General features: G+C 42.3%; 2 protein-coding genes across 9 annotated transcripts; one reads left to right on the top strand and one right to left on the bottom strand.

Moving 5' to 3' along the window:
- The first annotated feature begins 19,524 nt into the window (after positions 1-19,524).
- LOC147896467 (putative xyloglucan 6-xylosyltransferase 5) lies at positions 19,525-21,940 on the top strand. The gene has a single exon (XM_087381316.1). It carries the CDS (start codon positions 20,337-20,339, stop codon positions 21,690-21,692), a length of 1,356 nt encoding a protein of 451 aa, XP_087237442.1. The 5' UTR covers positions 19,525-20,336; the 3' UTR covers positions 21,693-21,940.
- Positions 21,941-32,834: 10,894 nt separating this feature from the next.
- On the bottom strand, positions 32,835-58,593 carry LOC147896466 (uncharacterized). 8 transcript variants are annotated; one of them, XM_087381401.1, is made up of 3 exons: positions 58,528-58,593; positions 57,996-58,259; positions 32,835-33,702 (listed from the first exon to the last, which is right to left on the bottom strand). In XM_087381401.1, exons 2-3 carry the CDS (start codon positions 58,169-58,171, stop codon positions 32,868-32,870), a joined length of 1,011 nt encoding a protein of 336 aa, XP_087237527.1. In that variant the 5' UTR covers positions 58,172-58,259; positions 58,528-58,593; the 3' UTR covers positions 32,835-32,867. The 8 variants fall into 8 exon arrangements, with proteins under 8 accessions (XP_087237527.1, XP_087237526.1, XP_087237533.1 ...); XM_087381400.1 differs by having other exon boundaries at positions 58,408-58,541; XM_087381407.1 differs by lacking the exon at positions 57,996-58,259 and having other exon boundaries at positions 58,528-58,587.
- Between the last annotated feature and the right edge of the window lie 13,496 nt (positions 58,594-72,089).

Here is a 72,089-nt window from a genome sequence, read left to right as displayed (position 1 = left end):
CGAGCTACCTAGATGTTCTAGGCAGTGATGTTGGAAACTATCTCCCACACACCATCCTCTGGAAGAGGTGGTGGGTGTGAGCGAGAGGGATGAATTGCATCATGAATCTCAATTCGATAAACTTGCTATCTATGTATCCTATAATTAGGAGTGACAAGGTCGATTGCAAAGGCATGTCCTCCCTCTGGATCTCCTCTGTGCCTGTGAAGAAACCAATAGATTTTGTCTGAGCTCTCGAGGCCTTGCAATAAATGGACAAGGCCCATCGGCCCTCTCTAGACTAGCTACAAAGTCATCCACATAGAGCGTTGTACCATCTGCAAACTCAAATTCTAGGAGCTCCTCCTCCTGCTGGATCGGAAGCATCATCCTTGTAAGGCCAAGTGCCTAAGAATGCGGAATATCGCCCAAGGTCTCTGCCACAAAGAGCAAAAGATAAAGGGCCAATGGGCAACCTTGCCTCACTGAATGGGAAAGAGGAAAGGTCTCGCCTGCATGGCCCCCAATGATTACTTGGTTGGAGTTGCATGCATGAAGAGCTAAAACCCCTCTGATCCATCTCACCGAGAAACCAAGTCTCTACATAGTCCCCTCCAAGAATGACCACTCTACTCTGTCATATGCCTTCTTGAAATCAAGAAGGATGGCGAGAGGTTGCGCCTCCTCCCTAGCCTAGTCAACTGCCTCCCACAAAGTGAAGATATTATCCAGGATGCTACACTCCTGGACAAATCTGGTCTGCATCTTGTGAATGATATCTAGAAGGTGGGATCTCAGACGCAAACTCAAGACCTTAGCCAAGATCTTGTAAGCTATGTCTAGAAGGGTGCTCGATCTCCACTAGCAAATATCTTATATATCTCCTCCCTTTGAAATCAAGCATATCCAACCTCTGCTCAAGGAATGTGGAAGGGATCCGGAGTCAAAGATCTCCTTGTAGTCTAATCAGAATAAGGTTGGGGTCAAGCTATCCTCTCGTGGGCAGCTGGAAGAGCCTATAAGCCCTCCCACAACTCCTCATTAGTGAAGGGATCCTCTAGACATCTTCTAAGATCCTATGAAACAACAAGGGGACCTGCTCCCAAACTGCCTCTCTAGCAAGAAGAGTGGTGGGCAAGGCCTCCTCTGACTGAAAGAGCTAGCGATAGAAGGCTGTAGTCATCTCGGGGATCTCCTGGTGGTCCGTGTGCATATGCCCTTGTGAGTCCCTGAGACACAGTAAATGGATCCTTGCAGACTGTGGTCCTATGGTCTGGAAAATCTATTTGGTCATTTTGTCACCCTATTGGAACCATCTGGCCCAAAAAGAGTGGTATGAGAACTTTGACCTCCAAGTCCTATATCTCCAAAAGTGCACACTCATCCCAATCACCAATATAAAATCTATCCAGACACTCCAACAACCCATCATGCTGTCATTGGCAAAAGGAGAACTTCAAGGTGCTTGGAGAAAGTCAATTGGTCTACCTACCAAGAGTCGCTACAATTCCTAGTGGAGAATCAGGTACTGCAGCTAGCTGCATGTATGGTCGTGAAGCTTGTGCACATTCCAACTCACCACCGTCAAACTCATGGAGATGGGATAGTAGTGAACAAGGCTCACTTGTGCATGGGAGCTTGCTCTAGGACACTGGACTTTAGTGACTTTGTTGGGGGTTTAGATGGAGAGTAATTTGTATCCGTGCACCGATGGACCAGTGTTGCCATTGGCTCAATCCCTACCCTCCATGCTCAATACTACATAAAAGAAACATCTATGCCAAAAAAGTCAGCACACTACTAGAGCATCGCTATGTGAGTGGCAAGTGGTCCGGAGATCATTGCTTTTGCCAAGCCTATGACAAAATATGAAGAGGGGAGAGGAGAAGAGTAGAGATGAGGAGAGAGAGCACAGCTAGAGAGCACACCACAAATGACTAACTATACACTAGATTTAGTTGAAAAGGTAGAATATATACAAACCCATTTAGGGTTAGGGTTAGGGCATCTAACCCTTTCCTTTATAGCACTCTATTGGGTTAGTGCTATGCATATATGATCACATGATGGTGCTATTTGGAAGCAAGTATTGTCACTCCAATATGGCTTAGACCACAGAAGTAACCCAAATAGGGGGCGAAATTTTGACCAAGGATAGTTATACCACATGATCTTATAGAAGGAAAATGTCCTCATGGGGAAAGGTTTTTGGGGATTGATTACAGGCAAAGATGATGTTTCCTAATGGGAAAAGGTGTTTGGGGATTGATTCTAGGTGAAGATGAATGCCCGGACTTGCCATGGGATGAACCATCAAATGAGTACAATCATTCCTCGCATCAAGAAAGCTACTATGCCTAAAGAAGCTTGGGGTATCATTCACAAATTATATGGTATAAGCACGGAGGCAAGGAAAATTCAGCTCAAGCAGTGGCTCCATGGAATGTGGAGAGGAAATAGAAGCATCATGAACTATGTGGCTAAGATAAGGCAAATTACGAAAGACTTAGCCTCTATGAGTTGCAATGTGGAAGAGATGATTTGGTGTCTATCACCTTGAATGGCTTAGGCCCTCAATACAAATTGTTGGATAATTCTATTTTCATGCGAGGCAGCATGCTCGATTTTGAGGAGATGCATGACAAAAGAGGTAATGCTTTGTCTCAAGGCCTCCACAAGTAGTGGAGGAGACGATTTGTTTTATCATCGGGGTGGTAGAGGTAATTTAGAGGACAAAGTGGACCCCTAAGAGGCCATGGGAGAGCCTCATATACCCCTCAAAACACTATGGACATAAATGAGTTTGCTTAAAGAGAACCTGCCCATGTGCTAAGAGGAAGGAGGAGAGCCACATCCCGTGGCAGAGGAAGGGACACTCATACTTCACAAGCGAGAATTGCCGCTTTTGTGGTAAGGTTGAGCACTATGAACGAGATTGTTATGCAAAGCATAATGTCACACATAGAGGGCATGGTGGAAGACCACAATACAATCACTATGTTGGTGGAAGAGAGTATGCACATGAGCATGGATCTGGCACTCACCTCTTTAGTACGGAGTGTGTTATGAGCAACATTGAAGAGCCTTCCTTTAGTGATGATTGGTTCATAGATTCGGGAGCCACAAATTATAGGTTCCTTCACAAGGATGAGATGCCTGGTGAGGGATTTTTTTCTACGAGGGATGACACCATGCACAAGATTACTCATATTGCTGATATTTGAGTGATACTCCCATGAGGGATAAATATGGAATACAATTGGAGATGTTTTATAAGTGCCCACAACCACAAAAATCTTGCTTCTACTGGTTAAATGGCTGATCAAGACTATCAATGCATTTCAATAAGTTTGGATACTATGTAGAGGAGTTTCATAACAGCAAGTGGGCAAGATTGTTGCCAAAAGTCAAAAGAGAGGAAGATTGTTTACATTTTGATGCAAGAAAGCGATATTTATAGCAAGGTATGTATGCGAATAATGCACCCAAGATCGAGGCTAAAACTTTGGCACAAAAGACTTGGGCACAATAATTATAAACGCTTGAAAGAGATGCAAACCAAAGAATTGGTGAGAGGGTTGCCTATATTTGGCCATTTGGATTTTAACCATATATGCCCTGCATGTCAATTTGCAAAACAAACAAGATTGCCATTTCCAAATATGGGGAGAATGAGCAATTACCCTTTGGAAATAGTTCATTCGGATATTTGGGGACCTAGGGCAAGAAACTCTCACTTTAATAGATGCTTATAGCCAGATGACATGGGTTATTTCTTGAAAGCCAAAAGTGATGCCTTTCAAGTGTTTTGCCAATTTAAGAGAATGATAGAGAAAGCGCATGGATGTTTTATAAAGTGCTTTCATATAGACAATGGTGGAGAATATATGTCCTATGAATTCGATGAGTTTCTATATGGCCAAGGCATTAAGGGATGGGTCACTTGTATATATACTCCCCAATAAAATTCTATTGTGGCGAAAGGAAGAATAGGCTGATTGGTAACATGGCTAGAGCCATGATGGATAAAATGAATATGCCATTGAGTTTTTGGGCTGAGGCAATGCATATGGCCATGTATATCATGAATAGAACACCCACAAATGCCATACATGGATTGACACCTTTTGAAAAGCTTTATGGGTACAATCCAACCTTGGCTTATTTGAAGGTGTTTGGCTACGTTTGTTATGTGCATGTGTCAAACGAGATAAGAAGTTGGAGCCAAGGGCTATAAAATGTGTGTTTTTGGGCTACCCATCTGAGAGAAAGGGATATAAATGCTATGATCCCATCACTAGACAAGCATATGAGAGTCGAGATGTGAAGTTTAGTAAGCATGGAGCATGGTATCGAACCAAATCAATTGTTGTAGAGGATGAGCAAAGATGAAATTATAGCAAGCTGGACCCTCAGTAAAGTGATATCAAGACCATCACAACATGAGGAAAGTGTTGCTAGTGTAAGCCCATGGAGTGGTAGGTTAAGGGGGAGCAAGCATGTGGATAAAGGCAAGCAAAGATTTGAATTTGAAGAAAGTATCGAGGATGCAAATAGTGAGGAAAAGAGTGATTTACAGATTGTTAATGCTCAGACAAAGGATGTCTCTAAGTATGCGCCATCCCATGCTAGGAAGCAAATGGCAAGTACACAGCCCTTAAGAAGATCGAAAAGGGTGAAACACCCCGTGGATAGGTTGACTTACAATGGATATATGAGGATGCACTACGCATACATGATTAGCAAAGTGCAGCATGTTGAGCCTTCAAATTCTGAAGAGGCTGTAAAAAATTCAGATTGGAGGGATACCATGGATCAAGAAATGAATGCCTTAGATAAGAACAACACTTGGTTGTTCTAAGGTATTCATTTCTTGATCCGCTCAAGGGTCAGTGGGATCAGATCCAGGGAGAGTCCCGGGTAGGGAAGGAAAAGAGATGACGTTTCCTTCGCGACTGGGATCACCGGGAGTTATTCTTCCAACACTCCACTCAAAGTCTTCAGTGGCATTACGCCCCTCCACTGTGGCTATTTGTCCACTCCCCGATGATTATGCCCTAAGAGGCTTGTATTTAGCATTTTGACTTCTCGAGCTGAATCCGTTTTGTGATTATAGCCTGCTAGCCTTAAGGCCTTCTTGTACTCTCGCTTTCAAGTAATATAACTAGCACTACTTTTTGCGTTTAAAAAAAAACAACACTTGGACACTTGTCAAACTCCCAAAAGGAAAGAAAGCTATTGGCTGAAAATGGGCTTATAAAGTGAAGTGCAAATCAGATGGAAGTGTGGAGAGATACACGGCAAGGTTAGTGGCAAAGGGTATGCCCAAACATATGGGTTGGACTATGATGAAACATTCAGCCCGGTGGCAAAGATGACAACCATACGGACCGTGCTTGCATGGGTGGAAGCTATATCAAATGGATGTCAGCCTTCTTGAATGGTTCACTTCATGAGGAAGTTTATATGCATCAGCCTTGTATGGGCTGAAGCAAACATATGGGTTGGACTATGATGAAACATTCAGCCCGGTGGCAAAGATGACCACCATAGGGACCGTGCTTGCTTTGGCAAGCATGCATGGGTGGAAGCTATATCAAATGGATGTAAAAAATGCCTTCTTGAATGGTACACTTCATGAGGAAGTTTATATGCGCATCAGCCCAAAGGGTACATACATCCTAAATATCCTACGCATATGTGCAAGTTAAGGAAAGCCTTATATGGGGGGCTGAAGTAAGTTCCAAGAGCTTGGTGTGCATTTCAAGCAATCTAAAGCTAATAGCTCGCTATATGTGAAACAGAAGGAGAAAAAATGGTGATTGTGATTATACATGTGGATGATTTAATCATCATGGGAAGTCTTGAATTTATTGTAACTAAGAAGAGATTGTCATGTAAATTTGACATAAAGGATCTTGGATGGCTAAGCTACCTCCTTGGAATTGAGGTAATTGATTCACACATGGTATTTGGATGCTACAAAGGCAATATGCTTTGGACATGTTAGAAAAATATGGTATGATAGCATGCAAACTGATTGAAACACCACTTGAGAAAAATGCTAAGATGGTTGATGATGGGCACTACTTCCAAGATGTGACTGTTCCGGATGATGGTTGGAAGTCTCATATATCTTACCACTACTAGACCGGACTTGAGTTATGCTTTGGGTGTGGTGAGTCAATTTATGCAAAAACCTTGCAAGAGTCACCTTGATGTGGTGAGAAGAATACTTAGATATGTGAAAGCCACAATAAATGTTGGCTTGTTTTATGCCAAGGAAGAAGGAATATGCTTGCATGGTTTTACTGATGCAGATTGGGCTGGCAGCATTGATGATAAATGGTCAACTAGTGGGTATGCATTATCTCTTGGGAGTAGTGTGATTAGTTGGAGCAGCAAGAAACGACCCACCGCTGCTTTTTCTAGTACAGAAGCGATACAGAAGCGAAGTATAGAGGGGATGCCATAGCAGCGTGTGAAGAAACTTGGCTGAGATTGCTTCTTTCCGAGTTGGGAGTATGCATTGATGGTCCAGTATTGATCTACTGTGACAATGTAAGTACTATTATGCTCGCTAGGAATCCCATTTACCATGCAAGGACAAAATGTATAGAGATCCACTATCACTACATCAGGGAGAAAGTGATAAGGGGCAAAATTGACTTGAGATATGTGAGGACAGATGCCCATATTGTAAATATATTTACCAAGTCTTTGGGTAAAGATGATTTTTTTCCTTTTTAGAGATGCTTTGGGTAGAAGCTCATTCTAAGCTTGAGGGGGAGAACTGTTCATGTATAGACATCTTTGGACATGGATATAGAGGGGTACATGCTTGGATGACATGGCTTCTTGAAAGCATGTGTGTAAATAGACTTAAAGTCCCTTCTTGTAGATTGTGATGAAGGGAATGTAGTTTAGAGTGAAGGTTGTAATGTGCTCTCTCCCCGTAATAGATGAAGTATGTTCATGAGCATTAACTTGGATGTTCTCTCTTCCACCTTCAAGATACTCATATGATTTCACCACGTCTAGTGCGCTTCTATCAAACAAAAAAGAATCACAGTTATCATTTTTCCCAATGATCATGGCCTTTATCAATATTATTAATCATACCTATGTTTTTGCAAAAAAATGAAAGAGCATTAAGGTGTTGTTGAAGCTAAGCTACATTTTTTGCAAAAAGGACCACCCCCTCTATGTAGGTAAGTAATAAAACCACATATCTCTCTAACAATCTGGATGTCACCTCTCCTTTTTGCTCGTCCATTCCTTTAGCTCATCTATAAAGAGTCCAAAGAGCATGGGGAGAGGGGGCAACCTTGTTTCACTCCTATGTCATTGATGAAAGATATTAAGGGTGGGGTTTTGGATGGGATGTGTAAGCTCGACTAGGACCCAAGCCCTTAGTTCTAGAGGGACTTTAAGTTTAGACATTATTACCCATAGCTTTTGCCTTGGTACCATATCAAAGTCTTTCTCGAAGTTTAAAGTACATTGATTTGTCTTTGCCCTTAGTTCCCTCCATAATAGCCATGAGATAATCAAGTGATCCATCAAGGAATGTGTGGGTCTAAAACTAGCCTAAGAGAGGGCTCTAACATTTGAGAATTTTACCCATGTACATATACTTTTCACCAATAACTTTCAAAACAATTTTTTTGTGAGATGCTTCCCATAATTGGCATGTAGTCCTTTGCCACCTCCTTGTTTCCACCTTTGAAATTTCAAACCAAAGTATTTACTTGCCAAATTTGTGGGAAATCCTCTGTCATAGCCTCATTCGAAGACTTCTTGGATCTTTTGGTGTGGATTATCCCTGCCCCATTTTATAATCTTAGCTATTAAACCTTATCAGTATTTTAGTTTTCCGAATCATGAGAATGTGAATGCCACTTGTGGGGGTTAAAGGTCACTGTGCCTTAACCCCAGTTATGTACAATACTCAAACACATATATAAATGAATGAAAAAGAAGATTAGGGTGGTTCTGCACCCACCAAAAAATTGTGTGGCTCTCTGTCTCTCTCCCTCCTTCTTCCGTTCTTGCTTCCGTTGAGAGCACTCTCAACTGGTATCAGAGCCCGGGTGATCTAGCTGAGCGTGCGTGAATGCTTGAAGCTCAGCAGCTCTGTGGGAGGAAGGAGAAGCTCTGTGGGAAGCTTTGTGGGTGACTTTACTTGCATCCGAGTGTGCAGAGACCTTGGAGGAACCTTTGGAAAAGTCACTTTGGCTTTACGAAGTGGTTTTGAGAGCCTGTTAAGAGCTTTCAAAGAAAAAGTCGTTTTTTGAGCTTTTCCCTATTCCGTTCGATGACAGAGACTCCGTATTGACTTGTAGAGGCAACTATTGCTTGCTTTTGGTGTCCACATTACTTCAGGAGCCTGGAAACACCTTTATTCTTGAATCCGGGATCATTTCATTGGATTTCTGACTCACTGTGTCAGTTCCTGCGTTTTTTACCCGGGTGTTGGAACTCAAGTTTGGAGCAACTATTTGCAGATCTGTCAGTTCCGGTGGACTCAGGAGGTTCTAAAACTTCTATGTTGCTCATCATTCACACTCCGGTGGAGTTTACAAACAGCTCTGTTTCCAAAAACGTTTTTCAGTCCGTGTGTTGGACCCAGTGATTGAGACCACGGTTTCCAAAACCGTCTGTCCCATTGCGTTTCGGACGCCCAAAAACCCCTACCTATCAGTTCTTGCGCGATTTGGTGGAGGATTTTCAGAGTTATAGATCTCTGTGTATTCGATTTCGTCTCTCTGTTATGCATTTTTCATTCTAAGGTTTTGAAACCTTAGATTTATGCCACATGGCAGTGGATAAGTGTTGACTCCCATTTCTCACTCATCGGTTGGGATTTTGGAGTTCTGGCAGAAGAGAGATATTTGCAGATTTTCTTGCTGAGTCCGATTATGCAATGGCGCCCATGTTTTGAAGCATCTCAGGTTCTATTTTCAGTAGCGCTCATTACCGTGGGACTATGATTTCTTGAGCATACCTTATGCAGATCACTCCGGTTGTAGTTTGAGCAGTGTGCGCTCATTCGTGGTATGCATTGGGTTGCAGTGGATGATTTATAGGTGATTTGGATGCATTGAGGTCCTTGTTGGATGCGCTGATAGGCCCAAATTGCCTTGTGGGATGCTATTTTTTATGGACGCTTTGCACATGGATGCTATTTTAAGTTGAGGGACAGCTTTGACACATTGCAGGTGATGCACTGATAGTGCTATGCTCTCTTGGATGAGACATTATTGATGCATATGCCGGTGGACAGTGTTTATGCTTGAGTCATTTGGCACTTATTGGCATTTTCTTTTGGGCCAGATTTGCTCATATGGATGCATAGTATATGCACATGAGTCAGATGCTTTGAGCTTTGAGTTTTGGTGATATTTCACTCTATTGTGGCATACACATTTGGGTGCACCTGGTATTTGGTGTGATTCTCTCTTGTATGCACTAGCATTTGGGATTTTGTTTCATTTGCATCATGGCATCCTCTTCCACGTCTGAAAAGGAGTTTTTCAGCATTAAAAAGTTTGATGGGACAAACTTTTCTTTGTGGAAAGAACAAATAAGGGATGTGCTTATTCAAAAGAAGCAGATTAAACCCTTGGCAGGTATTGAAGCTAAGCCTGCAAATATGTCTGAGGATGATTGGAATGAGTTGGATGCATTAGCAAAGTCTACTATTAGACTTCATCTTGCAGAGTCAGTTTATTTCACAGTAGTAAATGAGCAGACTACGGAAGATTTGTGGAAGAAACTATGTGCCACTTATGAAAAGGAAACTGCCTCTAATAAAGTTTACCTCATGAAGAGGTTGTTTGAGCTGCAAATGAAGGAAGGGGTCTCCATTGCTTCTCACTTGAATGAATTCAATATTATTTTCAGCCAACTTCAGGCTCAGAAAATGAATTTTGATGCGGAGACTAAGGCAATATTTCTCTTATGTTCATTGCCATCCTCATGGGATACCTTCCGTACAGCTGTCAGTAACTCTGCACCTGGTGGAGTACTGAAATTTGATGATGTTGTGGGTAGCTTGTTGGCCGAGGAGATTAGACGGAAGTCTATGGATGGCAACAAGCAGGATGCAGCCTTAAATGTGCAAAGGGGCAGATCACAGTTCAGGGGGAAGTCCCAAGAAAGAGGGAAGTCTCGTAGCAAATCCAGGGCACGGAACATTGAGTGTTACCATTGTGGCAAGAAGGGCCATATGAAAAAGGATTGCTACAAGCTGAAAAGAGAGCAAAAGGATAAGAAAAAGAATGCAAATTGGGGTGCAAATCAAAAGGAAGAGAGTCCAAGGGAGGACAAAGGAAAAGTGAAGATCGAGGAGATCAATGCAGTCACACACGATAGTGACAATGACGTTCTCTTCATGTCTAGTTTATCTACAGAGTTGCTTGCCACTTCAGATGATGCATATTCCCAGGATTGGATTTTGGATTCTGGTGCTTCATTCCATGTTACTCCTCATAGGGAATGGTTCTCCACTTATGATAGTGGAAAGACAGGTTGTGTGCATCTTGGAAATGACTATGCATGTGACATAGTGGGAGCAGGTGACATAAAGTTTTCTTTTGCAAATGGGTCTGCATTTGTTTTGAAACATGTGAGACATGTGCCTAAGCTGACCAAGAGTCTTATTTCAGTGGGTCAACTAGATGATGCTGGTTTTCACACCACTTTTGGCTTTCAGAGTTGGAAAATTCAAAAGGGCTCTATGCTTTTGGCCAGGGGTGCCAAGTGTGGGACTTTGTATCCCTTACATGTATCAGGAGTATTTGATCATGTTGTTGCAATAACCGAGCAGCCAAGCACTTCTTTGTGGCATTGCAGGTTGGGGCACATGAGCCAGAATGGAATGAAACTCTTATGCCGTTTGGGTTATGTACCGCATTTGAGTTTCTCTGATTTTGAATTTTGTGAGCACTGTCTCTATGGGAAGCAAACTAAATCAGCCCATAAAAGAAGGGGAAAGAAAGAGTTTGAAATGCTTGATTTGGTGCATTCAGACGTATGTGGTCCCATGCCTACACGGTCATTAGGCGGGGCTGAATACTATGTGACATTCATTGATGATGCAACTAGGAAAGTGTGGGCTTATGCTATAGCTCGGAAGAGTGATGTGTTCCAGGTATTTCAGAAATGGCTGGCCTTGGTTGAGAATCAGTCAGGTAGAACACTTAAATGCCTACGGACTGACAATGGTGGAGAGTATCTCTCTCATGACTTTCAGCATTTCTGTGATACACGTGGGATTAAGAGGGAGCTCACATCCCCTCGTACTCCAGAGCAAAATCCAGTTGCAGAAAAGATGAATCGTACCATTCAAGAAAGGTTGCAATGCATGCTTTCCAATGCAAGTCTTTCTGGTGGTTTTTGGGCTGAGGCAATGAAGACTGCAGTGCATGTGATCAATAGATCACCTAGTAAGAGTTTGGATGGTGGTATTCCTGAAGAGGCATGGAGTGGAAAGAAGCCCTCTTACTCTCATTTGCGTATATTTGGGTGTGAGGCATATGCACATGTGCCAAAAGAGCTTCGAAAGAAGCTAGATCCTAAGTCTAGGAAATGCATTTTTTTGGGTTATGGTGAAAGTGGAGAGATGGGCTATCGTCTCTGGGATCCAGAAGCAAAGAAGATCATACGCAGCCATGATGTGGTCTTCAATGAGAAAAAGATGCATAAGGCACCCATGAGGGATGTGGAAATGAGAAAAATAACTTTCCAGGATGTGAATCCACCTACACATGTTGATAGACAGCAAGTTGTCCATGCACCAAGTGTGCAAGAAATGGTACCACCAAGTACTCCCACAGGTACACAATCAAGGGTAGATGATGGATCATCTATTGGTGGAAATGATGAGCCAAATGTGGCTGATATGCAAATGGGACAGCAAGCTGAAATGCCCTTGAGAAGATCATCTAGAGTGTCTAGACCGCCTGATAGGTTTGTTCCAGGGGTAGACTATGTGATGCTTACTGATTGCGGGGAGCCTTCTTGCTACAAAGAGGCTATGATGCGTGAGGATCAACGCAAGTGGGAGTATGCTATGCAATCAGAGATGAGTTCACTTATGAAGAATAAGACTTGGGACTTGGTTTCTTTGCCACATGGAAAGAAAGCATTGCCATGTAAATGGGTCTACAAAATGAAGGTCACAGGTGATGATGTGCCTAGGTACAAGGCCCGTTTGGTTGCTAAAGGGTTCAAGCAAGAGAAAGGTGTGGACTTTGATGAGATATTCTCTCCGGTTGTGAAGATGACCACACTTAGATGCATGCTTGGACTAGTGGCAGTAGAGGATATGGAGCTTATGCAAATGGATGTCAAGACAGCTTTCTTGCATGGGGATTTGCATGAGGAAATTTACATGGTTCAGCCGGAAGGCTTTGAAGAAAAGGGCAAAGAGCATTTAGTTTGCATGCTGAAGAAGAGTCTCTATGGTCTTAAGCAAGCACCTAGAGAATGGTATCAGAAGTTTGATGCTTTCATTCGGTCCCAGGGTTTCAGAAGGAGTGAAATTGATCACTGCCTCTACACTAAAAGGGCTAAGGATAATAGCCTGATAATCTTGGCACTATATGTGGATGATATGCTATTGGCTAGCAAGAATACTTATGAGCTAGATGCATTAAAGGCCAAGTTGCATGAGGCCTTTGATATGAAGGATTTGGGACTTATAGGTCATATTCTTGGTATGCGCATCACGCGTGATCGGAGTAGGAAACTCCTTTGGCTTTCACAAAAAGAGTATGTTACAAAAGTATTGCAACGTTTCAATATGGAGGGGGGGAAGGCAGTGAGTACTCCATTGCCTCCATATGTGAAACTGAGTCATACAGATAGTCCCAAATCAGATGAGGAGAGGGCCATGATGGCCAAGGTTCCTTATGCATCAGCAGTTGGGAGTCTTATGTATGCTATGATAGCTACTAGACCAGACATTGCATTTGCAGTGGGAGTTGTTAGCCGGTATATGGCTAATCCAGGAAAGAGGCATTGGGAGGCAGTTAAGTGCATCATGAGGTACATGAAGGGTACCAAGGAGATGTGCATTTGCTTTGGTAAAGGAGACATGCGTGTACTTGGGTACACAGATTCAGACTATGCAGGGCATGTGGATAGTAGGAGATCCACTTCTGGTTATGTGTTCACCTTTGCAGGTGGTGCAGTGTCGTGGATGTCTCGTGCACAGAAGTGCGTGGCTTTGTCTACCACAGAGGCTGAGTATGTTGCAGCCACAGAGGGTTGCAAGGAGGCTATATGGCTTGATCGGCTAGTGGGAGATTTGGGGATTCATACAGGTGTACCGACATTGCATAGTGATTCCATGAGTGCTATTCAGCTAGCACGGAATCCGGTCTTTCATGCAAAGACCAAACACATTGAGGTCAGGTACCATTTCATCAGGGAGGTACTTGAGGACAAGCGCATAGAGCTTGTCAAGGTTCATACAGATGATAACCCTGCAGATATGCTGACGAAGAGTCTACCTAGTCAGTGGTTTGAGTATTGTCGTGTATTGATGGGCATTGGATAGTATGCTCACTGGTTGTTCTCCCTTAAAGGCACATTGTCCTTTAAGTGGGAGGTTGTGGGGGTTAAAGGTCACTGTGCCTTAACCCCAGTTATGTACAATACTCAAACACATATATAAATGAATGAAAAAGAAGATTAGGGTGGTTCTGCACCCACCAAAAAATTGTGTGGCTCTCTGTCTCTCTCCCTCCTTCTTCCGTTCTTGCTTCCGTTGAGAGCACTCTCACCACTTTGATACTTCTTTGATTCTCTTGTAGAGGGCTATTTTAGGTCTTCCAATTACAAGTTGCTCCATCATTGGTCTCTTTTTGATGTGTGCAATCAGGCTCTCCCAATACATTTTAATTTCAGTTGGCCTTTTGGAGTGTAGGTTCTTCCAAAAATCTTTTGGATAAAGACTTCACTTCTTAAAAAGTCATTGCTACTTCTTCTTTAGGAAAGTCCTTTTTTTCCTCCTTGTCATGTTGGTAGATATTCTCTCCTTGGTGTCCTTTTAAGGGATACTTTATGGGTTATTTCCTTGAGAACTTGAGAGATCCATTTCTTGGCATGTAGATGGGGGGTGGGGGCGGGAGAGCAAGCAAAATAGTATTCTACCAAGTAATTTTATTCATTCCTTGCATTTATTTGAAGCCATATATGTTGCTTTAAAGGGTCGTCTTTGACAATGGATACTTGTGTCAAGAGGGCATCTCTCATGTAACAAGCTATTGTTAGGAGCAATGCGATAACAGAGCAACAATGGGAGAATAGAACACACTATACAAAAAGTGCACATACTAGAAGAGAAAGAGAGACACTAGTATATGTGGTTCACCCAATGTGGGCTACGCCCATGGAGAAACAACCAGTCCTTCATTTTTTCTTATCCAGCAAGCGAGAAGATACAAGATACAAGCAGTATATTTACTACTCTCTCGCTCTGTAAGCCACACCCTTACCTTACAATTTTGACCACACAAGTCATAATCAACTCATGCACCAATTTTCATGTATTTGTGGCTTCGAGGACACTTCCCCCAAACCCCCACCAAGGGGACCTAAGGCATGTCATCGGCCCCCCTTGGAACCCCTTGATGACATCCTAGGGGGGTGTTGCCTCCCCTTACCCCCCCTTCATGGAATGGGTATAAACATGCCTAGGTCCAAAGCACAACCAAAAAACAACCTCTGAAAAAGGATCAGGCTCCACGTACAATAGCTACCCCTCGATATCATCTTCCTCCCTATGGAGTGATTTACGAGACCTTCAATATTTGGTATCTCATAACCCTAGCTTTCCCAAGTTTCAAGCGCAATGTCTACCTCATTTAGCTCTTTTGACAGTGTTGAAACTTTGTGTATGTTAATGCCATATATATTCCATATCCATATCCTTACAATCTTCCATCCCTATTTGTTTTTAGGAATTCAATTACCTTTCTCTTCTCTTGATTTTTTATTTTCTCCCATGTGCTTTCCCATTTTTCAAGTATGTTATCATGCCATTGTCTTTTGCTTCCTTTACTTTGTCAAGTTCCATTTCTCTTGAGAGGTATATCTCTTTTGTTAGATCCTCATTGACCCATATCTTTTCCCCTTTTAAGTTTTTCTTGTGTTTAAGTACTTTAAGACTTTGGTAATGCTCCTTAAACCTAATAAGCAATCTCTTTGGGTGTCTTTGGGCAATTTCCCCCACTATAAAAGCTCCACATGATTGTAGTTCTCCGATATACGTATCTTCTTTGAAGAATTTTTTCAAGGTAGCTTCTAGGTCTTCCCCTTCTTCTTCCTTGAGCCCCACAATCCAAATATTTAATACTTTCTCTTTTCTTATTTGATGGAGCTTGATATCTATTTTCAAGGATAGTAGTTCTTCAAGGGAAGACATGGAGATTTTTCCTTGGAATGGAGTTAGAGGGTTTTCTTGTAGATTTTGAACTTTGTTTTTCATCCTCTCTATTTTATGAGTTCGCTCTTGTAATTGTTTGCAACCCTTTTCCACTTTCTCTTCCACCTCTTCAACTCTATCTTGTGATCGTGTTATTGTCCTTAAGCAAAGTTTGAGCACCATGTTCTTTGTTTGTGAATCTATGATTATTTCTATCAATACGTCTAGCCTTTTGTTATTTCTATTCTATAGGTTTGGTGATGGGAATCATCAATTTTAAAGGAGTAATCTCCCATCATCTTTGTATGCCTTGATGTGACTGTGACTATCCTGTTTTTTGAGATTGTCTTGTTTTGATCTACTTGAGATTGTCCTATTCTATCAACTATAATTGCAAGAATAAGGCTTCAAAGAGAGAGAGAGAGAGAGAGAGAGAGAGAGCACTGTGCCATGTAGGTTTTAGGGTTCACCCATAGCCCCAACCCATTTCTTTTTTTACCTCTCTACATTACATTTCTTCTTCAATAAGTTGGCCATGGCTCATCATAACCATGCTTGAGATTAACGGACAAAAAATGTAAAAATATGCATGTCTTATAATTTGCCAACCAAAAAGGATGAGGAGAGGCAATATCTTGGAGCCTTTTGCTACATCATGGAGATTTTTTGTAATAAGCGAAGGTAACGATGAACATTTGGAAGCTATGTATATACTACAAACTAGTATTGAAGAATGCTAGGATTTTACAATTGATAATGCAAAATTAAAAGGGAATGTAAACAAATGCATCGAAGAGAGAACATTGGGCTCTAAAATAGTGCATGTAAACCCACTACACATTCTCAATGGTGTCTCTAACCAAGGTGTTTTTTGGCAAGGCATGTACTTTAGCAAGCTTGCAATGCCAATATTCAATGAATGAGGCTTTGTTTCCATGTTTGTAAACAATTTTGTCCTTTCAATGATTTTAGTGATAAGGAGGCCAATCTTACATTGGTGGTTAGTTATTAATATTATTTTATTGAATTTAATATTGTAATTGGAGTATAGAACACATCTTTAACCTATTAACCACCACGGACACCCAAAAAAAAAGGAGAGGACACGTGGCAACTTGGAGGAGAAGAGCCTACCACGTGTCACAAAGAAGGAGCTCTTAGATGGAGGCTTGGAGGGGGGAGGAGGTGGAAAGACAAGAGGCAGGCTTTGGGGAGGAGGTGGAAAGATAAGAGGAAGCTTTACTGTGGCAAGGAGGAGATAGAAGGCCCATGGAATGGAGGAGATAGAAGGTCACCTTCGGGAGGAAGGAGGAGATGGAAGGTTAATGGAATGAAAGGAGGAGATGGAACTGAGAGCCATGGATTAAGACTTAGCCAAAATTTCAAAATCCAATCCAAGTATGCAAGGTGAATTGATTAGCAATTTAAGAATCAAAGATGTGGCCACCTTCAGATGGGGAGTTGTTGAGGATGGTCATGCATCTATGCCTGTGCAAAGCACGGGTTCAATACTTGTGTAAAGACAATGCTATGGCTATATAAAAGAATTGTAAGGAATTAAAAAATTTGTGATTTCACAACTTGGAATTTCTAGGTATACAAACCCATGGTGCTTTATATGCATACTCTCCACTTTTTTTTTTTTAATGGAGTTTTTCTAGGAAAGGCATACAGTTTGACAAGCAAGTTCAACTAATGGCCCACCTCCCTTTATATCCTCAAAAGCTCTTTATTTTTTGGTAATAGTGATGCCCATGTGGCATTGGCTAGCCGCTCAACATCAATGTGATTCTTCCAAATATGTCAACAAAAGGAGTGTAGAATGCAGGTGAAGACACTATTGTTAGCTACATAGAACATTGGACTTTAATATCACAAGGAAATTGTCCTCTTTGGGTGTTAACTACATAGAATATTGCACTTTAATATCACAAGAAAATCACCCTCTTTGGGTGTTAATTACAAAACTTCTTCTAAGGCAGTGTGTAACGTGTTGAAGTACCTTGCAACTTGCAGATCCATGTGGCTTGATCCAATTTGCATTTAAGTAAGGATCACATATTTTGGGGAGTTATATTGACTTTCATAAGGGCTTCATGTGCATGTTATAAGATTCTCTTAAGATCTCTCTCCTTGGATTACTAAATATAAGATATAGAATGAAAAAGGCATTTGTATTTCTTGGTATAGAAATTGAGTGTTGGAGTTTTAAGTATTATAACATCAAGTGCAAGTTTCTAGATGTAAAGGTTACAGATTGGTGACTTTAGTTAATAAACTTTCTTAGCATACATAAGAAATGTGTGCAAAATATCTATAAGCATTAAGAATATATTTGAACTAGTTTCACATGGGGAAGAGGCATGGCGGAGGCTTGAATATGTTATTTTTATAAGGTGTCCTAAACCCAAATTTATTGGGTGCTAAGAGCCAACAATGAATAAGCTTTAAGCTTGATTAGGGTGGTAAGAGCAAAGTTCCCTAGAGTCTTGTGAACGACTTGTTGCAACTTACCATCATAGGAGACTTATGCTTAATGAATATAACTAATTGCAAGAAAGATGTGGTTTTAAAGGTTTTTTATAAGACTTGTATTATGGCATATGACCGTTGATTACAAGCAATTGGTACCTTTTTGCCACACATTACAATAGTATGTGGTGATATATATCACAATGCATTTCATTGCATACATTATGATGGGGATGAGTAGTGGGAAGGAGAAAATTCAAGTGTGTTTAGGATAGCTTCATGCAAAGACATGAAGTTGTTTGTCAATGTTAGCTTCAATCTACTTCAAAGATACACATTGTGTGTGTGTGTGTGTGTATGAGAGAGAGAGAGAGAGAGAGAGAGAGAGAGAGAAGTTGAGAGGAAGCACGAGAGATGAAGGGTAAGAAAGATAAAAGGACTGAAGGAGGTTTATAGAGGAGAAGGCGGTGATAGAGGAAGCGAGAAGCTTCCAAACAAAGGCAACCAAAAGCTTTGCGATGACAAACTGTGATATTTCCATATGTCATAGGTTAATTGTGCCTTGCACCCCCAGAGACTAATTAATACATGAATAAATCTCATCGTGGGGACCTACTCTCTCTTTAAATCTTGAGACACTACCGAAATGAAAGTTGGACCAAGGATTGACAAGGGTTGTGTCAATAGGTACCCCTAGATTGAATTTTAGGGTATTAATTAATTTGTTTCAGTGGGCCAATGTGTGGTTAATTAATATGGCAGAAAGTGTGAACATAAGCAAAAGGCGCGAGTTCATGGCGGTGGTAAAATTTAGAAGCAGAGATGGAGCAAATTAATCGTGGCGGTGGCAAAATTGAGAATCTTGTGGATTCCCTGCAATCTACTATATAGAGGGGAGGTAGCTGGGAGGGCAGAGGTCAGGGGGGGAAGAGTGGAGGTGGAGAGTACTTGCCCAGAGCAATTGCTATGGTGAAGTTAAGCGGTTCATTCGGAGTTGCTGGCTATGGCGGATTGAAGCATTAATTGTGGTGGCTGTGGCGATGTGGTGGCAACCCATTGTGCAACATTCCCATGTTGCATTCTCCAAGGGGAGATCTCCCCGCTCGCTCGCTTGCTCTTATTAACCCAATAGAGAGGAGGCGGCGGATGAATGCTTTGAGAATGGAGCAATCAGATCTTGATGAGGAAGCAAGGCGTATTGACATGGAGAGCACACGTGGAGGATGGCAGAGTGGTGGGGAGACGGAGACGCAGGTAGATGTAGGTAGATGTAGAGTGGCAGGGAGACATAGGTTAATTGATTAAGATTAATTTTCATCAATTAAGGATTTGGTGAGGAGGTTTAGAAGGATATGTGGGCTGTGAATACGTCATTAGGAAATTTATTCGAAGTAAAAGGTTTGATGCGTCCGTGTGCACGTATTTGCCAAATTCCAACGCTCCGTCCGCCGAGGCATTGGCGCGTTTTCAGTAAAAGCATGGTCGGCAGCGCCATTGGGATGCGGCCGGCCGGCCGGCCCCTCACTAAGGAGAGAGGTTGCGTGCGATGAGAGAGAGAGCCAGCGCATTGAGGTCGGTAGGTAACACCAAGACGATTGCTCAACATCTCTCTACACTCCCCATGTTCTTGCTCCTTCGAATCTCTTGTGTGCAAGCCAGTTTCTAGGGATTGTTGGTTGCACACTGCGACTTTTTACTCTTGCACAGCTTGGAGTCTGGATCTGTCCCTATTGCTTGCAGTGCATTCTCATGTGCTTCTGCTTCTCCCCTTCTTCCTCATCTCTTCTGTGAGCTGGAGACCACTCCAGCCTAGGAAGCACCCACTGCGTTACGTTTAATAGGATTTTTCACATGTCAAGTAGCTGTGCATGTGTCCCTGTCTCGTCTCTCATGTGCTTCCATTTCTCTCCTTTCTGTTCTGAAGCACCTACTCGTTGCAGCCTCCTTGCTCTTCCTACCTCTAGTGGTGTTGTCCCTTCCCGCTGTCCCCCACAGCCTCGGTATATGAAGTCATATCCTCAGTGAAATCTCCTGATCAATCACCGTTTTCCTAAGTCGGCATCCATCCTCTTACCTTCCTGCCCAGCTACCTCGCTCACCTCTATCAGAAGTCGGTCTTTCTTCCTCTCTCTAGTGCCCCCGACTTGGCCGACGAAAGCAAAACTATTTCTCCTTTCCCGCAAGCCTCGCCGAGCCTTGTGGGCACTCAGCCTGTGGCCTCCCTCTGCGAGAATGCAGGCCCCCGAGGCGCTGCTTTTAGCTGCTGCACTGGGAATCCAGCCCAACGCTGTCCGTTTGGCGTAAGCTCCAGGCACCCACCAACGATTTGTGAGAAAGGCACAGCAGCTTTGTGGCTCTATCTGTGGCTCTGTGGCAGGCGTGTTGTCATCGCAAGCCCTTGATTTTCTGTTGCTCTTTCAGAGCACAAGAAGAGCGCAGCGCTTGCACAATGAGGGACAATCTCAAGAAAGGAGCTCCCACGATGCGCGTCAACGGTGCATGGAACCCAGGACGAGCTTTGAAGGGTAAGCAAATCTACAGGACGCTCAACAACATGAAGATCACCTTGCTCTGTGGCTTTGTTACCATCCTCGTGCTTCGGGGCACCATTGGCTTGGGGAGGATGCCATCTCAAGACACCAAGGACCTGATGCAAGATGCGTCTACCTCCAGGGAGTTTAACAGAGTTCTGTCGGAGGTCCCTGATAAGGACGCCGAGACCGAGGAGGAGGAACCTGACTTTGAGATCGCTCCAGGCCAGTCATACAGCTTGGGGCCCAAGATCTCGGACTGGGACGAGCAACGGAAGGCTTGGCTGCAAGAGAATCCCGAGTTCAGTACGTTGGCGAACGGCAAACCCAGGATCTTGCTTGTGACTGGTTCTCCTCCCAAGCCATGTGACAATCCCGTCGGAGATCATTACCTTCTCAAGTCCATCAAGAACAAAATCGATTACTGCCGCCTTCATAACATCGAAATCTTCTACAACATGGCCCATCTGGAAGCTGAGATGGCTGGCTATTGGTCCAAGCTGCCACTTCTGCGGAAGCTTATGCTTGCCCATCCAGAGGTAGAGTGGATTTGGTGGATGGACAGCGATGCGATGTTTACTGACATGGTGTTCGAGTTACCTCTGGAAAAGTACAAGGATTACAATTTCATCCTTCATGGGTGGGAGGAAGAGGTGTACAACAAAAAGTCGTGGGTGGCACTGAACACTGGCAGCTTCCTGCTTCGGAATTGCCAGTGGTCCTTGGACTTACTCGAGGTATGGGCTCCTATGGGGCCTAAGGGAAAGGTGAGGGAAGAAGCAGGAAAGGTGCTGACCGAGGCTCTTGTAGGGAGGCCAGCGTTCGAAGCAGACGATCAGTCCGCGCTCATCTATATTCTGATCACCCAAAAAGATGTCTGGGGGAACAAGGTGTATCTCGAGAACTCGTACTACCTGCATGGCTACTGGGTAATTGTGGTGGAGAATTTTGAGGAAATGATAGAGAAGCATCACCCCGGATATGGGGATGAGAGATGGCCGTTTGTGACCCATTTTGTGGGATGTAAACCATGCGGCAGCTATGGTGATTACTCTGTCGAACGGTGCTTGAAGCAGATGGAAAGGTCTTTCAACTTCGGGGACAATCAGATCTTGCAGATGTACGGCTTCCAGCATCGGAGCTTAGCTACCCCTAAGGTTAAAAGAACCAGGAATGATACCTCTCACCCCCTTGATTTCCAGGATGATCTCAATCTGCTGCACCCTTCCTTCGATCATAGTGAGCTCAACCTCAAGAGTCCACTCAATCTCTAATGAAGGCTTTCTTCGCATGATCTGGGTCATGGGCTTTTATGGAAGTTTGCCGTAGCTCCTATGCGCTCTCTGATGAGAGAACGATGAAAAGAACAATAGCAGAAGAGGCAACACCGCTTCTGGGAAGGCATTTTTTGTTTTGCCCATGCTTTCTTCCCCCCCCCTCTCTTTTTACTTTGGCTTATGTGTTCTCTTGTAAGTAGTTTTATTCTTTTCAAATGAGGCGCTTCCAAGTGCGGGAATCTTCATCTTGAATTATGACAATGATCCTCGTCCTTGTAAGTACACTAGGCTTGAAGGATGTGAGCATCTTCATCTTGGATTTGAAGCATGTCACACTAGTATGGAAATCTTATAAGGAATGAAGTTGTGCCGACCTTTATCTCATTCAGAGCGGTTGTGGAGATAAACTGAAACGTGCTCATGCGATCTGTGCTTACCATGTGAAGACACTTAGGAGAAAAGGTACCATGTGAAGACACCATGTGAAGACACTTAGGAGAAAAGCTCTAGCTACGTCTATGTATAGTGAGTACGTCAAGTGGAGGCATTGCTTGTGAGAAGTTCTGAAGTATGCTGCTTGTCATAACAGCGTATAAATGTGCGCTAGCATTATCTTTATCTTGCCCGGGTAGGATGCACTTAACTCTACGGCTTCTTTGTACTTCAAATGCTTGAGATTTGTTTGCTTTCGCTCTACTTCATCTATAATAATAATGCATTTTCTTTTGAACAAACACCCGAGCTCGGCTTCTGGCAGATCTCGTGTGTGAGATCAATTAAGGTAAGTTAACGTGTTTCTCGATGTATGTCGTAGAAATGAATGGGAAGCGTGGAACGTTGGACTAAAGGCTGAGGCATAATACGTAGCTGGCACTGGTTATTGTCAGGCTTGACTGGCAGCCCATGCTAGCCTGGAGTGAAGGCAGTACCAGTCGTGATAGGGTCAGAATATTATGGACAGTGGCCATTGTGATTCGAGTTTTGCCGGTTGTCGTAGCAAACCTCTCTTGAAAGGGTGTCGGGAGTCAACACTTTGCAGGTTTAGGTTCCCCAGTAAAAAGCGTTTATGATATCTCCGAATGGCCAATTTTAAAGTTGTGTTCTCTACATTGTAGGCTAGGAGGATTATAATTGTCTTTCCCTTTCCGAATCTCCAGTCGGCAGTATTTGAAGTATGTTGGACATTGGTCATGGGGACTTGTTCTTAAGCAAGCCCTATAATTTTCATAATTCGGCAATGTACATGGCAGGAGAGGATGTTCACATGTTGGTCACAGTGACAGCCTGCTGCACCCCCCCCCCCCCCCCCTCCCCCCCTTCTCCCCAAAAGAAAAAAGAAAAGAGAAAAGAACCATCACTTAGAAACTTTTTGAGAAAACCACTACAGACCAGCTATCCATGAGGCGCTCACCAAAAGAAAGGTGCTTGCTGCTATGCATAATGCAGCCTGCCACTCAGGATCCGAGCTCACTGCCCAGGAATCCTTGAAGAAGTCTTATCTTTTTAGTTCTATTTTTAGAGGTCATCTGCTCTTAGGGACCTGTCTAGTTTAGTTTAGTTTTGTATGTATGTGTGTATGTATGTAAAACAGATAGATCCCTGAAGCAGTGTTGGCTAGGTGGAGAGCTATATAGCCTGCTCCCTGCAGATTCTACATTTTCCAGTTTCAGCACCTCAGTGTTCCAGGGAGCAAAATTGCAGATCCTGTCCATGTGTGGTCCATGTGTGGCATGCAGGATGTTCACTTCAATTGTGGAGTTGGTCCTGTGGATTCGACATGCAAGAGGTGGACAAGCATGTATGCCCAACTGCTGCACGACTTGCCTGCACGTAGTGTTGGAGGTGATGGGTGGCATGCGAAGGGTATGGCATGAACCAATTCAGGCCATTTTCAAAGTGTTTTTTGCTTAGAGGCTAAAATGAAATAATTATTGTCTTCACAAGCAGTTGAAGCTTGCATGAATAATGTGGACTACTTTTTTTATTATTCTTCGCATTTAGTGCTAGCCTTTGTCACATCTGAGTCTGAGTGCTGGCCTTGTATAAATGGATGCTCAAGTATGTGTGGGTATGTGGATGCGGTGTGAGAGCATACTATGGTCTACACTGTTGGTGACATTGGTGGGGATGTCATAGTAGCTAGTCCCTGCTATGCATGATGGAGTTAATGGTTTTTTGAACCTTGTGAGTGAGTATCGTTAAAGCTTTGACTTTATAGCACCATGTGAGTGACTATCTGATATGAAAGATAGTTAACGACATTACTCAGGGCACTCAACAAGAGATAGCAACAAGGAGACGACCATAAAATGGGGAGGGGAGGCTATAACCATCTGAGAGAGAGAGAGAGAGAGAGAGAGAGAGAGAGAAATTTCGATGCCTCAAATCCCAAAAAGAAAATATAGCTGGGGGGATTAAGGCAACGTGACTGCTGATTAGAGAAGAGAGAATGAGATGGAGCGCTATAAGCGTCTCAGCATAAAGAGAGAGAGAGAGAGGACAGAAACAGAAATTTAGATGCCTCAAATCCCAAAAAGAAAATATAGCTGGGGGGAATATCGCAGCAAAGGCAACGTGACTGCTGATTAGAGAAAGAGAGAAAGAAAGAGATGGAGCTCTATAAGCATCTCAGCAAAAAGAGAGAGAGAGAGAGGACAGAAACAGAAATTTAGACGCCTCAAATCCCAAGAAGAAAATATATCTGGGGGGAATATCGCAGCAAAGGCAATGTGACTGCTGATTAGAGAAAGAGAGGGAGCACATGCTGCCGGCCAAGGGGCTGGCAGACAGTTAATATGTCGGATGTCACTCTCACTAGCAGCCAAAGTCACATAGATTCATTCCAGCACAATGTGATCTGGCTTTTGTTAATGGTGACTGAACCCAGCTGCCAATGATCCAGTGCAGGCATTATCACGGTGACTTTACCCTTGCTGAAGGACAGTGTGCGTCAATACCATCCCAAAACAGGACATGCAGCAGGCTCTTGTATGGAAACCATGTCACAGTCGTCTAAATTTGGTTGGACGCAACAATCTCTGACCTGGGGGTGGGCTTGTGCAAAATATGTCAGTCAAAGCTTTACATGGTGAAAAGTATGTTTGTTGCCTGTCTTTTCAACTCTCAGAATGTTTTTTCAATTCTGTTGCAGGGATTCTAGGTCTTGCCTCTCTAACAAGATGCCCTTTCTTTTCGCTCTAATAGTTGATTTACTGCTGATGATTGTGCAATGGTTCTAGATGAAACAAAATCGCAAACGTGAATAACATTCTTCTTTCCTTTTAGAACAAACCTAGGGATCAGTTTCCACTGAACCTAATTTACACTTTCCTGAGTCTGTGTAGGACTCCTAAATCGTAGTTAATTAGTCTACCATGACCAGTGAAGGTGAGAGGGTCAAGGGTTTAGAGAAAGGTAGGGGATAGTGGGAGAGGGTAGGGCTCTTATGTGTTCTAGTCTTTAGATTTTCACTCACCTGGTCCTAGGTAGAGTTTTACCCCCTCTCCCTGTTTCCTTGTGTTTCCGTTGTGTTTCTTTGTTCCTTTCTGTTTGCGCTGGTCAAGGGTTTAGAGAAAGACAAGGGGTAGTGGGAGAGGGTAGGGCTGTTATGTGTTCTAGTCTCTAGATTTTCACTCATCTGGCCTTAGGTAGAGTTTTACTCTGAAATATCCCCCCCTCCCTGTTACCTTGTGTTTCCGCTGTGTTTCTTTGTTCCCTTCTGTTTGCGCTGGTGTTCCTTTTGTTTTAATATTTCTAATCCACATTCTGTTTCTTTGTCGTCTTTCTCCATTATTGTTGTTTGTTTTTTGGGTTGAGCAAGAGATTTTGGATTCCTTTTAAAACCGGGACTGCAGCTGTTTCTTGGGTATTGATGATGAACATAAGCGCAGCTTTGCGTACTTGCTTTATTTGATGTCCTTCTCTTGTTCTTCTTTCTTTCTTCTTATTAAAACACCTGATTCGTAAGATTGGATACATTTTAGTCATCTGAAGGTAAGCCCATTTCTAAGGTTCTGCATTTGCTTGCACAAAGATTGCTGGGTGTCGGCATAGATGACGAGTGGTAGCTCCGTGTTATTGCCCTCGCCCGACTTTGTTTTACTGTTCCGTCAACACGCCATAGTAGCAGAAACACCAGTAGCTTCGCCACCACCAGACGGCACAGCAGCAGAATTTGGGAAATCAGAACCATTTTCAACAGCCTGAGTAACAACGCCAGCATCCGAAGCAGATATCCCATAAGGCAGAGAATTATCAGAAGGATCCGCACCACTACCATCTCCAACCGCAGTTTCGCAAAGAGCACCACCGATAGCTCCTCCAATGTCAGATTCCCTAGAAAAAACACGATCAACTTTTCTAGAATAAAGCTGCAAATTCTTTTCAAAACATCATGATATTCCCTCAAACCTCCTTGATCATCATACGGGTTAGCAGCGAATTCCAACGCTGTATCTACCTTAACAGCCTCACTTCTATCATGGCAACATCAGAAGGAACTCCGCACAAACCCAACCTTGTCGCCAGAGTTGCACGCAAGCTACGGTTACTGAAATTTCTAGGCAACCCAATAGACCATCATTGTCCGATCGCTCCCACGAATAAAATCCCCACAAAGAACATCATAGAGCTCTTTCCCCCCTTTGATAGAAAATCGAGCCAAACAATAATACACAAATCCTCGTTGAAGCCCTCGAGGATGAAAAACATTGTAATCGATGTCGCCGAGCAGATACTTCACTCGCAAAGGGAACGACATTGACTTTCTTTCTCGGTTTACAAGCCCCTTCGCGAACAAATCTATTCATAGCCAACTCAATGTAACGATGCGCGCCATTGAAAATAGCATTCTTCGTGATGTCAAAAGGAATCTCATCAACACCGGTTTTAGCGATACAAAGCTTCTGCTTGCGCGCAATAATACGACCAAAGGCGCGAAACATTGCCATCGGCTCAGCATGAAATAATTCACTATTCATCTTTAAAACTTGCACAAAGAACTTCTCCAGTATCGAATTCAATTCACGAAAATCCAAATCCTCAAGCTTCACAAACACATCTAAACCCAAAAACTTCCTCCATGCATCAAAACGATTGCGTGCCATTGATCCTTCTCCGCTGAATGCTCATGCACGCTCTCAGACAGTCGAGCTAGCTCCACAACATCTATATCCAAGAAAGGAACATCCCTACCCAAACCAGACAAACTAGATACCCGCCCCAGTTTGCTCGGACGACGACCACTAGACGTATCAGGCCCAGAAACAACACTCCCCATCGCAGAACCCATGGAAGACCGTCGCTTATGCTTCCCATCGACAGAACCACTAGGATCAAAGATCAACGAAGGAACAACAACGCTACCCTCACCACTAGCTCCAGCAACAGCTCGAGCCTCACCCCCAGTAATCACCTCGCACTCCTGCGAAACCCCCAAAGCGAAAGACGGACCTTCAAACCCATCCATCCCCACACTCCCCAAAAGCACCTAGATCAAAGCACAACCTCACCGAAAAACATCACAACCTCAACGAAATGAGCCTCAGAGTCTCCAAACTGCAAGCGAAACGGACGAACGAAGCCTCCGAAAATGAGCTCTCCGAACTGCAAGGAAACAGACAAACGAAGCAAAACCCCCAACGAAACACACACACATGTCAACACAAAACGTGCCATGTCATTGTGAGAACACATAGCCACATCAAATCAAGAACTCCATGTCAACATGGAGGTGCCACATCTGCACCACGTCAGCGATGATTGACAGTCGAAAAGGGACACGTGTCACCCTTTCCCGATCGAAAACCGATCGGAATTCGACTCTCGACCTTTGACCGGTTGTCGGAATCCTCCCGATTTCCTCTCAGGAAAGGACTCCTCGTGTCCCTTACCTACTCCTTCACATGTGGGACAGAGTAACAGCTGGATCTGGAATACGCAGGGCCCAAGTGTATTGAAAGCTTCACCCACCCAGTAACACTGGTTTTGCTCTAATGAGGTTGCATAGGTATTACAAATTTGGAAGCCAATGTATAATGGGCAGTATTAAAGATGGACAATGTAAAGGAGTCCTTATTGTCAACATCTATATGATAGCAAAGAACTAGATTTGTGGTAGGCAGCCTTTCCATCGTGGAGTACGTAACTACTAACTCACAGTTGAAGATGGATCCTAGTATTTTATCAAAATTTAAAGGAAAAAAGCGAATGAGTAAAATGGACATGAGATGCGACACAGGGGTCCGTTAGGACGTAATCCTCCCTGCAAATATCAGGGGTGGTGATTTATTATTGATTTTGTGATATCCATATTTTGGAAGCTGGAGCCCAACAAATACATGAATAAGGTGATACAATAATTGATCCTCGTTGCAGTGTATACAATATTGTCACATGGACTATAACCATATGAATAAAGGTGTCCTTATCCTTCAACCTTGCATCCATCTTGGATTTTCATGCTCCCTCGCATTGATAACATTCAATAAACAAGAGGAATGTTCTAAGAATTCAAATTGAAAACAAGCAATTTTGAATGGACAAGTAATTAAAAATACATATATGACAATATATAATATATAATTATTATAACCACACATTGTGTGGGTGGGGAGGCGATGCGCTTCCTTTCTCAAAAAGTTAGAATTCGAGAAAACGGGCCCGTCCTTGGGTGTCGAGATAACGTCGAGAATATAAGCGTCGAGAATATTAGCGCCAAGGATAAATGTCACGAATGGATGAGAAATTGACATATTACTTGGATGTCAATAGTCATAATCGTAGTCGAACACCAATAAAGTCACTACGAGCAGCGTGAGGAAAAATTCAAATTCTTGTCGTTTGTTGGAAATTTCTTGAATCTTGAAGACAATATCTCAAAAACTTGCCAATGTGAGCCTGAGAGGATTTGCATGTGTCCTTGAGCGGAATGCTTCAAACATTCTCAGATCGTTCAGTAGACTATGGACAGCACAAAAAGACAACTATCATTAGAGAAAGTCCGAAGTAGAGCACGTAATATTCTCTTTCCACTTAGCCAGTGTTACGTGTCTCACCAACCTCGAGAAATGGGAGTTTGAACACTATAGTAAGTCGATCTTTTAAGCTTGTGAGAGCAAAGCATACAATAGTCACGAGGCTCTCCAAAGCTTCACATGCCAAGGCTATGCCATGCTGGCCTTCATCTCTTCAAGGCCCTTGTTACGCTTATGTGCTAGCCCTTGTTACTCAACTCTAGCCACTGCATGATCTCTGAGATTAATTTGGTGCTGATGCGCTTTAATTGCTTCATGCACTAGCATAGCAATTTCTCCACTACTCTCTTGCATGAGCTCTCATGTCGTGATCATTGCTATCATCCACTAAAGAGCGTTGCCAAAGCGGTATGAACATTCGTGCCCAGAAGTCAACAAAGTATGTAGTTCTTTTTTTTGCCTCAATTTCCTCACTTGAATGAGATTCCCTTGGCAGAATGCAACAAGTGCCTCAAAAGATCCGAAGTGTTGTTTGCTTTCTTGCTTGCCTTAGTTTTTAGCCTCTTGATAGTCTAAAATTGAATATCCTCTCTACAAGTTTCTTAGGCTTCATACCAGGTTCACCAATTTGTCGAGCTCAAGTATAAACATGAGCCGCCCTCTATTCTTGGATCAATGGAGCAGTGCCCAATAAAACCTACTGTATTCTTAGGATCTGGTGCACCAGAACTATGCTTGTTGAAGGGGACTATGACGGACTTTTGTAATACATCATCCCTCGCTTGGATGCAGTCCTCTCTATTGGATGCTCCAATTTCACCTTCATCTCTTTCGGCTCCATACCGGTAACTCCATCCCCTTGACCTTGTCCTGCTCCAATCGGAGGCCTTCCTCACCTCTTGATTCTGCCTACCGTTGAGGGCCGATTGTGCATTTCAACCCTGTCCATCGATACTTCTCTGAAATCATTGCGTTCCTACTTGCTTGAGAAGGTAAAGGATTCAAACCAAGGACACTTGGGTGTGTCAGTTAAGCCGGCCTCTTCTTGTTGTGCGGACTTAGGTTAGTTTTAACTTAGGTTAGGTTAGCTTTAACCTAGGTTAGTTAGGTTAACTCTAGGTTCGTTAGTAACTGTCGAGCAACATGCCTGCCTTCTCACTTGAAATCAATCTCTTTGTCGAACCCCCCCTTTAAACCTAGCCTCTTCTACAAACCTAGCCTTTCCCATCACATTGCCCCTCCTCATCCATAAAGACCCCTTCTCATCCCTCTTATGAACCCTCTAGAGAGTAAAATATACTCTCAGTTAAGGGCTTTTCTAGCCAGCATGCTTCGATAGCCCACATCAAAAAGAAAATCTAACATTAGTATAGGTGGGAACGAAATTTCATTAATAGACGACTACAAAAGTTGACAAAACTGTCAATTTCTCATAAGCCTACCAGTGGTAGATGCTTTAGCAAAAAACACTAGAGAGTTTATTACCAAAATGAAGGAGTGCGCTTCCTTATGCATGGAGAGGACGGACACTCAATTGGATATGTAGGAATTCCTTAAAAGGTGCCATGAACAAGTCAAGGGATGAATATGCCTCACATATTAAGGCTTTGGAACTAGAGATGCAAGACCTTTGAATTGGATTTACTCATTGGATAAATTCTAATGCCTTGGGAGTCCTCAAATATGAAAATGAAGCCTTGATGAGCCTAAAAGGATGAAAGATACTCATGGATAAATCTTGAAAGACTCCAAGAAGATAGAGGCAAAATTTGTGGCAAACAAAAAGCTCACGCCAAGTATGCTCAATTATGGACAGTGTAGTAGAATGATACAAGCCTCACAAATTCATCCAAGAGAGTTAAACGAAGAGAGAAAGTGGGAAAATAAAGCCCTTAATCTTAAAATGGTAGGTTTTAGAGAAGATGCAATAAGCCCTTTGGAGATGGCTAAGAAATATATCCATGAGAATTTTAGGGTGGACCAAATCCACATTGAGAATGCATGGATAGTAAGAGCTTTCTCATTAATTATGTCCAGATCACAGCAATCCTTCCCGTACACAATCAAAAAATAAAAGAAAGCTACCCAAGGGGCAAAATATGGGCAATGTTGGCCCAATCGATGCCTGGTGTGACGAAAGAAACGGTTTCTAGCCCACCATGATCAAGAACTCGTCTTCTGTACAATAATAGTTCCAAAGAATTTTGACGAAGCTTCTAGATAGGTCACCATGTCCTAACAAGGACACTAGTCTTTGGGAAGCTTACGCAAACACACTTTAAGACATCCCTAACAAACCCATAACTGACATATAGAACATCTCTTGTCCTACCACGTCCATGCCCTTCATGAAGCTTCAAAATGGCAAAGACAAGGACCACAAGTACCTTCAGGTAGAACTAGTAGGGAATACAAAGCATGGGATTCCTTGGATGCAAGTAACTACTGAAGCATTATGGTTGGTTGTTTGATGGCCGAGGTTTATAGGTCATCTTTGGAGATACATATTTATGAGTGGTAGTTAGCATGTTGAGAGCGAAGGCGTGTAGTGGTTGGACAAGCATGTTTTGGATAAGATCGATTCACACTAGATCGTATCTTCCCCTTTAGAACCATAATAAAGGAGCCCCATCATCAACATCACATAGTATACTACTAACAATGTTGCTCATCTCCTCTAATAAACCTTGTGTGATGTGTACTCTACCTATAACTCACTTGTACAAAGCCATGACTTCCTCTTTATGTCATTTGTAATATCCAAGGCTTGAAATCATGCAAGCTTGTTGGATCGAGTTGAAGGGCTTCCAAAAGTCCACAAAGTAGTGGCATTCAACAAGGATGCCCTCTCCCCCACCCTCTTTTGACCTCTACATTGATGAGCTAAGAGGTTAAGGATTGACTCTCATATCTACCCTACTCTATGCAAAAATGTGGTGCTGATCTTAGATACAATAGAGGGGCTCCGGATGCATTTGACAACGTTGCAAGCTTTTTGTGAGAGCCAAGACATGAAGGTTAACCTAGGTAAGACCTCTTCAGATCTCAAAGATGGCCTATGGTAAGTACACGTGACGTCTCCCACGTAGCCACATGGGACCAAGACAAGAAGCATTTCCTCCATCCCAAGCGAGGATGGCTTCATGCAGGCATCTAGGATACTTACAGGTCCATCTCTCCCACGTAGTACAGATCACTATAGGCCAACCAAGACCTCATCTCATAGATTCCAAATCCAAGTTGAGGTGTCATGGATTCCAAATCAAAGTTAGTCACAAGATTGCAGCCACATTACACCACAAAGACCTAAGGCCCTGCACCCTCCGTGATACACACAAGGTGGAGACCAAGGAGCATGTCCTTGCAAAGAGCAAAGGACGTCAACAACAGATTTCAGACATCTTTCAAAGACTCTACGACTCCAAATGGGATTCTAGACAAGCCCATACAAAGCTCAAGTCACTCGAGCCAAAGACATAAGACACGTGACACATACTTTCTTCCTTCACTTCCTAGTTTCATTAGCAATACATTCTTAGAGGTGTAATAGACACCTCTAGTTTCCCCCCAGAGGGAGTGTACTCTCATGATGATTCCATATTCCATGGTCTCATTGGTCTTTTACACTTCAACACACACTAAAATCTCTCTCTCTCTCTCTCTCTCTCTCTCTCTCTCTCTCTCTCTCGCTCTCAACCATTGGGCAAGTATGTAGCACAATTTCATGACAACAATATAATCAAATAATAATAATTAAAAAATTTAAGATAAAATAAGATACTCTCTTATTGAACCACTAATTGTGGCACCCATATACATACATTAGAGAGAGAGAGAGAGAGAGAGAAAGAAAGTTTATTAAAGTCTTCGAAAGACCGATGAGTCTATGAGACTGTGAAAAATCCTGATACAAACAAGCTGTGTGGGTGGAGCTACTAAACGAGCATCCACTCCAATGCAGAATGCAAATGATAAGTTTGAGTGCTACATAGTCATGTCAGAATGATAAGTGCTGAGTGCTACATAGTCATGTCAGAATGATGATCGCCTGCACAACACTAACATCCTCATCATCAGAGCATCGAGGGGGATGAGGTAGTGAGAGAATACACACATTAATAGCAAAAGACTTGATATACAGAGAGTGCAGAATTGATGTCAGATGTATCCATATAGTAGCGACCACTCTGGCAATTAATCATGTAACAATCTCCCTCAAGAGCCAACCCAAACTGGGGAAGGCAAAGTAAACCACGAGAAATGATGGAAATGCAAAAAACAGAGTAACAACAAAGTAGGCCACCAAGATTATAGTGCTGAAAGGTAGGACATAGAACACTATAAACATGGCCAATACAAGGAGAGTGAACTTAGCCATCAATTGAGTGCACAGACCTAGAGTAATGTTGAACAACTGGTGCAAGAAACACACATCTGCGGGAGGTTGAGTTCTGACATGTGAATTGCTGAATGGTGGGAACTGCTGGATAGAATGTGAATAAGCTGCTCCATGACTGTGTCTGCTCCCTTGATATTCAAAAACATGACGATGAGACACTGGCATAGCAGCTCCCAAAGATGGCTTGTCTTCCACTCTTGAGCCATGGCCTTGTCTTATGTCACCTTTCACACTTTCGACAATCCAAAGCAGGAAAAAGTTCTTACAAGGATACTTAATCTTGCCTTTCCAAACGAACCTGCAGGATAAGAACTGGCACCATGGACAAGAGATGAAAAAAGGCAACTGCACTGGCACCACACGAAGCTTCACAACTGCACATTGAAGGCCCATCACACAGCCCTTGCACAGAGAGTGACCACACCAGAGAACATAAGGAAGGTTCTCAGCATTGTTGAATCCTTCCCAACAAACAGGGCACTCTAACCCTTCTTCTACAACTTTCTTCAAAGATGCTTCATCAGCTAGGACATCCCAAGAAAGCCCAAGAGCAGCACTTTGTCGTCTAATACCTTTCATGGTTGACTTTGCAAACTCCGTCTTTTCACTGTGCTGTTGGCCTGAAGTGTTTGAACTGCAGCAGTAGCCCATCAAGGCATTCAAAGCTCATTTACCTATGCCCCGACCTATTTCTTGGAAACGAGTATCAAAGCTTCAGCATTATAACAGCTTCTCAAATCAGACTTCAACATGTTGACAGCCACAACCAATGTCATGCCTTCTTTATTGTTCAAACTTGTTTCAAATATGAATAGAACATAGCAATTCCAGTAACTGTACAAACAAACACACATCTGAAACAAAAATGCAAAAGTTTGAAAAGTCTGCAAAAAGGCAGCGCAAATGATGTGCTTTCTAGCCGCACGAAAAAAAGGTAAGACAACTATCATCAATGTGGGTAAAAAATTAGCTCTCCACAGATGATGCATGCATGCGTGCATGATGTTGACTAAAAGCTCTTTCATGCTCTAAGTCACATCCTTGAGCTTCCAACTCTCATTAGCTACAGGATTGTGTCCTACAACAAGACAATTCCAAGACCAGCACTATCACCATCTGCTTTCACCAAGAAAGGCAAGGACAATGAGAATATATCCAAATTGAGGGCAATGAGAGTATAATACCTTCATACGACTAGAATACATCCAATCTTACAAATTAAACTTTTAACAAGAAAAGCGGAAGAAAAGAGAAAGAAAGGAGTTTAAACGTAAGCGGCTTCAAACATAATTATGAGCAAAACAAAAAAAGAAAAAATAAACATAACTTGTAAGCAAAGCTGCGCTTACGTTTCCATCAATACCCAAGCATAGCTGTTCAACAGACAAATCGAGAGCAATGAAGGTGTCTATGCAAACAAACTGCTCGACACCCCATCGATAATATGGGCGCATGCTGAGAAAAGACATTTACCCTTTTACAGCTGATTTTCTAAACTATTTGAATCCTCCTAGAGGTATCCTAAAGGCTCTATCTTGTCAAGGCCATACCTCTCAGGCAAAAATTGAAGAAGCTTCCTAATTTATGAGTCACGGACATGACTATAACTTTGGGAGCGTGATTCCACTGCTTGCCACAAATCGACATACGTGTTAGAAAAAGAGAGAGAGAGCTAGAGAGATGAACGTTGTGCTTGCAATAGATGAAGTGAGTAGTACAAGAAGTGGGATAGGTTTTGTCTAAGTGACAAAACCTTATCCTTCACTAACTGCAGTTAGTGAACTAACTGTGGTTAGGGGAAAAAAACTCTAAAATGAGGAAAAAGTGCCCTAACCTACTTATTACATTACATTGGTCACTGCTAGAATATAATAATAATTCTAACACCCCCTGCAGTGCCAATGTCATGTACAAGGAAATGATCAATCACCAAAAATAGATAAGTTCAGGGCACTGCGAAATACCTCAAATTTTTCACGTGGAAGTGCTTTGGTGAAGATGTCTGCAACATTGTAATGTGTTGACACATAGATCATACTGATCTCTCCTGCATGCAACTTCTCTCTGACATAGTGATAGTGAACCTTAATGTTCTTCGTGCGAGCATGAAACACAGGATTCTTTGCCACTGCTATAGCACTCTAACTATCACTGAGAATCGAAGAAGGATCCTCCGATGAAAGATGAAGATCAGCAAACAAACAACGCAGCCAAACACATTCAACTGTCGCTGTGAAAGCTGCCCTATACTCAGCTTCACATGAAGAGGTAGCCACTGTAGACTGTTTCTTGCTCAACCAAGAAATGCAAGCATGTCCTAGAAAGAAACAATTTCCACTGGTGGACTGCCTACTTTGAAATCTGCAATTACTTCCTCATTTGATCTAATGAGCAGCATGTCATCTACATAAAGAATGATGACCAAAATATCCCCCCTACCCTTCTTGATGTAGAGGGTACTCTCAGTTGGACTATTGTGCAGCCCCTTGCTGGTTAGAAAGGCATCAATTTTGGCATACCATGCACCTGGGGCTTGTTTCAGCCCATACAAAGCTTTATTCAGCTTGCATACTTGATGTGCATTTCTTGAAATTTCAAAACCCGGAGGTTGTTTGACATAAACCTCTTCCAACAAGTCTCCATTAAGGAAAGCTGTTTTGATGTCCAACTGATGAACATTCCATTCAAAATTTGCAGCCATTGCTATAACTGACCTGATGGTGGTCATTCTGGATGTAGGAGCAAAAGTCTCCTCATAATCTATGTTCTTTTTCTGAGCATATCCTTTTGCAACCAGCCTTGCCTTGTACCGATCAATGGACCCATCTCGCTTTCTTTTGACTTTGAAAACCCAACGTGTACCTATGGCATTCTTACCTGGTGGCAAATCCACGACATCCCAAGTCTGATTTTTATGAATGGACTGCAGCTCATCGTGCATGGCATTCATCCAATGCACATTATCCTTTGCTTCTTCAAATGTCTCAGGCTCCTCCTCATCAAGAAGAGTACCTGCATAAGCTGATTCAACTGAATGAGCTCCCTCCATGTGCCTTACTGCACTACAAGTTCTCTCAGGCAATGGAGCTTCAAGCCTACTCTCCCTCAAAGTCTGAAGCAACCAATGCGGGACTGTTTTGGCTGCGTGTATCTCTTGAATTTCTTGCCTGACAACTTCATGCACACCCTGAGGTTGTACCAATTCAGCTGGGGGCTGAATCTGTACTTGTGGAGCTGGCGGAGGTTGCTGTAAAGTCTGAGTTTCAGCGAAGGAACCAAATGCTATAGGAAGCATCCCCTCAAACACATCATCTGAAGAGGCCGGAATCTGAAATTCAGCATGTGTATGTGCAGAATTTTCAGAGAATATAACATCTCTACTAACAAAAATCTTGCATGTAGCAGGATTGTAGAGAAGACAGCCTTTGCTTTGTGAACTATATCCCACAAAAATGCATTTGAGTGCCTTATCTAACAACTTGTGTCTGAACTCCACAGACACGTGGGCATATGCAACACAACCAAAAACTCTGAAATGGTCCACTGAAGGCTTTCTCCCATGCCATGCCTCATAGGAAGTGATTGTCTTCAAAGCCTTTGTAGGAGCCCGATTTAAAATATCGTTGGCACACATGAGGCCTTCCAGCCAAAACCTGTGAGGAAACTTTTTACTTGTAAGCATGCATCTATCCATTTCCATGGCGGTGCGATTCTTCCATTCAACTTTGCCATTCTGTTGAGGTGTAAGCCTCACTGTAAGCTGATGTATGATGCCTTTTTCTTTCAGAAATGTCTCAAATTCATGAGACATATACTCCCCCCCTCGATCTGTGCGAAGTGTCTGCACCTTGAGTCCTGTCTCATTCTCAACCATAGCCACAAAGTGTTTGAAATGCATAAATACTTCTGATTTTGCCTTGAGACCATAGACCCAAGTGTAGTTGGTAAAGTCATCTATGAATGTAACAAAATAGAGATAACCCCCAAAAGCAGGTGTCCTCATGGGACCGCAGACATCACTGTGAATAAGCTGTAATTTCCTTGTAGTTTTTACTGCACCATCCTTTTTGAATGGAAGCCTATGCATTTTGCCAAGAATGCAACCTTTACATGCATGAGGAGGAGGCGACTCCAAAGGAGGTAATGCATCAACCATATCATGCCTCTGAAGTGTCATTAAGCTGCCATAGCTCATGTGCCCATACCTGGTATGCCATAACTCCGCATTCTGCATCACAGAGTGGGAGTGCTAACTGAAAATGCAAGATGGGATCTTTTTTCATATAAATCAAGCTGAAAAAGACTCCGATACAAAGTGCCAAACAACCTCAAAGCATAGTCATTTTCTTTGTCTCTGACTGCACACTTGTCATCATCAAAAACAACCTGCAATCCTCCTCTATTGAGGGAGGACACTGAGAGCAAATTCTTCTTAATGCCTGGCACAAAGAGTACATCTGAAATTCTGAAATGTGTGCCATCAGTGGATGTGAGAATAATGTCTCCCACTCCACACACTGAATAAGAAGAATTATTTGCACAAGTTACCTTCTTCTTAGTGAGTGAAGAATGCAGAGTCACAAACAGACTTTTCTTGGATGTGATGTGCCTTGAAGCACCACTATTAAAATACCAAGTATGTAGTGTCTCATCAACACTAAAAGAGCATTCATCCTTTGAAGGATCGTAACTGCAAGTTAAGAAAGCATATAGATCATCATCATTAATGATTGTAGTATCTGAAATACCCACTCCAAAATCTGAAGTGCAAGACAGAAAGGCATAGTGCTCTTCAACCAAGTTGGCTGCAACATCTCCTCCATCATGAATGTGGAACTGATGCATCTGACACAGCCATACCGGAATCCCTTTTCTTCTCTTTGGCTATGCGTTTCTTGCACTCTCCAATATAATGACTTGGCTTCTTGCAATTATGACTGATGCCCTTCTTTTTTTGCTTATTTGTATCACCCTGTGCCTTATAAGAAGGTTGTCCAGAATTAGCTTTATGCTGATGTGTGGGCTGACTGGCATGTGGCTTATGCTGCCCTTTACCCTTGGGTTTAAACTTGGAGAGCATAGCATGCTCACAAGCCCGGGTTGCCATATTTCTGCATGTTTGTTCCTCCTGCAACAGAAGTCCTACCAACTCGTGAAAGAAGAGAGGATTGCTGCCCCCCCCTCAATGACAGATTCAGCGAAGTGTGGATACCAAGATAGGACTCAGGAAGAGAGTTCAGAGTGGTGGTGATCATCTCTGAATCCGGAATGACTTCATCAATATTCAGCAATTGTTCCCTGAGGTCCTGAAGCTTTGTGAGGTGAGAATTCATGGAATCTCCCTCTTCCATATTTGTATGAGAAAGTTCTCGCTTCAGAAAGGAAACCTTGGCATCATTTCTTGCTGCAAACATACTTTCAAGTATCTCCCAAGCTGCCATAGATGTCTTGCATGACCAAATATGAGGTATAATGAACCTCTTGACAGAAAGAGAAATTGCTAAAAGAGCTTGTGCATCTCTAGAGTCCTATCTTTTCTGCTCTGCTGTTGGAGCTCCTAGAGCGGCTGCTCCAATCACTTGTGCTGTATTTGTACCTCTTCTCCTGCCTCCAGCAGTAGGAGTGACAGGTATAGGCATTGTATCTGGTCTTTCTTCATCTCCATTGACATAATCCCAAAGATGTCTGCCAACCAAGATATTGCGAACCATGAAACTCCACAAGAAGTAGTTGGTGCCATCCAACTTATCCTCCTGTGTGAGAACCCCGAACACCTCATTTGAGTTGTTCTGAGCCATTTGCATCAGATAATCTCAAAAAATACAGCAAACTGACCAAGTGAAATCCCTTCCTGGAATATGAAATGCACAAGTAAAATCTGCAAAGAAAAATATGCCCAATGTGACAAATACTGTCACAACCTGTCAAAAGCTCAAAATGCACCACAAAGCTCTACTCAATGCCCAAAAATCTGCAAATAGAATCTGCAAAAAGTGGCAAAAGTCTGCAATTTGACTCATACTGAGTCCAAAACTGTTTGCAAACTTTCACAATGGTTTCACAATGCTCTTTTACCTGCAAAATTGCAACTCAAATGCAAAAGCCCCAATTTCTTGTGGGAGATTGCATACAAAAGAGGGCAAATGGTCTGAAAGCCCCAAATGTTGCACAAATTTCACTCTGCCTGCAAAAGCCCCAAATTTCACTGCAAAATTGCAGTGTAATTGCAAAAGCCCCAATTTCTTGGACAACCTGCAACCCAACTGCAATATCCGTCCACAAATACGGAATGCCCCAAATTTTTGCAAGATCTAAGCCAAAAAATGGCTATTTTGCAAACAATGCCTGCCAAAAAACAAAATTGCTAGAGTACCTGCAAGGACAGAGCTTGCACAAAAGGTTCTGCAACATAAGTGTACGGAAGATACACGCTCTACATTGTACGGATCCCACAGAACTTGTACGTACGGAGGAACTGTACGGAAGGAGTACTGAAGTACGGACGAGACTGTACGAAGGTACGACGACATGTGTATGGATGTACGGACGACAAGTGTACGGATGTACGGCCTGTGTGTACGGAGTGTACGAAACCTGTACAAAAGGTACGAAATCTGTACGACGTTCGATGTACGGAACATACGACAGTACGGAGTGCAAATGTACGGACGAGTGTATGGCAGATGTGCAGAACAGTCCGTACGACTTGTACGAACAGCAACGTACGGACCAATACGAAAGAAGTGACGCTTGCAGTATGTACATTGTACAGATGGAGGACTGTACAGACGACGAGCAGGAAGAGCAGGGAGCTTGCGGGCAAGGAAGCTAGGAGCAAAGTGCAGCTCTGGGAAGCAGTGTCTGCTCTGATACCAAATGTTAGAAAAAGAGAGAGAGAGCTAGAGAGCTGAACGTTGTGCTTGCAATAGATGAAGTGAGTAGTACAAGAAGTGGGATAGGTTTTGTCTAAGTGACAAAACCTTATCCTTCACTAACCATAGTTAGTGAACTAACTGTGGTTAGGGGGAAAAACCTCTAAAATGAGAGAAAAGTGCCCCTAACCTACTTATTACATTACATTAGTCACTGCTAGAATATAATAATAATTCTAACAATACGGCCATTCAAGAGAGTGTGTTTTATGATCTGGAAGTTCCCGAATTAATGGCCAATTGAAGGATCTCTCAATCTCCTTGGATTGTTAAAGGATCCATCTATGTGGTTGGGAAATGTAAGTGTGATCTACTCGTAACCATCAAGGTGCTCCACAATGTTACAAGCCAAACAAAGATGTATATCCATGTTGCCGTACTAATTACTTTGAGAGTGGAATCATGCTCCATATACCCACCTCTAAGTTCTTTGGGATGGCGCCATCTAAAAGTGTGTATTTTCCTCCGAAGGACGTGATGTGGCAATCACCTTTTCCTTGTGAATTATGCATCAACCCCCATAATTAATCTTCTATATCCTTTGCATCCTTTATAAAGTAAGGGTCAAGTTGAGGAGATCCTTGCTCAAAAATTGGGTGAATAGGGGTGTCACTCAAAGGCACGAAAGTAAATGGTGGGGGACACCTCCACTTCCTTAATTCTTTTTCATTGACCTTAAAATTTGGGTCGACTAGCTTCAAAAATAGATTCCAAAACTTATGAAGAACGCTATGGGGAGCAGTGTTGTCATCGTCGAGGCTAATGACCGAGATCTCTGTTTCTTCTGGCATCACCACATTGTTGAAACATCATTAAGAAAGGATCTTTAAGTTTCCAAGACTTCGATATTGGTGAGTCATTTTGTTCTTTTTTGATTCGTAGAGGGAGAGACGAAAGCGCATAGACTCCTTGCACATACATGAGGTCTTCCAAGAAAGTATGTTTGGAGAGGGTGAAGGCTAATTCTAAAGGTCTTTCAAGTCTGAGGAATTGATGGTTTAATCTTACAGGGAGAATAGGATGCCTCTCCATCATCTCCTCCTAATGTATCTATAAAGGCATGCAAATAATCCCAAATATCCCATGAATAGAAATCTTTTCCTTGAGCGCACTTTATCTGCATGCCTCACTACAATTCCTTTCTCCTAGCTTAGATGCAAGAAGAGAGCCCGAACTACCATTATCCATCCTCCCAATTTCCCATGGATGTATTGAGAGGGGTTTTTTTAGAGATGGGGATTCTAGAGCTGCCTCAAAGTTCCTTGTGATTAGTTGGGGTCTTATGAACAAGCTTGGTAAGGATCATATTATAACTTGCCATCTTCCTGATTTTCAAGCTCTTGACAATGGGACATGCATTCATCATTCTAAGATTCAATAAACCGATTGCACTCACCACATGCATCAATTTCATTATTTCATCATTGTCTAGTAGTCCTATCATGGAATTGCCTTTGCTCGTATGCAGCCTTGATCTAATGTGTTCTTCTAAGATGGTATTGCTGGCCAGACTTACATTTGTGGTCCTTTGGTTCTCTCCTTGTCAAAATAAATTTATCAGGATAAGAGTGTGATAAAGAAGATGGAGAAAGATAAGAGTAGCTAGTTGATCACGTTAGTGCAATCCAAGACCTTCTCACTCATGATAAAATCAAGATAAGTGTGTGATAAAGAAGATGGAGAAAGATAAGAGTAGCTAGTTGATCAGATTAGTGCAATCCAAGACCCTTCTCACTCATGATAAAATCATGCGAGTTTTCTAGACAATTGCGAGTGCCTCCCACAAAATATGCAAGTTTGTCAAAGAAAACTCCCGAAGAAAGCAATACTTGCACACGTCTCACAAACTTGAGCTTTCTCAAGTTTGAGCATCACGCAACTTTTAGAGAGTTGAGCTTTCTCAAGTTTTGGGGGTTCTACTCAGCTGCAAAGGGATTCCCTAACAAGGTTAGTGCTCAACCAAGGTAACAATTCCCTAGTGATATCTTAGTGGTCTCAGTATCTCAACTTGGTAAGGGTATCTTAAGCGGAATCCTTTCTAGAAGTTTCTCTCAATCAAAGGAATCCTTGGCAAGGATTCCATTTGTATCTATGTCCTTAGCTTATTAAAAAATTGCAAAAAATAATAGTTCATTGAGTAGTAGAAGGATTCACAAGAATTCTCATAAATTGTAAGAATTACTAAGTTTCCCAAAACTAGCAACAATCTTGCTAGAGTCAAGACAAAAGTACATGAGAGTACTGGGAATAGAGTGAAGTGTAGTGACAAAATTTTATTTGAGTGCATAAAATAATGAATGACCATGTAGTGAGGAAATATGTAATAGAATGGTAAAATGGAAAAGAGAGTGAAAGGTTCTAGAAGAATAATGAGATATGCAAAAGAAAGAAGGAAAGCTTGGAGGATACACCAAGCAAATCTGCATGAGCACAAAGATAAGAAAAAGGTATGGTATACGATTAAGGATGAAAAATGAGAGTATCATGATAAAAAGAAAGAGAGAGTATTCAATTTTCATGATGAGAAAAGGGTGTATATATCCTCTACATTGCGTAAAGGCACATAATGTGTGGAAAAGGGAATCACTCTTGAGGTCTATATAAAGACATGTAAGCATTCATACTCTCTTGTGGGGTCGTCCCTCTAGCATGGACACATTCATTATTATGTTGTTCAATATTATGTTGTTGATTCATAGTTCATGTGTAGGTACTATTGAGTTTCCATCTTCATTCTTAATTTTCAAGCATATCGTACTAGAGCACCAAGTTCACGATTCTAGGCTATAATATAGTCCCTGTGAGAGTGCAATGGAATACGTACAGCAATGGAGAGCACACACACGACAAACTGCAAAATGCGAAAGGAGGGGGAGAGAGGGGGGGGGGGGAGAGAGAGAGAGAGAGAGAGAGAGAGAGATGCTGCACCAAGACACAGCAAAACCTCTGACACAAGATGTGACAAGAGGTAGAGGGGGAGCCTATAAATAGCCCGCACATCTTTACAGTCAGCCTGCTTATGCATGCCGACTTGGGCCGGCTGTTGGGTTGGTTTGACCCAACCCATGAGGTCGGTCTGGGCCTAGTCACCCGAGCAAGCTGGTTGGGTTAGCCGACCAAGTGAGTGGCCTGGTTGGCCCCCCAACATGGCCCCGAACAGGCAGCTGCAAGGCAAACTCTACGCAGCAACAAGGTGTGCCCATAGGACCCACAATCTGAGCCATACCTGCCCGTACCAGTCCCCAACCCATGCTGTACCCTGGCGCAGCCGGTATCAGGCCTGAAAGAGACTGGATCCACCATGATAGCCTTGTAGAGGTTGTGGCCCAGGTACTTGTCCATCCCCCTCCTACTCCATTCTCACACATAGGGCGGGCACACCCACAAAGAAGGCCTCACTCGTATGATAGATCAGGAGATGCTAACTCTAGTAGGTCTGCTGAAACGGCATAAACCAATCATCCTGCTGAGGCATTCTACAGTTCGCCCTTATCCTTTACAGTCTTCACTTACAACTGTCTCCTCCTAGTATACTAGCCATCTGAGCCCATGTCTAGCTCATTTGCTCCAGCAGAAATGCCCATCTGAGCCTCTGCATCTATACGAAAATGTAAGTCTAACCAAGAAGCATTCCAATTTCAAATTGGCCAAATAGTTGACCCATTAGCTAGCTGCTGGTGCTAAGCTGATCCATACATCTCCTCAAAATATGGAATCCTCTTTAAGCTTGGCTGACTATGTGGATAGCTATACAAAGCAAAGTTTTCAAAACCCAATAAGCAACAAAGATTCTTCCAGGCAAAATGGAGTAACACTCAAAGTTACAGGTAAGTTGATCACCCTAGATGTTTTGCAGCTGGCCAAACTATTGTATGACTTCGTAGCTGCAAGGAGGCTGCTGCACCATCTCGTCCTTCCGTACAGCTTGTGCGTTGAAGTCCTTGGATGGGAGAAATGAGCTGGCTAAAGGTGAAGTTGGGTTCTGGAAGGACAAAGGCCAAGTTCCAGACTAGTTACATCCAATAATACACCGTTCAGCCCAGCAAGCTCCCTCTAAATGAGAAGCAGTCATCTAGTTTGCCAAAGTTATCATAACTGCGCGATTCCTTCGCCAACCAAATAAAAATGACATTAAAAACCCAACCCTAGGATAAGAGATGCGATGCACTGTTACTATGTGGGAAGGAGCCAAAACTAAATTGCACTCTAATCCAAACCAACTGAGATGCAGGCAAGGCTGGCAACAACAAACACCTAGAATGGCGGAGCTTCATCGGTTAGAAATTGTTCTCTGAATGTTCAGCCAGTATCAAAGCTTTTCTGTCATGCTTTTAAAAGGCTTAAGAGCAACATAATTCAGGACCTGAGAAATGTGATTTGCCCATTAAGCAGTACTTTCTCGTTGAAGAGAGTACAATAGGGGAAATCAATCACGAATTTACATCAGACGTAAGGTAGAAGCCCATATAGTGTACGCAAGACGAGAAGGCAACACACAAGAGCAAGAAAAAGAATGGGGCAAAGGACTGTTGAAGGGCTACGCTCTCGCAAAGCGTAGGTACAAAGGGGGAGGCGACTCGTGAGGCATTTGGCATTTCGGAAATGACATCCCACCAGTGCCTCAACGCAATCATTAGTTGGCACGCACAAAGGCACTACAACTCTTTTCCCGGGCCCGCCGTCCTCAGATTTAAATCCCCCTTGAATCCCATATTGTTAAAACGAGTACAATGATCGGTCTATGACATGTTAAAAGCCCCCCTCTACTGAGTCTCCAGGTGGGGTCTTGAAATGTCTTTAATTTCAAGAAATAAACTTTCAAGTTTCTAGACCCCCTCCATCATAGGCGCCGCTTGGGTCTATGCTCAGTTTACTCAGCGATTTAGCTAGATGAGCGGCTATGTTGACGTGGGGCAAAGCATTTGCATAACCCCCCCCACACGTACACACGCACACACACGCACTAAAATATCTCTCTCTCTCTCTACATGTGTGTGTGTGTGTGTGCACGCGTGCTAAACATCCATATGCACATATATTTTACACTTATCACATATATAATCTCTCTCTCTCTCTCTCTCTCTCTCTCTCTCTCTCAGTCTTTGCCTTCTCCTCTTGGCCTAGGTTGTCAATTGGAAATCCATCTTATTGAAAATGTCCATTAAGTGGAACACAAATGTCTCTCAGTGGGTCTTTGCCTTCTCCTCTTGGCTTGGGTTGTAAATTAGAAAGCCATCTCGTTGAAAATGTCCATTAAGTGAGACACAAAGGTCCATTGAGAGTGAGAGAGAGAGTAGCATGACCCGTCTACGACAGGTTAGAAACCTAAGATAGATATAGATGAGTAAAGATTTCTTATCACCCTTTTGCTTCTTTCACCCCACTAAAGCTATGGTCTCAGACATAATCTCTCCTTGTATGCTAAACAAAAGATGATGCAAGTGTAATCTATTTATCTATCCCTGATCACCTTAAATCTTATCACCACCGCTGACCTCTGCCCTCGGCACCCCCCTCTCTACTTTCTCCTCTCATCCTAGCTTTCTAGCCACCCCTTCCTCTCTCTCTCTCTCTCTCTCTCTCTCTCTCTCTTTCCCTCACAGCTTCATGTTCCCCTACCCTTCCTCTGGTCTCTCTCCCTTCATGACCTTCACCCCCTCAGAGCACAATCTCCCTCACCTTTGCTCCACCTTGCCCTCCTCTCGTTGTAGCTTTCCCTCAACGCTGATCCGCTCACATCCCCTCTCCTCGTGGTAGCTTCCTCACCTCCCCTCTCCTTATGGCTACTCCCTTAACCCCTCACATCTCCTCTCCTTGTGGCTACTCCCTCACCTCCCCTCTTTTCATTGGTTGCTCCCTTAGTCCCTCACTTACCGCTTGCCTCTCCTTGCAGTTGCTCTCTTAGTCTCCCTCACCTTTGCTCCACGTCTTCCTCTCCTCTCTTCACGGCACCTCAGCCCCTCACCTCTGCTCAACCCCCCCCCCCCTCCTCATGGGCTACACTCCCTGCCCCATCATCTTTACTCCATCTCCCCTCCCCTCCTAGAAGCTGCTCCCTCATCCGCTCACCTTAGCTCACCACCCTTACCTTGCCGTTGCTCTCTTAACCCCCTCTCACCTTTGCTCCTTATCCCTCCTAATCGTTGGCCTGCTCACCACCCCCTCCTACAGTTGCTCTCTTGGTCCCCTCACCTTTGCTCCACCTTCCCCTCCTCTTGTTGGAAAGGTCACCTCCCCATCTGTAAGCCCCCCATATGAGGAGAGCATGGGGGAGGTAGACCAGGGTATATTGGGGCTGCCACATGGGCAGCACATGAGCTGCCATGTGGGCAGCACACAACAAAAGGCAGAGGCTGCCACATGGGCAGCACACAGGCTGCCATGTGGGCAGCTATCCAGACAGGGCCAATGGGCTAACAAGAAGAGTACTTGGCAAGTCGTGGAGCTCCTGATGGTGAAAGCAGTACGGAGTAGACACGTGGATGTCAGGGACCTGCAGCAGCCTGATTGCGCAGGGTTTTCCAGCAAGAACAGATGGCGCATCAGTACCGAAGGGTACGGTGTGCATACGTGGCTGTATGGGGCTGGTGAAGGCCTGGCAGGAGGCAAGGATGCTGCAGCAGGAAGGCCCCTGCATGAAGAAAGATGCGGGGCAGATGGCGAAGGCTATGGGCAGGTGAGAGGCCTGCAAAAGGCCCTGGATCTGAGGCAGTAGGGCCCTGGCCAGTGGTGCAATGCCACGTCGCAAGTCGCCCTGCAAATGGCCCTAAAGGGGCCTAGTTCGGTGCGCCCATGGAGGGGGCTGCTGGGTCAGCCAGTAGACCCCACAATGGTCGGTTTTTAGGGCTGCTAGTCGGTCCATATGAAGGGGCATCGTTGCCCTATAAAGGAGAGGCCTCAGACCTCATTTCATATCATATGGAGCAGCCCTCTGACAGCAGACAGGAGCAGCAAGAAGGCAAGCCTTGGGCCTATCCACAGGAGGTGAAGGTGACCCTGAAGGAGCTGCAGACTGAGCTTGAGTGGCAGCCCACCTAGACTGGTTTCCAGACAGCAAGGTGGAGAGGATTGTTCTGGATGAAAAGTCTATAGACGCTCGAGGTGGAGCACGCGGTCTCAAGTCTAGAGATAGCTCGCAAAAAGGAGGACGACCTTGTGGTAAGATCAAATGTAACAAGCCTTCGGAACTCCAAAGGGTGGTAAACCACAATTATCTCTGATCACACCGTCCATTACAGCCACTTAGCACCCAATTAAACACACCACATCAGATAGCATAAAAGAAAGTACAGGTGAGGCTAGAATGCCCCTGCTCAATGATCACAGCGACACCGATTGGCCCCAAACACTTGGCACCCCTTGTGGTATTTCTTTATTCTTCTTTAGTGAAAAGTAATAGCAAACTTACAACTAGGACGCACCCTGAACTGTTCCCACTGGCTACCACTGTTCACCGGCCCACACTAGGCACACACTGCATCAATCTGACAAACTGTGCATCCCAACTGCTAGAGCAAGGCATATGCATCCTCTGACCTCAACAACCTTGTCTCAACCTGGGTTCACCCTATATAACTGAGTGATTGCAACAGACCCAGGGAATCCCGTAGAGAATCTCAAAACAAAGAACTAGAAATCAATCCCACTCTGAAAACAAAGAGAAACTGGGCTGGAAATCCAGGATTGCGCACCCACAGCACGGGCTGCAACCAATAACACCTACTCCTCACAAGATCAGGTCCCCGAGGTATCCAGAACCCTGCCAAAGACCTCAAAACAGAGTTTCACAGCCAAAAACCCTAATTTGCAGCAAGAGAAACCAGCCTCGAGCTGCGTGCAAGCACGGGCGCCTACAACAAGGTCCATACAGGCTGTACGGCCTGTCCGTACACAGCCCCTACAGCTTGGAAAAGGTATGTACAATCTGTGCGGACTGTTTGTCAATCCGTACAGCCTATTAAATGTGTCGTACAGCAGCAAAACAGCGCCAGCAAGTCACAGAAGGTGCTCTCAGGCTTGGACTGCGTGCAACAGGGCTGGAGGGCAAGGAAACAGAGAAAAACAGCAACGAAGTAGCAACCAGCAACATCTAGAAAGTCTGGCGCAGCAAGAAGGAGCAGGAGAAGATGGCAAATTCTGGAACAGGCCCTAGAATTGGACGCCCTCAGCCCTAAAGGGGGGGAAAGGTGCTAAAAGTGGAGCTGGTGGGCTGCATGCCTGACATGTGGCACAGTAATGCCCCTAACCCCTTGTACCAAGGAAACGTTGGTTTCCTAGGGGCAACTTTTGACGTGGCACATTAATGCCCCTAACCCCCTATACCAAGGAAACGTTGGTTTCCTAGGGGCAAGGGCAACTTTTAAAGGCTCTAGCCCCACTAACCAATGACAAACATTGGTACTATCTAGGGGCAACCTTTTAATCCTTTTAAACCCCTCTTCCCACGTGAAACTTGGGAATCTATCTGGGGGCAAACTTCCTAGCTCTGTCACACCCCTCCACGAGGTCTAATAGTTAGGTCTAGCCAATGTGTCCAATTAGATATTAACACTAGGGGCTTTCAGGAACTCACCGCTCCTCTAAGCCAGTCGCTTATTTGCTTACAAAATTCATGTCCCCGTGACATCAAAGGACCACACCATTAGTGGGACTCTGGATCTATCTCTTTTGTATTGTGTCCATAGCTTTGGATGGAAATATATTATTTTGGTGGTTTCTCTATCTGGTTGGTTCATTGTCTATTGATGAGTCTGCACACCTATGCTATGCACATAAGTTTAAGAAGTTTGTGATTCCACACCCGACACCACACTGTGTGAGCTCCTGGGCTATTCTATCAGTCTTCCGCTGTGTGTACCCTCTGTTGGTCGCTTTCTAACACCCCTCTTCTCATAATTGCTTCATGTTGCTCCTCTCCCCACTCACCGATTTCGCCACCCTAGTCAATCTCTCATCCCCCCTCTCATTTCTCCACCTTCCTCTCCCCTCTCTTCATGATTGCTCCCCCTTGCTCCCGTCCTCACTCACCCATTCTACCACCTCTCCTCTCCCTAATCCCTCCTTGGTTCTCTCTTAGCTCCTCCTTTGCTTCTTGCTTAGAGCCCCTTACCTTAGCTCACAACCCCTCCTCGGGGCTACTCTCTTAGCCACCCACACCTTCTCTCAATCTCCCCCTCCCTTCTCCTTGCTTGAGTTAGAAACATGGTATGAGTGAGAGATACGGAGTGAAGAAGTGGTACACAAATATAGAATCCATGAAGGCTTTCAATCCTTCATCATCACTAAATGAGACAATTGAAGTACAAGCCTTACAAGCTCACTTGCACCAAGTGCATATGGGATAAGTCCCATAGTGACACGTGGCACTCACACATGACTCTCACAAGGACTAGTACTAGATCTCCTAGTACTACACACCAACACATCACATCAACACACTTTTTGGCTATGATATCTCCAACACCCCCCTTCAAAGCAAAGAGTGTGAGACCCAACACGCAAAGAGTAGACCGATTCCCCCTCCACCGCAATACTGCAAAGAGCAAGTCTAACCATCCAACACCTCCCGTGTGATAGTGACTTCTCAGTCAGCTTGCGACCGGCAAGAGCAAACCATCACTCGTCACCCCCTTTACTCTGAACTGGGTGGTCAATACCATCAAACCAAAGTAAAAGACAATACATTCATTTTGGGGAACAACCCAGGGCAGAGAACCTCTTATTGACTCCAAATACATTCATTTTAGAGGGACAACTCAAGGCTGAGAACCTTTATTGACTCAACACAAAAACACATAGCATCACTGATCATCATCTACCACCTTAGAGAGAGATAGATCATGTAAGATAGTAGATAAACCTTGCTCCTCAGGTCCCGTAGATGTGGAGTAAATATTCTCGAGCTTATCCAGTGTCTCCTTGGCTGAAATAGTGAGGTCAAGTTGATGAAGTAGATTGTTAGCTAGCCTCACACCAATAAGTGCCAGTGCTTTGTCATTATGTTCATCCCACGCTGAGAGTTGTGCTAAGGGGTCTTCACCACAAGGATGAGGCTCCATAGTAGCAAACTGAGGGAACAAATTATGCAGCAGCAAATGAAGAGCCAGCAAGCTGAAATGAATAACCAGCAAATAGAGGGGCTGGTCTAGGGCTCTAAAATTGATCAGCAGCCTTCACAAATGCAAAGCGGTTGAAGAAAGGCTTGAATAAACGTGTCCAGCAACTGGACAATGACCTCCGAGGCTTCAAAATGGAAACCCTAATGAAAACACAGGAAGGAAATGCTTCGAATGCAAAACTGAGTGCTGCAACAGGTCCAAACTCTTCAAAACGGCTCACCAGGGCTCTCCAAAGTGCAAAAGCAGGTTGCCTATGTGAAGAACAGCTCCAAATGCTGTAGCAGGTCTCTGATGCAGAAAACGGCTGATATAGATGTCCTAGAGGCCTGAAGACAGCTCGAAATTGCCTCTGTTGTAGGCGGTTATGCAGCAGCAAGTCCAAAACAATTCGCAAATGCAAGAGCAGCTCCAAAACTGGTCGAAAATGCCTCCAAAAGTAACGAAAATCTGCAATAAATGCTCACTGAAGGTCGATTTCTGCTGCAACAGCCTGCAAACCCTAAAAACGGGGATGAAACAGCTCCAAAATGGCTTGAGTTTCTACATGTGCAGGTGTCTCTTGGAACGTAAGCTGTGGAGAGGTTAGGCAGGCAGAAACGGGTGCAAGAAGCTGCAAAAGAGAGGCGAAGTGAGGGCAGCAACGAAGGCAAGATGTGGAGATAGTACGCAGGCTGGAAACGGAGGCAGAACAGAGGTGGCTGTGCAGAAACCCTAATCGGGTAGGAGCAAGTAGGAAGCAACTAGAGACGAATTGGGGTTAGGGTTACGGTTAGGGTTAGGTCAAAGATGACGTGGCAGGATGAGCCTGCACGGATACCGAGTTGGAAACATGGTGTGAGCGAGAGAGAGAGAGAGAGAGGCTAGGGAGTGAAGAAGTGGTACACAAATGTAGGATCCATGAAGGCTTTCATTCATTGATCATCACTAAATGAGACAAGTGAAGTACAAGCCTTATAGGCTACACACACACACACTTGCACCAAGTGCATATGGGATACGTCCCATAGTGACACATGGCATTCACACAAGGACTAGAACTAGATCTCCTAGTACTACACACCAACACATCACATCAACACACTCTTTGGCTATGATATCTCCAACAGCTTGCTCCCCCTCAACTCCCCTCTCCTGGTGCTGCTCCCTCCCCTCCCCTCTCCTCATGGCTGCTCCCTTAGTGCCTCACCTCCGTTCACCACCCCTCCTCGCGTGGCTGTTCTCTCATCCCCCATCACCTATGAAGTACCTCCCTTCCTCATCCATTCTACCACCTCTCCTCCTCTCTTAACTCCTCCTTTGCTTCTCTCTTAACTCCTCCTTTGCTTCTCTCTTAGACCCCCTCACCTTTTCTCATCACTGCTCCTCATGGCTACTCTCTCAGCCCCCCACACCTTCACTGAACCTCCCCCTTTCTTAGCTCGCAAGAGACCATAGGCTAGATTGATGGAATCACCACAACTTAGACTATTTCATATAAAGACCCTTTTGAGTTGAACGCTCTTATGCTGCAAACGTCCATCGCTACAGTGTACCTTCTTGCCATGTTTTCTTTAGCGCTTGATCTGTGAAGCATGGAGAAATATGGTATATTGGATTTCCTTTGAAAAGTAAGTCTTAATGTGCAACTATGGCTAAGGTAAACAAAGTGCCTCACATTCCCTTGAAGACATGGCCTAAATAGACTATCTGCATGTCTGGGACTATACCCCAATTGATGTGAAAGAAGGAAAAACACTCTATAAGAGGTCATTTGCTAGTTTTGTTTGTGTTAGAAATGTTATCCCTTTGAATACAAAAAAGGCCGCTTTGGAAATTATCTTTCACATTGGGATAGAATGGATTTATTATTGGGCTCTACGTCACCATTGTCTTTTCAATCACTACATTCTCACCACCACTTTTTGTTCATAATAGAGCCTATCACCTAGGAGTTTGCTTGTTATCACCTAGGAGTTTGCTTGTTTTGCGTCTCATAATTTATTGATTGATCCACTATGCAAGGATATACCTAGATGAATCCAAGAACATTACCAAACTCATCCTCTAAAAACACAACATAGTGTAGTTTCAATCTCACGAGAGTCACTCATAAGATTGAAAACCATAAACTCCATCACGCATAGTAGGGACTAGCTACTATGACATCCCCACTGACGTCATCAGCGCCCAACAGTGGGTGTAGACCATAGTATAAAAGTATGCTCTCACACATACAAATCCACACACCCACACATACTTGAGCATCCACTATGCAAGGATGCTTTATTTGAAATCCATACATTCTACAGCACTGCTCATATATTTTGCAGCGATTGTGTTTGCTTGAATTAAATGTTGTGAGAAGCAAGTAATATACCTAGATGAATCCAGGAACATTCCCAAACTCACCCTCTAAAAACACAACATAGTGCAGTTTTGATCTCACGATAGTCACTCATAAGATTGAAAACCATAAACTCCATCATGCATAGCAGGGACTAGCTACTATGACATCCTCCACTGACGTCATCAGCGCCCAACAGTGGGGGTAGACCATAGTATAAAAATATGCTCTCACACATACAAATCCACACACCCACACATACTTGAGCATCCATTTATACAAAGTCTTCATACTGAGCTTTTGTCGGCACTCCGGAGGTGAAGGGCAGACTCAGCCTTTCATGGAGCTTGTATTGTACTTTGGGATATTTGCCTTAGGAGCAAACACTCCATTCCTCGTGGGATGTGGTTCCATTGTCTTGATCTGCACCTACAATTTTTTCATTGACGTCATGAATGCCTAGGGACACTGCAACTTTGAATTTATTCCTACTTGGGCTTTTGAGCTTTTTCCACCTTTGAAATATATAATTTAAAACCCTACATAAGTGTATAAGCTCAAAGAATTTGATCCAAAGTGCACTCCATATTCTTTGCTTATGGGGGTAGAGTTGCGAAGATTTGTCAACTAACAACTGGACACACTTGCAGACTTCAGTCACTTCATCATAGTGATCAAGAACAGAAGAAGTTTATCGTCTATGGATGCATGGCTCCAGTCGACCTCAAAAGTGATCTATTCAAGGATGGGCCTCCATCTTTCACCTGAAAAATTACCACTCTGCTCGCTTCACGATGCTGCTTGGTTCAAGTGTTGTCTTGATGACAACAACAATGACAGTACATATGAAGACTGACATGTGCTAGCAGCCCTATACCACCCTTTCAGGCCCTTGTTACTCTTAGAAACTTCCAAGCCTTTGTAATTCTGAATTTCAAACATCTTTAGTTACTCTTAGGCACTTCCAAGCCTTTGTAACTCCTCATTTTGAACACCTTTAATTACTCTTAGGCACTTTCAAGCCTTTGTAATTCTGCATTTCAAACATCTTTAGTGCTGTCCATCTCGCAATGATAGCAATTCAAACAATGTCTCAATAAGTGTTTCCAGAGAACAACATTGAAATGCCTTCTCTCAAGCTTTTTGAGAGAAGTCATCATTTGCTAAAGACCCCCACAGTCTCTTGGGCAAACCCAGTGCTTACTAAAGTACGTCAAATAAACAAAAGAGAAAGAAAACAAGAAATAAAGAAGAAAGGAAGAAGGTGACCAAGCAAAAATAAACAGGCAAGTCAAGAAACAAAATCTTCCAAAAAAACTAGAATTTACTCTTTCTCTCTCTCTTTCTCTCTCTCTCTCTCTCTCTCTCATTTAAAACATAAAAAGCTAAAAGGACCCTTTACACTTATGTATCGCTTCCTACAAAGAGGCAAAATTACAGTCCTAACTTAGAAAGCACAAGCATACTCAATCAAACTCTCTTTTGAAACTAAAAGAAAAACGGGCTATTCAGCTCCCCCCTTTTTGTTTTCAGCTTATGTTCAATCATTCTAAACATACCTAAGGCCAATACACCAAAGATAAAAGACTTCATATCTAAGATTGTGCGTACTTTTTTCATTATTTTCCTTGGAAAGGCCTCCAAAATATCTTGCCTTTGTATGGAAGGAGATTGCCGTTGAGTCACCATTGCGTTTCGAAACACAATCCCCATCATGCTACAACCACTACATTTTATCATGCTCATGGAGGTTTGTGTCTCCATCTATGAAGCCAAAATAAAATGGAGTTGAGAGAATGGTTTGCTCAGCTGGAAATTAATCATTCAACACTTTTAGCTCCTAATGGCTCAAGTAGCAGTGTCAGATTCACAAGGTGTTTCTTCTAAAGACATGAGACTCCAGGAATAACTTTGAGAATGGGAAGTATCACTATCAATCTCAAGCTCATCACCATCACTAGCATTAGCTTTCAAGACTTCTATCCCATCAGCATTTTTATAACTCACACACTTAGACACACATGCACGCATGTACACATACACACACAAACACTCAAATTTAGCTTGCTCTCCCCTTTGATTTCCAATGGCAAGTCTTCCCTACTAAAAGAATAGAAGTATATATAGACATATCTATATATGTGTGTACGTGGCCTTGATAGTGTAACACACGTACATATTTCCTTTTTAGCTTTTCTTTTTAAATATGCATAAAACTTTTTTTGCAAGTGAGATCTAATTCAAAAATTCTCGAAAATAATTCAAAAATTGAGATCTATAAACCTAAAATGTTATTCTTTGAATGTAAAGGAAAACTTGCAAGAGATTCTTTTATTCCATTAAGGGAATGATTCAAATTGATTGACCAACTGTCAAGAAAGCCATAATGAGGCCTAAGACAATCACATAGAAAAGGTCCAAACAAATTAGAGAGAGAGAGAAAGAGTCTTGATTATTTTGTAAACAAAGACGCAGTATGCTGCAAAGTGCAAGTAGCATTCAATATAAATAATCGATTGGTATATATCCTATACCATAATCACTGATGTATGAATTGCTCATCATATTTCATATGGTGGGAGCGATGTTTATACAAACCCAGTTCCCTGAAGTCGAGTCCTAAGATTCTTTAGTTTTCATGTGATCGAAGTTAATGGTCTGCAATTGGCTAAAAAGTTCAAAGCGATGCTAGAATTCTTTGATAGTTCACAACAACCCTAGCCCAAAAACGCTTCGATATATTGGTAACAACCATACTCCACAATTCCTTCAATGCAATGATAGCAACCACGCATATCTGGATAACTCGCTTTTAGAGTTGCATTTTTTACAAAGGAAAAGATGTAGATACCGAACTACCTCCGAAGCAACCAAAAAAGATTAGCTTGAACTCATCAATGCAAACTATGTTCTTACAGCTTTATTTGTTGAGAGGACTAATAAACCCATGCACATCCTAGGATGGTTGAGGATATTATTTGGTGGATGCAATACATCAATGCATGGAACTCTAAATTTTGAGCCATCAATTTAGGAGAAAAGAGCCATCTTTGTCTCCCCGCCCCTTTCCCAACTCACCTCCCTTTCAAGATACTCAATATTCTCATATTCTAATTTTGCACTTTCGAATTGTATCTGTGCAATGTGATTCGCTTGCTCTAACTTTAGGTATTAAAATCTACTAAAAGCATCTATTGAGATTTTCCCACCTCTGTTGTTGTTACTGTTATTATGGAAGGAGGAGCAAAGAGATGGGATTGTAGCTCGAGGAAGCTAAACTCATGCATTGGTATCTGTAATAATCCCAAATATCCCATGAATAGGGATCTTTTCCTTGAGCGCAATTTATATGCATTACTAACCACAATTCCCTTCTCCTGGCTGAAATGCAAGAAGAGAGCCCAAACTATAATTATCCATCCTCCCACTTCACCATGGATGTATTGAGAGGGGGTTTTTTAGAGATGGGGATTCTAGAGCTGTCAGATAAAGATACGACCTTTCTACCTTGGTCGAAGATTTGTTCTTGAAGGAGTAATGGACCATGCCTCAAAGCTCTTTGCGATTCGTTGGGATCTGATGAACAACCATGGTAAGAATCGCCATCTTCATGATTTTCAAGCTCTTGACAAAGGGACATGCATTCATCATTCTAAGATTCACTAAACCGATTGTAGTCACCACATGCATTTGTGTTCTTCTAAAAGGGTATTGCTAGCTTGAGTTCCATTCGCTGTCCTCGCATTCTCTCCTTGTCAAAATAAATTTATTAGGATAAGTGTGATAAAGAAGATAGAGAAAGATAAGAGTAGACTAGTTGATGAGGTTAGTGCAAGCCAAGACCATTCTTATTGATAAAATCATGCGAGTTTTCTAGACAATTGCAAGTGCCTCCAGCAAAATATGCAAGTTTGTCAAAGAAAACTCGCATAAGCACACAATACTTGCACACGTTTTACAAACTTGAGCTTTCTCAAGTTTGAGCTTTTTGCACAACTTTTAGAGAGTTGAGCTCTCAAGTTTCGGGGTTCTACTCAGCTGCAAAGGGATTCCCTAGTAGAGTTAGTGCTAAACAAAGGTAACAATTCCCTGGCGCTATCTTAGTGGTCTCAGTATCTCAACTTGGTAAGGGTATCATAAGCGGAATCCCTTTTAGAAGCTTCTCTAGATCAAAGGAATCATTGGTAAGATTTCCATTTGTATTGATGTCCTCAACTTCTTTTTAAAAAAAGTTCATTGAGTAGTAGAAAGGACTCACAAGAATTCTCATAAATCGTAAGAATTACTCAAAAGTAGCAACAGCCTTGCTAGAGTCGAGGCAAAAGTACATGAGAGATATGGAAATAGAGTGAAGTGTAGTGAGACAAAAATGTATTGGAGTGCATAAAATAATGAATGACCATGTAGTGAGGAAACATGTACTAGAATGGTAAAATGGAAAAGAGAGCAAAAGGTTCTAGAAGAATAATGAGACGTGCAAAAGAAAGAAGGAAAGCTTGGAGGATACACCAAGCCAATCTGAATAAGCACAAAGATAAGAAAAAGGTAGGGTATATGGTTAAAGATGAAAAATGAGAGTATCATGATAAAAAGAAAGAGTATTCAATTTTCATGATGAGAAGTAAGAGACAGTATATATCCTCTACTTTTTTTCATCTTTAAGTATAATGATAAAAAGAAAGAGAGAGTATTCGATTTTCATGATGAGAAGTAAGAGAGTGTATATATCCTCTACTTTGAGTAAAAGCACATATTGTGTGGAAAAGGGAATCACCAATGAGGCCTATATCAACACATGTAAGCATTCATACTCTCGTGTGGGGTTGTCGCTCTAGCATGGAGACATTCATTATTATGTTGTTCAATATTATGTTGTTGATTCATAATGTGTGTGTACTATTGAGTTTCCAGATTCATCTTAATTTTCATACATATCGTATTAGAGCACCAAGTTCATGATTCTAGGCTAGAATATAGTCCCTGTGAGAGTGCAACGGAATACGGACAGCAATGGAGAGCACACACAACAAACTGAGAAATGCGAAAGGGGAGAGAGGAATGTTACTTAGAAAACTCTTCATGATACTGGTCTGGTGATGGCTGACGTCCTATGATCACCCAACCCTTGCATCGATTATACTCTAGGGTCCTGCTGAAACGGCATAAACCAATCATCCTGCCGAGGCATTCTACTGTTCCTTATCCTTTACAGTCTTCACTTACTACTCTGTCTCCTCCTAGTATAGTAGCCATCTGAACCTATGTCTAGCTCATTGGCTGCAGCAGAAAATGCTCGTCTGAGCCTCTGAATCTATACGAAAGAGTAAGTCTAACCGAGAAGCATTCCAATTTCACATAGGCCAAATAGTTGATCCATTAGCTAGCTGCTGGTGCTAAGCTGAGTCATACATCTCCTCAAAATATGGAATCCTCTTTAAGCTTGGCCGACTATGTGGATAGCTATACAAAGCAAAGTTTTCAAAACCCAAAATGCAGCAAAGATTCTTCCGGGGCAAAATGGAGTAACACTCAAAGTTACAGGTAAGTTGATCACCCCAGATGTCGTGCAGCTGGCCAAATTATTGTATGAAAGTCACTTCGTAGGCTGCTGCACCATCTCTTCCTGTCCGTACAGCTTGTGCGTTGAAGTCCTTGGATGGGAGAAATGAGCTGGCTAAAGGTGAAGTTGGGTTCGGGAAGGACAAAGGCCAAGTTTCGGACTAGTTGCATCCAATAATACACCGTTCAGCCCGGCCAAGCTCCCTTTACGTGAGAAGCAGTCATCTAGTTTGCCAAAGTTATCATAGCTGCGCAATTCCTTTGCCAACCAAATAAAAATGGCATTAAAAACCCAATTCTAGGATAAGACACGCAATGCACCGTTACTATGTCGCAAGGAGCCAAAACTAAATTGCACTCTAATCCAAACCAACTGAGACACAGGCAAGGCTGGCAATAACAAACACCTTCGTCGGTTAGAAAACGTGTTCTCTGAATGTTCGGTCAGCATCAAAGCTTTTCTGTCGTGCTTTTTAAGGGCTTAAGAGCAACACACAAGAGCGAGAAACAGAAATGGGGGAAAGGACCTGTTGAAGGGCAGGTACAAAGCAACGCGGAGGCGACTTGCGAGGCATCTGGCATGAGGGCGGTCACCCACCAGTGAGTGGCCTAGTCGCAATCGGGTTAGTCGGCACGCACTCCAAGTTACCCCACATTGTCCGGGTTCCACTTTCACCCAAGAGGGGGTAGGTAGGGTATAGTGACCGGTGCCTCTTTTCCCCCAAAGAGAAAATTCAGGCTTTTATTTTTTACAAAAACATTATTTTGTAAGTTGCACTTGCTATTTTCGCCTCTTTGCTTGCATCCACCAGCACTCGGAGTTTAGGTGAGCTTCCTCGTGGTGCAGCTCTCAATGGTGCTGCTAAGGAACGGGCAACTTACTTGGTGTTTTGCAAATCAAGTGTTTCTTTCTCTGTTTTGGTCTTTCTCGTAAGGCGCTATGAATGTCACCTTTCCACAGGCTGTGCCCATATACTTCCTTTAATGTGCCCTCATGATGTGCCTGGTTGCAACTCTTGTAGCTGAGAAGGAAAAACTCAGGCTGCTTCTAAAAAAGCTCATCCCACAGTTCTAGCTCTTTTTGCATGAAAAACTATGCAGTATCATGAGACGGAATGAAGCAGTGGGCAATGGAATCAAGCCTTTCATACCCATTCTTCAATGATTTGCTCAACTACTACAAGGGTGGAGTCACCCATCAAACCTGAGAATTCAGAGGACATACTACTACCCAAAAAACTCTGGCGAGACTTTTTGGCAGCTCTATCCTGCTCAATTTTTGTGAAGCCTGGAATTCCTTTCCAGCTACAAGACTTGCCTGAGACTCCACACAATCCTTTGGCATGACTCAGCTGATTCCTACTTAGTTTTAGCCTCTGTCTTCCAAGGCTGCTGCACGGAGATGTAACAAAAACTTCTCAATCATGTCTATCGTAACATCCCCAACACATGTTCATTCTAACTCCTACAAACTTCTTATTTCACTAATTTTAATAGTAGGGGAAATCAAAATTGGGGCAAGCCTTTTGAATGCTATAGTCATCTTGTTTCTTCCTTTTAGCATTCCATGTGGCACTCAAAGGCTATGCCATATGGAACTCAAGGCCTTGCCTCTCCTTCCTTCTCACATCACTTTTGTTACCAAGAACAACACGTTAGACTCACAAAAGAAACCATGGAGCTTGAATTCGAATTGCATTCTTCGATCTTGGTAGTTTTCTTTCACTTGCCATTTGAAAGCGAATGGGACTCAAGCGTAGAGATGATGAGGATCGAGTAGAGATAGTGAGCCACTAGTTTCTTTATTCCTCCTCGGCTCCTCCACCACCAACTCTAACAGTCCCATCTCCCCTTCACGCCCACCAGCTCTTTGTCACTGTAGCTCCCAACTCCTCCCTCTAGTCTAGCTGATAGGGTGAAGCTGCTCTTTTATCTTTGTATTTTGCAACTACAACAATAGCAACACTTTTACGGATTTGTTGAAGTTTATATGACAAACAATGCCCTTTCTGTGTAGGAAAAGAAATCATTCGAGGATCATGTGGCTTCATGGTAGCTGTTGGGAGAGTCGAACCTTCGTCTTTTGTCTAGAATCTAATGGTGCAACTTTGACGAAAGCCTACTCGAGCTTAACTCCATTCTTCTTGGGCAAAGATCTGGCAAGAAGGCATGATCCTCTACCACTAACAGGACTACCTCTCTAATGCAAGAGCTATAGGTTTGCCTCAAAAATCCTGATGCGCTTCCTCCCGGTTACTAGAGAAATGCAAAACCACTTAGCCATCTCCATAGCATCCTATTGATTCCCTCCTCGGTGTAGCATCAACCAACATCTTGCAGAGCAGGCTCGAGCTTCCTGGTAACTTCAAAAGCTTTGGCATGCCAAAAGAGGTGCCTACAAAATTGAGGGTGAGCCTCCAACACAAGGCTACACTCTTTGACGATAGCATCATACTGAACTAACTTCATTTGCATAAGGCAAGTAGCATGAATACTGTGGAAGGTGGCATGGTTGAGCCTTTTAGTTTGAGCTCATGAGGTCGGCAGAGAGCCACAACAATGTCAAGCTCAGTTTTGGGGGGCTATCGAGGGAATCCCATGGGAGGCCATTCCTTTAGTCTCTATTTTGATGACTACCATTTGCCATTTCTCAGCTATTCTACTTTGTTATATATCAACTACTTTGTTATATATAAACGAAGCATGAATGGTGAACTTCTAAATTTCCTTATTGAGAGGTGCCAGGTGGCATTTACAAAAACGAAATGCCACGTGGTGCCCCCTCCTTGCAAACCTCTCCCACCCACGTTATAGGCTTGGGTCGTACATTGCCCAACACACCTTGAAGTCAAGCCCTTCCACTAGTGCCCATATATTTTATTTGCTTTTTACCATAAATATTTCTCAACATGAGCAAACCAATGAAGCTATTCACTGACCTAAATAAGAGTGACGATGTGTTGTGAAAATGATGCCTGTGGTGTGTAGGATGCACATGGCACATCATCTTTGGCATTATCCATCAATGCATTGAACAAATGTTCGATGCTAAAGAAACGTGGGGAAGACATGAATGGGAATCATCTCTATGGAAGAACTGAAAAGAAGTGAATCTTGGTGTAATTGTATTCATGAGAATGTGATTTTTGTCACTCATTTAAGTTGATTCAACCCTCTTGTACAAATCAAGGAAAATTATGGATGAAGTGGTTTATAAGTATCTCAAGGGGAAGCTCAACTATTAGTAAGCCGTTCAAAATTAAAAATGTTGCTAAGAGACGTTTGGCACTATTTGATATGCACGCTTAGTACTCATCTTGGTAGTGTTTAGGTTAAAGATGATGCTACTCAGTCCTCCTTCGCCTTCCTTTTGTTTTACAGGGGATGATGCTCCACAAAATTCTACAGATGATGAGAGAAAAAGCAAATACCCACAACTTACTAGTTCTTTGCTTTAATATCCACCCATAAATAACCATTTTACCCCATAACACTAGGCATACCTAACCCCTCTCTCTCTTTCTTTCAATTTTTTGGACTTTCCCTTTGTGATTTGTCTTTGGCCTCATTGTGGCTTTCTTGTCAATAGCAAACTCTAGGCATCACAAACCTCTCTCTCTCTCTCTCTCTCTCTCTCTCTCTCTCTCTCTCTCATTTTTTGGGGCTTTCTCTTTGTATTGTCTTTGGCCTCATTGTGGCTTCTTGACAATTGGTCATTTGATTTGAATCATCCCCTCAATGAGTTAAAACAAATTTTTGCAAGTTTTCCTTGTAGGTTAGGTTTTATTATGGATCTCAATATTTGATTGTTGTGTTTTTGGATAGGTCAATGTTCAACATTGTGTACATTTTCTTAATTGTATTTTGTGTATATTTTCTAAATTGTATTTTGTGTATTATTTTTTGTAAGAATTAGAGAAACATGTTGATGTATTCATTGGTAGTCTATATATGTTGAAAATAATGTAAAGTTTACTTTGCTCAACAATGTGAGCTTCCATAATTTCAATGCCCTCATGGGCATATATATGTGCCACTTTAAGTAATATAGATTTTTCTACCAAATACAAGACCTTGGATTGAAGACGTTAGGAATTGCCTTGAAATTTGGAGGTGTGTATTTATCATAGGTTCTAGTTCTAGTTTATTGCTGCAGATTGGCTCTCTAACCTATCATCATAGACGGGTTCTCTCTAGTAAGAATATGAAGTGTTGAAGGTAGTTAGCTCTTTTGGTATGTTGGTGGCTATTATCATATATTGTTATAGGCTCACTAAAGTGCAAATAATAATTATTTCTTTGCATAAAATTACTTAGTGTTTTTGGAAAGGTCAATGTTAAAACATCCAACAAAATTGTGTATATTCTTAATTGTATTTTGTGTAGTATTTTTTGTAAGAATTAGAGAAACATGTTAATGTATTCATTGGTAGTCTATATATAATGAAAAATAAAGTTTACTTTGCTCAACAATGTGAGCTTCTATAATTTCGATGCCCTCATGGGGGTATATATATGTGCTACTTCAAGTAATATAGATTTTTCTACCAATATACAAGATCTTGGACTGAAGAAGTTAGGTATTACCTTGAAATTTTGAGGTGTATATTTATGATAGGTTCTAGTTCTAGTTTATTGTAAGCAAATTATATCTAATTGTATTAAATTCGTAGTATTTTTTATGCCGATTTCACATTTTGGCTATGGTCTTATGTTTAAAATTCGAACAATCATGTTATATATTTTTTCTACTGATCTTAGTTCTCTTATAGTTTCCTATCTCAATGTAGTGTTCAATCTTTTTGTTTCCTTTTGGACACCTGTTTCTATGTGAGAGCATTCATTTTGTAGAGGTCCTAGCAAGTGTAAATTGTGAATATGTTTGACACAAGAGATCACGGTGTATTCAAGGCCATGTGTACGTATACCCTTTGGTGAGAAAGCTAGTTTCTCCATAATGAGTCCTTGTGCTCTCTCTATTGTTCTTGTTACAACACCAAGTTGCATTGGAAATTGTTTTCTTTTTAGAATGGTGTTTTTTAATGGTCCTCCTTGAACTTCCTTAGCAATACAAAAAATAAGAGTCCAATTTTGATTTATGTTTGGGTTGTATGTGTTCATGTTATTGTGTCTTGTTTTCATTCCCATATCTATATGTGGGAACTGTATCCATATAACCTCTTTGCCTTTATATGTAGACATGGTCAGGAAGATTCCATCAAGCTCCATTAACTAGGCCATCTTGTTGCTTTATAAGCAAATCTTCTCAAACACACATATGTAGTGGTGCAAATATCCAGAGTTAGAGATAGAATTTTGACTTGAAGTCTTCAAGGAAGTTGTAGATCAGATTGAGAGCTACATTTTCACTTCTAACATCTCTGTCATCCGAGTTCTCAGTGAAAAGTTACAACTCTTGCAAAAAGTGATGAAATTCATTTCCTACGAGGATTTCGTGTGTTGGATCTCCATATCCAGGCCACCATTTGCAGTTCTGACAATCCCAGTGGATCCAGAGTGGTCCAAAACTTCTACTTGAGAGGCTACTTCCGATTCCGTGAACTTTTGAAGCTGTGATGAATCTTTGTCTACTTTGACGTCTTCATTTCGCCATTTTCTGTGTGACTAGGATCTCAACATCCGGGCCTCCATTTGCAGAGTTGTCTGTCCCGTTGGATCCGTGACTGCCTAAAACATATGTTTACAAAGCTGCTTGCCATGTCGTGAAGAATTGAGGGAGTTGTGATTCTCTGTGTTTTTCCGTCGTCTCTTTGAGGAAAGTTTCTCAAAGTTTCCAAGACCTTCTCATTGATTGCAATGTGGCATTTTGGCTAAGGTTAAGTTTCCTAAGGTTCATTTTTGCAAGTAAATGCAAGGGTTAACCGGCTCTTACTCCATCCTTGGATGAGATTTTGGAGTTGTAGCAGAAGAGAGATATTTGCAGATTGGCTTACTGAGTTCGATTATGTAGTGACACCCATGTTTTGAGACATCCCAGTGGATGCTTTACAGGCCATTTGGATGCATTGCGATCCTTGTCGAATGCGCTGATAGGCCCAGATTGCCTTGTGGGATGCTTTATTGATGGACGTTTAGCACAAAGATGCTATTTTATGCTGAGGGACAGCTTTGACATATTGCAGTGGATGCACAGGTTGTGCTATGATCTTTTGGATGAGACATTATTAATGCTTATGCCCATGGATGGTGTTTATGCTTGAGGCATTTGGCTCTTATTTGCCATTGTTTTGTCATTGTGGGTTGACATTTTCTTTTGGGCCAATTTGCTCATATGGATGCATAGTATATGCACATGAGTTAGATGCATTTTGATGTTTTGAGCCTTGAGTTTTAATGACACTATCCTTCATTAAAGCAGACATATTGGGTGCAGCTGGTATTTGGTGTGATTTCTCTTTTGCAGATACTAGCATTTGGTATTTTGTTTCATTTACATCATGGCATTTTCTTCCATGTCTGAAAAGGAGTTTTTTAGCATTAAAAAGTTTGATGGGACAAACTTTTCTTTGTGGAAAGTACAGATAAGGGATGTGGTTATTCAAAAGAAGAAGATTAAACCCTTGGCAGGGATTGAAGCTAAGCCTACAGATATGTCTGAGGATGATTGGAATGAGTTGGATGCATTAGTAAAGTCTACTATTAGACTTCATCTTGTAGAGTTAGTTTATTTCACAGTAGTAAATGAGCAGACTTAATAAAGGTTACCTCATGAAGAGGTTGTTTGAGCTGCAAATGAAGGAAGGGGTCTCCATTGCTTCTCACTTGAATGAATTCAATATTATTTTCAGCCAGCTTCAGGCTCAGAAGATGAATTTTGATGCGGAGACTAAGGCAATATTTCTCTTATCTTCATTGCCATCCTCATGGGATACCTTCTGTACAGCTGTCACAGTAACTCTGCACCTAGTGGAGTACTGAAGTTTGATGACGTTGTGGGTAGCTTGTTGGCCGAGGAGATTATATGGAAGTCTATGGATGGCAACAAGCAGGATGCAGCCTTAAATGTGCAAAGGGGCAAATCATAGTTTAGGGGAAAGTCCCAAGAAAGAGGGAAGTCTCGTACAAATACAAGGCCATATGAAAAAGGATTCTACAAGCTGAAAAGAGAGAAAAAGGATAAGAAAAAGAATGCAAATTGGGATGCAAATAAGAAGGAAGAGAGTCCAAGGGAGGACAAAGGAAAAATGAAGATCGAGGAATAATGCAGCCACTGATGATAGTGACAATGACAGAGGCCGAGTATGTTGCAGCCACAGAGGGTTGCAAGTAGGCTATATGGCTTGATCGGCTAGTGAGATATTTGGGGATTCATACAGGTGTACCGACATTGCATAATAATTCCATGAGTGCTATTCAGCTAGCACGGAATCCGGTCTTTCATGCAAAGACCAAATACATTGAGGTCAAGTACCATTTTATTAGGGAGGTACTTGAGGACAAGCGCATAGAGCTTGTCAAGGTTCATACAGATGATAACCCTGCAGATATGATGACAAAGAGTCTACCTAGTCAACGGTTTGAGTATTGTCGTGTATTGATGGGCATTGGATAGTATGCTCATTGGTTGTTCTCCTTAAAGGCACATTGGCCTTTAAGTGGGAGGTTGTGGGGGCTAAAGGCTACTGTACCTTAACCCCAGTTATGTACAATACTCAAACACACACATATATATATGGATGAAATAGAAGATTAGGGTGTTTTGCACCCACCAAAACTTGTGTCTCTCAAGCTTCCTCTCACCCTCTCAGCTTCTGTTGTGTCCTTACATGAATGTCGCAAACCCAACCATAAAAAGTGTTTTCAACAAGAAGGGACCTAAGTATTCTATTTGATGCAACTCCAACTCTGTCTAAAGGAGAAACACAACAAAAACATCTTGTGATCTACCCCAAAGTAAGTTGGGAGGGAAGGGAAGAAAAGGAAAGGGGGTGAGCAAGAAAAGAAAGGTGTGGGAGAGAAAGATCCACCCCAAGTACGCTGAGATGGAGGGCAAAGAAGACAAAAGAGGATGAGGAAGAAAGAGACATGTAGGAGATCTCAAAAGACAAGTAGGAAGGTGGGAATAAACTTGTAGGGAAATGGTAGAGCAACCAAATCAACTAAATACTTGAACCTTTAGATTTTGATCCTTGTAGAAAAGTGAATTAGGAACTAACCTTCCAAATGCACCATTTCAATATCACAATCATAGAAACAAGAAAGTAGTAGGGAACATTTGATGTGCACACAAAATACTCAACTGAGCTCCAACAACACATCTGCACATAATTATGTGGACATAATGACACATCGACATCCACAAGAATTGCATGGCAAAGGAACATGCACCAGGAAGAAGCATGATATTAGCTAGTATCTACCTTGGACTCACCCCCACCAATTCACTTTACCTTGAATCTGCTTCATTGAGCATAGCCTTCCTCTAAAGAGCAAATATAAAGGGGCAAGCCTTTTCAACAATGAACGTGAGTGAAAGAACAACTATAAATAAATAAAATCACAATGACTAACGATTCTAAAAAACAAAACTACATGCAAGAGAGATAAATCATATTCTTAGATTAGTCTTCATCCATACATTAAGGATTCACAAAAGATGTTTACAAGACCTACACACAAATGACAAAATTGATATCAGAAATAGATTTGCAATATTGGTATATAGTCGATCACTCTTAAAATCCTTTCAATGAAAGAAAGCAAACTGAAGCCTATCCAACAAAGATCAAGGTGCGACAAAGCTTATAAACATAAATTTCTAATAAGATTTAGTAAATTTGAGAAATGTTGACACATGAAGAGCAGCCATCAAACAATGTTTAAAACAACTGCATGCAAATGACAAAAAGTATTGTTAGAAAGAGATGTGCAATTAGAGAATAAAGCCCTAAACAATAGAAGACAAACTTAAAATCATAACGACCCATGAACTTAAAGCTAATAGTCTGAAATCAAATTCTAATCTACTCCAAAATAGAAGACTGAAACCAGAAGGTAAGCTTTTCAACACACAAATTCACCACATAATTAATTGGAGAAGGAAAAACACAATCACACTATGAGAGTGACAACTGACTGGGTACAATCTCTCCCCCCTAGATGAGTGGCTCATGCTTCCTCATCTAGAGTATTTATGATATTCCATAAAAGCACCAAGGAGCCAAAATTATCCCTCTCATCCAAAAATGAGGGATTTGCTTTACATAGCCATCTTAGGTCCCAAAATGAATTATGTCCTCAACAAAATATATTGCTCAAACTTGCAATAAAAAAACAAATACAAAATTGGCCCATATGTAATGTGCTGTGCGACACCTCGATTGGTACCCTCGCACTAACTCCAATCCACACTATGAGTTTCATCACTTGTACTCAAGCCGCCAATTACATGAGTTATTAACAATCGATTGAATGAATCACCGAATCAACCGATCCCAACATAACTGCGCTCAAAGCACAATAATCAAGCACAACACCAATAACACTAGCGACATCAGTATTAACATGGAATCACCCACAATACCAACCATCTAGCATGGCAAAACACAAGCTAGTCAGGTGTCCCCAACTAACCACACAAAGTATCCACTAGGACCCCCGCCGCGTCCGGTGCGCTCCTATGGAGTACTTTGCCATAGTCACACTTGACTAAAATAATAATATCCAAAGCAATATATATCAGAAAATATAATTTCCGTAACAAAGATTCAACAAGATATAATGCTAGGAGATTAGAATAGTCGAGGAAAGCACCAAACATCAGGAGCAAAAGAAGGTTACAACCAAGGTAGCTATCAAGTGAATAGATATAAACAATATTCAAAAGCAATAAAATCTGCATGAAAACCAATTGTGTGAGTGAAGGAAGCAAGCAGGTACCACAAGACAAGACTCAAAGGTGGGCAAGTGCCACAGATCTAAACTAAAGAGGAAGGAAGAGTCCATAGAACAGATATAGGTGGCCACCAGAAAGAGGGATATGAAGAAGGTGAAGACAAAACTATTTGGGTGAGAAATTAGGGTTAATTAAAAATAACTTAATATTCAAATTAACCTAGTTAACACTCAACATAACCTAATCGCCACCTTAATGAAGTTAGCTTGCCTTAATACAGATGAAACCAAACATCTACACATAATTAGCTACAAATTTTGTATAGACCCTTGTAGGGCTCACAAGACTACACAAGTCAATGCCTTCCAAGTGTACATACCTTATTTTAAAAATTAAAATTACACTTAGAAATTCACACAAGGAGAATCCAACTCTCCATTATAACACACTGTCTAAGGAGGTAGTGCTAACAAACAACTTCAGCCATTAGAGCCCCCCTTCCTTGAGAGCGAGTCTACCCATATGTATATCCAGGAGTGATAAATCCAATAATGCTTATGTGCATTTTGAGCTAGTGAAAATTAGAAAATATCAATAAAAGTGGTGAAAGGGAAACTATTTTTGAGGGTTAAAATTTTGGGCAATATCATTTTTAAGGTTTATTGATACGTTTACCATTATAAACTAAGTAGTTTAATGACATATCTTTACAATATGGGCTAGCATATAGCTCTATAGAATTTTATATAAATGTAGGAAATATCCATATCTATTGCAATTATTTATAATTTGTTGTAAACTAGTTAGTTTAAACTAACTAATTTAATGATATACCTTTACGATACATGCTTAGATTTATGAATTTAATATAAATGTAGGAAATATCTATATTTTTTATTGTTGTGCGATATAGACCATGGATGTGCATTCAAGCTAAGATCACCACCATTGATCTTAGGGATAAGATGTGATTGCTCTTAGGAAGAAGATCACCCATTATCCTAGGGATAAGATGTGACTACTTTTAGGGACTATCTTTTGTCAAATGTATCAAAATTTGAAAAAATGACCAATCCATCACCCTCAAACTCTTAAGGCTTGAGCTGGCTACTCAACTCAAGGTCGACTCTTATATTCAAAACTCATCCACCACCTTCTAACCTCCATGGTATATACCATGGAGTCTGGCCTTGAGGTTGCTTTCTTTTAAGTTCCAATCTATTGTTATTATGAGTGATGTGACCTAGGAAAATCACAATTCATATCTATTTTTTAAAGTGAGTGTTACTCGTATAGATAAAGTATTGAGGATGCCAATCCCAAAGGTCAGCAACCACCAATATGTCATTGAAGGAGAAGGAGTATTTCCCTACCACTGCAATGTATCACTATAATCGCCTTATATTTATTTTGTTTAGTTGTGGAGGCACCATGGTTAGCTTCAACGAGACCTAACATATAAGGCCATGTAGCCATAGGAGAATCATTCATAATAATGAGCATTTGAGCCTCCTACCCATTTGGATAATGCTTAGACGACTTGTTTACATATGCAGATGGATCCATGAGGCCATGCACGTAGTATCAACACTTAGGTTGTGTTACCCACATAGTTGTTAACTCAATCGATAGTTCTCACGTAACCGCTACTCGGCTCGAGTTGAGCTAAAGTCAAGCAGACTGTCGATCATGGATCATTATGATCATTCAAGAAATGAGGCTGATCGACACTATGCAGACTCTTCTGATCCTTTGATATTGGTGGCCTTTTTATCTTCCTCGCTAAATGGTGAAAATGGTAGCATGATTTGGACCGAATAACACTAATGGCATTCTAGTCATATAAAGTTTGTTGGTTGCATGTCGAGCCAACCTAATTTTTCTATGAGAAAATTTAGGCAACAACACGTTAGCCTTTATGAAGAGAGACCACGCAACTAAGTAAGTGAGCTAGTCTTACGTGTGAGCTATGAGCAGCATTTTTGCTCATGCTATAACCCATAGCTACACTAGCCCATGTCTATGGCATAGTCCGGTAATAGACAACATGCAAAAAGTGATTAGACCTAAGCGACATGATCATACCTTGAGACACACAATCATTTGATGCAACTACTAAGGTAGGCAGATGGCCTCAGCAAATGATGACCCTCCTACCAAGGGTGAACCAAGTCCTTGTGGCTTTTTGATTGCCACTCCCTCTCTTTTATTTGTCACAAGTGCAAACTGTTTTGCCACCCATCGTATTGCAGTGTATGACAAGTTCTTGATGACGCTTGTTTGACTAGTCATCTTCTAGTTCTACAAGTTATCTCGTGAAAAACGTTTTCACTATTTCAAACCATACCTGCTAGTGGTTTTTCATATCGGTTTCTAATGGTTTGGGTATTGATTGCAAGAGCTCCAACCATAGATATCTACATGTTGTAGATGGTTGGGCACATCCACATGCAATCTTTCATCACGTCTAGTGATCGAGCCTAGTAGCCATCATGCAGCTCACGACAGCCAAAGTGCAGCTAGTGAAAAGCTTGTATAACCAAAAAATGATAGTATGTAAGGTCTCTCGGGTTAGGGTGAAGTGCTTTGTCACCTATCTATCGGTGAAGGGGGGTGGGGGAAAAATCTTCTAGTTTTGAGGAGGGGAAGTGGGAGTTCATCTGGGGTCTGCGCTCCTCCCACACACTCACCTATGAAGCGAGGTGCTTAGAGGATTCTTCATACGGAAGCTCTGGGTTGCACCCAAGATTCTTTGTTATGCAGTAGGAGGGTGAAGTAGGATGCTTCCCCGAGCCCAAATGAGCTCCTAGCCTTAGCACAGTGGGAGAGTGTGAAGGCAATGAGGAGCAATTATTGTCGTGGAGGGTGCTGTAACGAAAGACTTGGCGGGGGAAGGGGACTCTTGGGAGTGAGCTTGTGTCCCTTACCTGGGGGCCTTCTATCAGTTTAGGTAGCTCTAGAGGTGCTCCTCTCAATGAGCTTTTGTTATTAGTGTTGGGCTGTCACTGCAGGCTGCTCCGTCTCCTTCCAAGAGTACAAGCCAGTTTGGGAACCGGGCTTGTCAGAAGTAAGCTATAGATGGTGCCAATGCTTCTCAATCTCTTCTTAGTGCTGGGCTTGATGCCCTTTGGATCCTTTCAGAAACTCAGTCCTTGACTAGCCATTGCAAATGTGGGAGGGCGAGAAGATTACTGGGCATTTGCCAAGGTCCCTTATATTAAGTAGATACCTTATCAACAGTATATTTGCACTATATGGAAAAGTGTTCCATATTAGAGGGAAGTGCTCGTTAATGCATCTAGGTGGCTAGGGTTTTTTGTAGACTATCTTGATCCTAGGGTGTGGCACTATAACTATGTGGTTTGTATCCCCATTGGGGGGTCTCTTTTACCATGGTCATAGTCCTCCTAGGGTTAACCTTTGAATTTACCCAGTAGCATCCCTTAACCTATTAACTATAGGTTATTTAGTCAATTTGAGGGAATGTTGTAATTCTCTTAGTTTAAGGGGCCTCCCTTATTTTGTCTAGTTGGGCTTTACACGCTAGGTCCTTTTTGGAGGCATGATTATGTGTGTGTGTGTGTGTGGGGGGGGGGACTACACTATAAATGGAGAAATGGTAGACACCCCAATATGGGTAGTGCCTACCATTCTCCATAGCTACAAAGAGTTCTCTATATGGAAAAATATATCTTAAAGCTCTACTAGCCTTGGCACATCTAGTAGAGCACCGACAAACTTTGAGGAGGTCAAGAATTATTGAATGAGATGTAGTAATTTTTGCATTTTGAAACAAATTGTTGGTCATTAAATTTACCATTTCCAATATAGTAGTTAAGCCATAACATTATTGTTGCATAGGTAAGGTAAAGAAAAATTTTGGGAGAGGCTCATTTTGTAAGATTGGACAATAGGTATATAGATTAGAGGTGGATAAAGTTGGATATACAAAAAGAAAGTGTTTTTGTTTTATCAAATTTATCCAAGGTAAAACTTCCATTCGTTAGGATGTCAATAGAGAGATTCATGAAACTTGTGGATAGAGTTACCAGCTTATCCAAAATTGATATGGATTTGTCAATGGTTTATTTTATTTCAATAAGAGGTAAAGGATAAATCTAAAAAGGACTATTTCAATATCTGATTGCATTTGGGTGAAGAATTTTTTTCATAAAATTGTTGTTAATTCATAAGATTTCATCTATGTATTGAAACATGAGTTTAAAGAGTGGT

The sequence above is a fragment of the Dipteris shenzhenensis genome, chromosome 11 (genome assembly GCF_047967505.1).
Source record: "Dipteris shenzhenensis isolate YYH24624 ecotype China chromosome 11, Dip_SZ_1.0, whole genome shotgun sequence".
NCBI lineage: Eukaryota > Viridiplantae > Streptophyta > Polypodiopsida > Gleicheniales > Dipteridaceae > Dipteris > Dipteris shenzhenensis.
Note: the sequence above shows the minus strand (reverse complement) of the source record. Positions and strands in the feature narration are given on the sequence as shown.

Bases quoted from the DNA above. Each gene is read 5' to 3' on its own strand.
- LOC147896467 (XM_087381316.1), top strand. From the start codon at position 20,337: ATGAGGGACAATCTCAAGAAAGGAGCTCCCACGATGCGCGTCAACGGT.
- LOC147896466 (XM_087381401.1), bottom strand. From the start codon at position 58,171: ATGCAACTAGTCCGAAACTTGGCCTTTGTCCTTCCCGAACCCAACTTC. The intron at 33,703-57,995 runs GTGATCAACTTA...CTACTGCTGCAG, and splicing joins CCAGCTGCACGACATCTGGG to TTCAAACACTTCAGGCCAAC.